Here is a 72,089-nt window from a genome sequence, read left to right on the forward strand (position 1 = left end):
CGTTTTGTTTGGCTTGATAAAAGACGCGCGCGGAGTCAGAGCCGCAGAGACTACAGGCGGGCGGGGGGGAAGGGAGGTGGGGTTTATAGTATAATTTGGCGTTTTAGATCGGGGTAAAATGAAGCTTTAGAGGGAAACTTCCTGTGTTTAAATGGCAACAATGAAACCCAGAGCTGCGATTGAGTAGAGAGGCTGCAATTCCCTCCTTGGAAGTGCTCAACTTTTTTTCTTTTTTTTTTTTTTACTTTACGGTCGCGTTTATGGCTCTCATAAGCCTTAATGTTTTCACTGCTGCCACGACACACACACACACACACACACACACACACACACACACACACACACACACACACACACACAGCAAAACTAATTACACGGGGCATAAAGCCTTAGCCGCTCCGCCCCCTGGTCTGATGGGCACAAAGGCCAGGCGACCCTCAGCACACTCTGGCAGGACGGAGCCCATTGTTGCGGACACCGGAGGCAGATGGTCGCTCGGGCCTTTTTTCCCCTCCACACGGCCACTTGTGTGAAGGAATGCTTGCGACACCCCGTGGTCGGCCAGCAGGGGGAGGGGTCGCCATCTGCTGGCCCAGGGGTCAGGGGTACAAAGAGGATGGCTTTTGAGACGTCGCTCGGGGGCGTGGGGGGTTTGGGGGGGGAGGCTGCGTTTCAATAAGTCATCGTGCACATGCTAAGGCCACACCCCCTCTGCACCATAGGGGCGAAGGAATTGGACAAAAAACACACATCTGTATGAGCAACAAGAGATTATTAAGGGTAAAGTCAGTTCAGTGGATCTAGTCTATTTAAAAGTGGGGCATCCATCCATTTGAATGACAGCTAAGAACAAGAACAAGGCACAAGAAATTCATTTTGGCTTTTTAATGTGAAAACATTTAACTGTCTCTGCATCCAGTCACCTTTTGCAAAAATAATAAAAACCTATGGAACAACTGTAATAATTAGCTCGTCTTTATACATTCAAATGTTCTCCTTAAGGCGTCTGACGGACACTCGGTAATTAAAGTAATTGCAGCCTTTTGTGGCCGACTACGTTTCTACACACAGAGATGGACGAAGACGACGAAGAGGAGGAGGAGGAGGAGGATCAAAAACGGGAGAAAGCGGCGTTTTTTTTGGTGCAACGAAGCCTTTTAACGCCGAGAGAAGCTCCACGAGTTACTTCACATGAATAAAGGATATGAAAGTGCAGCGCAGGAAGCAGCCGCTGTTAACCTGAAGGAGAGTCGAGAGTCGTTGCCGTATAGTTAAAAAGGGAAATAATGAGTCCGACTGGGAACTAAAAGACAGCAGCAGCATCACTGAAATGTCAATAATGATGATGCTCCTTTGTCAGAGAATGAGGCCCTTTTTCAGATAGATAGATAGATTGATGGATAGACAGGTAGATAGATAGATAGACAGACTGATAGATAACAGATGGATGATAGCTAGCTAGCTAGCTAGATGGATAGATAGATAGATAGAGAGACAGACAGATGGATGATAGATAGCTAGCTAGATAGATGGATAGCTAGATAGATAGATAGATAGACAGACGGATAGATGGATAGATAGATAGATAGACAGACGGATAGATAGAGAGACAGACAGATGGATGATAGATAGCTAGCTAGATAGATGGATAGCTAGATAGATAGATAGATAGACAGACGGATAGACGGATAGATAGATAGATAGACAGACGGATAGATAGAGAGACAGACAGATGGATGATAGCTAGCTAGCTAGCTAGCTAGATGGATAGACGGATAGATAGATAGATAGATAGAGAGAGAGAGACAGACAGATGGATAGCTAGCTAGCTGGATAGATAGATAGATAGATAGATAGATAGATAGATAGATAGATATACAGACAGATTCAGCAGCTTTCTTGATTGGCAGAGCTGCTGAGGCCCGGCTGGCTGTACGCCGCGCCGTTGCCGTTATTGGAGGAGAAGGACGAAGGCGATGAAGAAAGCTGCTCGTAGCTGGGCAGGCAGTCGTGACTGGGAACGGCGGAGCAGCTGCGTCCGGGTCGAGGCCTCAGCCTGCCGCTAACGCCGCCGCCGACTTCACCCTCGCCGGCGTCCCTGTGGTCCAGCAGTCGGGCGAGGGACTCAGCGATACGGTTCAGCGTCTGGTCCATGTGAGCGATCTAAGCGTCGAGTGGATGAGAGCGACACAGAGGCTGACAGGTGGAAACTTGGAATTATTTTTTTTAGTTTTTTTGTCTGTTTCTAATTTGGCGGTGAGTAGGATGCACTTATTCAAATGAAAATGAAGCAGGCCTAATTGAATTAGCCTGCGTGCGACGCAAAACTGATTGTATGACAAATGGCTTGCGCGGATGAATTGTGCGCCCCCTATAATAGTCCATCAAGCCTAATTGCGTTCCGAAATGAGCAATTTAGCCGCTAATTCGCTCTGTTAAACTGTTAGCGAGCAAAACTGAGAGCTGCGCTCGCAAACACGTTACACAAAGTGTGTCGAATCCCGGGAAAAACATGTGCTTCTTTGGTTGTTCCCATGCAGAAGGTCGAAGGAGCCCGATGTTTCGCCTTCTGTTCTTTTGACACCTTCAAAAACGAGAGAAAGACAAAATCCCGGGTCTTTCTTTTAAAGTTTTTTAAAAAAATAGTTGAGTTGTGCATTTGATTTAAGAGAGGTAAGAAAAAAAAAAAGAAAAATGCCGCAGAGCTGTGGCAGACAGCTGCTGCCGCTGCTGCGCTATCGGGGGAAAAAAAACAAAAAACAAAACAGATCGAGTAACGAGTGAAACTCTTGATGGAGGCCTTGCAACAGTCTCAAACCGGTTGCATAGTCAACGCTCCTCTACGGTGCGACGCGGAAAAAAAAAGTGAATTTAGAGTGAATTGAAGTCCAATGCGGCGACACAAATCCCCACCTTGTCCTCCACCCTGTTGAGTCTGGACCCGATGGAGTTGCTGCCTCTGTCTTTGGCTCGGTCTGCGGGGGGGGGGCGAGAAGGGGGTGAGGGTGATGGGGGGGGGGGGGGCACCGCAGCCGGGCAAACAATCAGAGCGGAGGATTAGGACCCGCTCCGTGCCTTCTGCACTATATTTCCAAGGAGCAGCGGAGTGATTAATTACCTGAGGCCGTCTGGAACAAAGTCATCTTCCCTAAAGACTGGTCCAGCCTGCAGGGACACAGTGTCGGCAAGTCAGAGGGAAAATGTACACGTGCGAGCCATTTCTCCCTCTCGCCTCCTCTCACTCTGTTTGAATTGTGCTTTTGAAGGAAAAAAACAAACAAACAAACTAACAAACAACAAAAAACAAAAAACAAACAAACTACGGCACTTCACTCGGCCGTGCCCGGTCATCTGATCCTCCTCCGTTGGCTGGTTTACCTTCGCTGCAGCTCCTTGATTCGCACCATGAGGCTGAGGTGACCCTGGGAGTATTGCTCGATCACGTCCCTGACGTCGTACGGCTTGCGAGCTTGCTGCGGCGGAGAGAAAACCCAGGTTGTTTTTTTTTATTTTTTTTTATTCAAGACTCCTGGCATTTTTTATCGATCCTTTTCACGCAGGAAAAACCAACAGACTCTCCGATCTGACTCATCCATCTTGAGAAACTGCGACCGCCAGCAGCTGCGTTTCCATTACCGCTAGAATTGCGCGAAATCAATGGAAAAACCTCTCAAATATCAGTCAAAGGTTTTGAAGCTCTCATGAGGAGGTTTTTCAGACGTATGGATATAGAGGTATATCGCAAAAGTGTCATGGAAACAATTTTTTTCCCATTTACGCGACGCCGGACGTCACTTACAGGCGTCATGTGACCAGTTCACTTCATTTGAAAATGGTGTGTTATGTTGATGGTGAGATGGAATGTTTTTTTATTTTATTTTTTTTTTTACAAATAATCAAAGCCAAAAATATAACAACCATTCTTGAGAGCAAACAAACATAAACAAACCAAAGCAACATAATTCTCATAACGAGATTTTACGAGAATTACACCTTATGCGCTTCACGCCATTCAATGGAAACACCTGCAAATTGTAATTGTACTTTGTCGAAATTTTACAAATATCGCTTTTATTTTGCGAAAAACTGTAATGGAAACGCAGCTAGCGTTTCCTTAAATTGTAAAAAAAAATTATATATTACTGATTCATTTATTCACGAAACCCATGCTTGGCCCCGCCTCTTTCTTCCTCCAAGGTCAGTGACTAGTCATGTTGTTCTCTGACGAGCTTTGAGATTTGAAAAGTTTGGATCAGAGCTTCTCAAGATGGATAACCGCTTTGTCGCTTTGTCATTTTAGATCTTTCAGAGAGCGACAGAGAGGTTCTGAGACACAGAACATGGTTTGCGTTGCCTTAATTCAGCATTCCCATCGTGACATTTCTTTCAAACAATCAACTTCTCTAAAGACCCCAGCGATCTGAACGGCGCTGAGGCTCCTTCTCTGCTATGCTGTGCTGCAGCTGTTAAGCGCTCAATTCTGCAGCTCATAGTGATTCTGCTGCTGCTGCTGCTGCAGCTGCTAACCAGCCGAACCTCATGCCAACTCCTGGATCCAAGCTGAAGACAGCAGCAGAATTTGGAGAATGAGCCTCCGCGTCAACCCGTTTTGCTATCGGCTAATACAAACGTGGGTAAAATCATTTAGGGACAGACTTAATGATGGTAATCAGAGTGAATAAATTGTCTTTTAGGTGTTGCCACCTTGCTTTTTCCACCGTGCATGAAATGAAGGCTTAAAGAAATCTGAATTGTAAAGTGTGGTGATTATTGTTTTTCAGCGTCTCGCCGCAGAGCTCGGTGTTCTCTCGTTGACTTGATTCCAGAGCTTTGCTGCAGCTGTGCACGCTGTGCGTATGAAATATCTTAAGCTGCAACACTGGAGAAATTGATGTGATTTAACAAAAAACAAACAAACAAACAAACAAAAAAAAAAACAGGGATGTGCTCACCTGAAAATTTCTCTTGGCTACGAAATAGCGCATCCTCTGGATCACCCGGATGGCTTTCCTGTGTGAATCTGTCAATCTGTGTGAAACAATTGCACATATTGTCAGTGCGTAGAAGGGTACAAATGGTCCTACAGCTGGACCATAAATACAGGAGGTTCTTCTATTTTTTTGTTTTTTTCAAAAAGAAAAATGCAGCTCAAGCAGAAAACTTGTGCATTTCGCCCATTTTCAGACCTTTATTTGTCAACCAGGTCTCCAGCGGAGCAGCCCGGCACGATTCATTTTCCCGGAGAAATCCATCGCTCTCCAGAAAAACAGCGCATTCGTCCAGCCTCTAAAAAACGCTGGGTCTTTGTTTCCTGCCCAGTGTGTTTAGTGTGGTTGGATCTTCCACATGTTTTGACAAAGGGATGAAGGATTTTGGTTGGGGTAGGAAAAAGGGGGGGGGGGCGGCACCATTGCCCTTTGTGACATCATCATGTAATTCAGGATTTTTTGGGTAAAAAGAACAGCAGGAGAACGCAGCAACGGTTGCACTCTTCTCATTTCTAAGCAGTTTATTGTTAGACAAGAAATATTGGTAGAAAACACTGAGGGCCAGTCAGTCCTATGTCAGTGCTGCAAATTCATTCGCAAAGCCATACGCACTCACCAGCCACCTTATTAGGCACACCTTGGTGTACCACCCTGACACGCAGTGTTTGAACATTGGAGGTGTGTTCCGGGGGTAGCCAGCGGTTGTTTGAAGCCTGCCCACTCTGACCTCTGACCCCTGCTATCAACAAAGCAATTTCCTCCACCTGCCCGCCGCTCACTGGATCCCCCCCCCATCCCCCCTCTATTTCGGGAACGTTCTGCGGAAACCCTGGAGACGGTGGTGACGTGGTGAGAATCCAAGGGACCAGCAGCAGACACAAACAGGACCAGCAGCCCGTCTGCCGCCAAATAACACTTCATGTCAACCTTGTTCAAAGGCCCTTAAATCCTATTTTCTTCCCCGTCATGATGCTGGCTTTGACCTTCAGCAAGTCGTTTTCACCTCCTCTACAGTTGGTGGCAAGCGACTTTGTTACGTGCGTCAACAAGCAACAAAAACTAGCTAAGAAAAGTGGCCAATGATTAAAACAACTTAAAGAAACACACACATGTACATACAGTATACATATATGTCCACACTGTGGGATTAAAACTGCCGTGAAATGCAAACCGCGATTAATCGCAGTTAACTATGAAGATTCTGCGATTAATCACAATTAAAAAAAATAATCGTTTGACAGCCCTACTATATATATACATATATACTGTATATAAATATGTATATATACCTATATAAATACCTATGCATAAAACTGGAGAGACTGTAAAAAGTTATTTTTCGTCGTCTTTAGAGCCAAACTATCAATTTAAGTTGAAATATTCAGTGCACGCTCTGATTGCAGTCTGCACTTGAAGCCTTCACTTCACTTTGACTGATAACGGTGAGCTACAGCGAGAAAAAAAACCCCAAAAAACAGGAGGACTTTGCATTTCTTTGTTCCTAAAAAACAAACAAAAAAATCACTAATAAAAAGCTCAAAAGGATTGGAAGCCCATTTAGCGCTGGGTATTATGTTTTGGGCATTATTGAGGCGCCATTAATCAGCAGGGTTCATTACCCTGGAAAAAGCAGAGAATTAGTCGGCAAGGGGTAGAGTGGCGAGCTCTTTGTCAAGTCCGGTTAGGTAAAAAGACGAGAGGAACAAGGTCGGCGTGCATCTCATTATGGAGCTTGACGGGGCGACGTAATGGACCGTGGCTGGCACAAAGCTTTCATAGCGGCTGGGAAAATTAGAGGCGTATCAATGCAATGTAAACGGCGGAGGCCGGCGGCTGCTGATGAAAACGCATTCTCGACAGTGACATAACCGACGACGAGGCACACTTTCTCTCCACGAGGCACCTCAATAAAGAAAGAAGCCCTTTCAAAAACGCAAGCCCCCCCCCACGACACACAGACACACACACAGACACAACTCCTTCACAGCCAGCTGACACGGTGCGGCTACGCACACATCACTGGAAGAACCAAATCAGAACCGTATCGATCTCCAATAAAGGAGGGATATTTGCCAAAATGGCCTGCGGTTCCATTGAGACCTTCATTCTCAAAGAGGTTTATTGGAGGCGAGGCCGCTGAGGGAAGTCGGCACAAAAGCAAAGCCGAGCCGAGCGACCGCTGGTCGGCTGGACTCGTGTGAAGATAAATTCTTATCAGATGATTAAAATGCGGGCGGGTCAGCGCTCTCATCTGTGAGTGGTGCTTGACATGAAAAGAGGCAGAAGAACCACAGAGTCGAGTTTGTTTTTTTTGATTGAACCGTGCAGCGAAGCGTATCAGACGTGAGACTACGGCAACACAACTGTCCTGGCACACAGACTCTGCGAAGAACATTTCTACACTCCGGCATTTTCGTGTTAAATTAGGAGTTTCGTTCGCGTGTCGCCGTCACGGCTGGTCTGACTCTTTCTTTTTGGACCCTGCAGTCTTTGGGATCAGCTCCCGGTGTGCTTCGCGACGCCGCACAAACAAACAAATTCTGCGAGAAGAGTGGGAAACAGAATAATAAAAAAGGAAAGGATTACAGAGAGAATGGCTGCACCCGACTCGTTCGGCTTCCCTTTGAAGTCAACACACGCTGAGCTATTAGGGCATCTTCGCACATGAGACAGTGTTGTACAAAATACCACTAATGAACTATGTTTATTTTATTTTAGAATATTGGATATTTGCCTCTGTTAACACAAATAGGCCGACATCCTGGTCCGAAGTTTATTAGTGATCAGAGCAAACGTCAAATTCTAGAGAAAGCTTCATTTTGCTGTTCTTAATTAGACGTGTTGCAGCCCCAGCGGCTGGTGACGCCAGCGTCCTCGGGCTCCTTTGATTTCAGTTCATTCTTCACACGGAATATTTGGAGACATCAGTTCGGGGTTGGCTCGCCGTCCAGCTGCTATGTGTGTTACCCAGCGATCAGCCAGCAATGCGGCACATTGGGAGCTGCTCCCGTTGATGACATGGGCTCCCTCTGCTACACAACCGGGCAACTCGTGTCTCTCCGGCCTCTTGTCCAATCAAAACGCCTGATTTAAAACCACTTGTTGCAAATTGTTTCGAAACGAACGTCGGGTGGTTTCGACGAAAACTCTCTTTTGAATAAGCGGAAAAAGCATGTTGTGCTGTGTCGACAGTAGCGGGAATGGAAGGTGGGGGGCAGGGGGTGGGAGTTCATCCTCAGCTGAGCTGCCTCCCCTCACCGAGCGCAAACAGTGTGAATTTTTTTAAAATTCAATCTGGTGTTCAGTTTGAGAAAAACAATCGCCAACCTCTGGCCAAAAAACAAACAAGAACACAGATGTGTTTGTGTGTGTGTATGTATATATATACATATATATATATATATATATATATACATATATATATATATATATATATATACATATATACACACACACACACAAATACATATACAAACACGCACATACACACACAAATATATGTATATATATATATATATATATACATATATATATATATATATATATGTATATATATATATGTACACACACACATTGGTGTATGAATGTGTGTGAAGGTGCTGGAAAAGCGCTATATAAATGCAGTCCATTTACTATATATATATATATACATATACATATATGTATATATACATATGTATAGTTGTCTGAACAGCCCTCCTGTTCAGACAACTCCCTCTACTTCTCCATGTGCCTCTACCCTCTACTTCTCGGAGCCCGCTTCCTTTCGGTGCCCTAGTTAACCGATGGTGTCGTTCACACCAGACTCGAAGAGGCGCGCACCTCCGAGGCCGGCTGGCGCCGTGCAGCGATCGTTTCGGCGTCTGGTCTATTTTGTGCGCGAGCCACGAGCTATCCGCGTCAATTTGGACAGGAAGTCACTCAAAGAAACACAGAGAATCTGGTTAATTTTCAAAATAAAAGGAATTTTCAAAACAAAATACCGCGATTGTCAAATGCGTTCATATTTTTGTACGTTATATTTGTCAGTATCTAGTTTCAAAGTGCGAGAGAGATGAAACAAACATACAAACACACACACACAAGCGATGAAGGGGCACACAGTGAAATGGACAATCTTGCACGCAAGTAAAAAGGAGTTGTTTCATTTGTAAACCTTAATGGCCAGGAGCATTGGCTTGGAGAGTATCTGGACAGTATGTCCAGTATGTAATCGTTTTGGAATCCAATGAATCGCGAGTTAACTCAGGACACGAATGAGATTAATCGCAATTAAAAATGGCACCTCGTAATGACTTGAATCTCGCAGGGGATTTGATGCTTCGTCTACGGAATCAGCGCACTCCGCTGACCGAGCAATCTCTCCGCCATCGAGGCCGTGGCGTGCCTCTCCCACTCGGCCTGGCTGCCTCACCGTTTAGACAAAATTCCCACCGGATCAAACACAACATTTGTTTCACTCGCTTGCGCACTTGCATTATGCGTCGCACTCACATCCTCGTATCAGTCTCCGGCTGAGGAGCTCGTGGCCTCGGGAGCCACGAGCAAGAACCTCCTTCATCTGGAATCGTTACGCGGTAAAACATGAGCGCTCGGGGAGGCATGGCACATTGTACAGGTTAATGACAGATTGGAAAGGATGAGCGGAAACGTTCACCGACATGCTCATTAATAAAAAAAAAAGAAAGAAAAAAAGAAAAGCACAGCAGAGATGCGTGCTCAGGCCTAAACTCACTGAGACACGGTGGAGGCAGGAGACAGGTTACTGTGCCGCTCCGGCTCCAGTTCCAGGTCGTCCGCAAAGCTGCTGTTTATCCGCTGGGCTCCGGGGGAGGGCACGTCCACCAGGGCGGCGACATTTCTTCTCACTGGGCCGAGACAAGCAGGATGAACTTTTGGCCATGACACACCTGACTGTGTGGGGCTGTATATCAAGTCAAACCGAGGACTGGCTGGAGGACTTGGATTGATGCTGGTTCTCCAGGAATGACCCATGACATAACGTCTGCAACAATCTAACGGACGTTGGATAAAGTTTGTTACCAAAAAATAAGTCGATGGAAACTACAACTAGGAAAACAAAGCTTTTGTCCCACAACATAATATTACAGCAACAGTTGGCAGATATTAGCTGTTAAATAACAATGGGAAATCTTTGTCTGCAGAGAACTTCTGTGAAAATACAGATAGTGGAGATATTCTCTGTGCTCTGTAAAGTTCCTTTGAAACGCCAAAGTAATGCATAAATCTACATCTGAAATTTGAAAAGTACCATAGGGACACCTTAAAACTGCTATTTTCATACTGCAATAATGCAGTCATTATGTAATAATACCTGACAGTAACCTGAGTCGTATCACATTGATTAATAGCGTGATTAACTAAATATTTCCCAGTAATTACCAGCAACTACTTCAATTCAATTCCTGGTTTTCCAAATTTAGGTGTGAAGTTTACACTGAATAAACATGAAGCAACAAATACCCTTAAAAATAATATAACTCATACTATGTCATGAATAATTAATAGTATGGCTTTGCATGACAAACAATAATCAATCTCAAACTTGTCATGTCAATGCTTCACACTGTTTTTGTCTCCGAGCACCTGAACCATGAGATCCGACTGTTTATTCCAAAAAATGTGAAAACAACAAAAACACACAGATACAAAAAAATAAGCCAAAAAGGGCACTACCTGGAGGCGGCGAAGTGAACTGAACTGAATTCAAAGACGTCCAGGACTGTTCGAGGTCTGAAAGACACATGAAGACAAACGCCAATGTCATCGGAGAAGCAGAAGAAGAAGAAAAGAAAAAGGATAGATAAATTAAAATACAGGGTTACAAACAGGGTCAAAGCAACTGCAGCCATGCACGTGAATGCAACACTGCACATGCCGTGCCGAAACCCCCCCCCAAAAAAAGGTAAGTGGAAAGGAAGACACAAACGGGATAGTGGAGATGGATGGCAAGAGGGCGTGTGGGCAGGAGGTGGACACTAACAGCAGCTCACCACATCCTCCTGCTGCGAGGGCACCGACTCCACCAAGAGTTTGTAAGAAGAGCAGAGACGGAGAAGGAGAAGGAGGAAAAACCATGTACAGAGTCGTTAGAGTGCAGAGAAGAAGAGAAAGATTTGAAAGATGTTCATCTGGGAGGCTACAAACAAACACAGACGCAACACTTGGACAAAAAGGGGCAGCAATCTAAAATATCAATACGGCTCTTTCATCATGACGCTTAGATGGATTTGGAGTTTTTCCAATAAACAGTCGCTTAAAGGTACAGTTTGTCTTCAGGGACATATTTTGCAAAGATTTTCATATTAATCTTATTTCTTATGTCATTTATCTAATTTTTCCAGCAGCCTACATCTCTAAGTTGAACCTTCAGTTCCATCGATTGTTCCAGCTGCTCCACCATGTGAGCTAAAACCACACAGAGCTGGAAATGTGGCAGAGGGCGACAACTACCTCTTCCAGGTTAGCGCCCACAGCCAAAGCCAAAAAACACATCGAAGGTCGAAAAAGGAGGAGGTGGCTGTAAACAGAGGGCTAAACAGGTCGTTTACCACTTATCTTGAGTTGCTGAGACAATTGGTTGACAATTAAAAAGGCTAGATGAAAAAAAAAAGGCTGAACATGATTATGTAATAAATGTAAACAAAATGTGTAAAAAAAGAGGGAGGGGGAAACTTCTATCAGTGCCGTCAGGCATCAGTGGAACAAATGACACCTGCTTTTATTCCTATTTATACGCCTGTTTTCATCGACATGCTGCTGCACGGCCCATTTGCTGAAGAAACTATTTACAGGCGGCAGCGCTAGCTAACGTTTTCTATAAGAAGGGGAGGTGCCGTCAGTCTGTCATCGGCGCGTTCACACACGCCAGATGGCAAATGTGGCAATTTAGCGGGATGATTCATGGCGGGATGCTGCACGCGCTGCATGTGCCGCTTGTGCAGACGGTGCAGAATCTGCAGAGGCCATTTCACTTCACACCGAAGACGCTCGTCTTCATGGAACATGAAGAAGCAGAGGCGCGCCTCAGTGCAATTCCTTACAAGTGGGCCAATTAAAATCAGCCGGGGAGGCGATGTGAAGCGAAGCTGTGTTTTTATTTCTTCATTCATTCTTTTTTTTGTGGGGACGGGTGGGTAGGGGGGCACGTTGGCTCACGTGCCGACAGTGACTGAGCAGTCAGACACAAAAGAGAGGCGACTACGTGGCTGAAGCGTGGAGGCCACTGATGGAGACTTTCATCTTTCTTGGGTAAATTAGTCCGGTTGCGGCAATCCAGACACCAGTGGGAGTGATAAAAACAATGACGCTTCCGTTCGCAATGTTTTTACACCCCCCCCCGGAAAAGATCAGACGAATGACTGTGAACAGCGAGGGAGCAAACGCACACAGCCAAAGAGAAAAGAAAGTGCGAAACAGACAAACAAAATTAAATTTCAAGATGGTGAACGTTGAACGAGCAACTGTTTGGTCGGAAACAACTCCGGCAAAAGTGCGTCTGTTGAGGATAACGGCTCGGTAATGTTTATCCCTCCGCCGCCAGCCGTTCGCTCTGTCTGCCGTTGATTACCGGAAGTCTTTTGAATGGACGAGGGCACGAAGAGTGACGCTTGACAGGCAGCGGGGGGGTGAAAAGGAGTGGGCCGGCGGCAAGAATAAAATGACATGATTGTGTGTCGGTGTTTGTTGAAGTGTCTGATGACTGATGTGGCTGAGCAGGATGTGTCCTGAGGGGAGCAACAGCTTCTGCAAATAAATAAATAAATGAATAGTTCACAACATCCTGATATTTGCCGAGAGGCACACTTGGAACTGTTTGACAATCATCAAATCCCTCCTAATTATTAGCGTCATTCTTATAATATTTATTTTATTCCTGTTGTTATTGTCGGATCGTAGTTGGCAAGCTTTTACTTGAAATCATGTTGAACGGCTGCCGCGTAAAGCCCGGAAGCCAGATCTGAAGCCCATCTGGATCCGAAGACCAGCCAATATGTCCTTTAAAGGAGAGGAGGCGGGATTCAGACGTGACATCACCTGGAAAGGAGCTGGCAGTCAGGACCTGGCAGTCAGCAGAGGAGGCTCGAGAAAATGTTGTGCAGAATTCAAGCAAAACTTTTTGTGCAGGGTTTTTGAAGCTCTGCCAGAGGTTCCTCTGGGAGGTTGGAGGGGGTAGTCAATAAATCAATAAAAAACAAATGATGAATCATAAACTGAGCAAATAACTTGTTTGCAGTTTGGCTTCACACATGGCTTGAAGACATGTCATCACTTGCTCCTCCCCGAGCGCACGCAGATAAACAACTCTTTGGTTGAAGTCTCTCACATTTCCCTCATGTTGTTCGTCCACGCAACATTTCTTCTTCTTCTTCTTCTTCTTCGTCTTCTTCTTCCGCAATACGCGGAGTCGGGTCGCAGGGGTCTCAGCAGAGATGTCCAGACTTCCCTGGCCGCAGTCACCTCCTCCAGCACATCCGGTTGGGCCCCAAGGCGTTCCCAGGTCCAGCTGAGAGACGTAGTCCCTCCAGCGTGTCCCGGGTCTTCCTCGGGGTCTCCTCCCGGTGGGACATGGCCAGAACACTGTTCTCTCCGGGGAGGCGTCCAGGAGGCATCCCAAACAGATGCCCGAGCCACCTCAGCTGGCCCCTCTCGATACGGAAGCAGCGGCTCTACTCCAAGCTCCTCCTGGGTGACCGAGCTCCTCACCATGTCCCTAAGGGAGCCCTAGCCTAGCCACAGTAACTCATTTCGGCCGCTTGTATCCACGATCTCGTTCATTTGGTCATTACCCAAAGCTCATGACCAGAGGTTAGGGTAGGAACGTAGATCAACCGGTGACATTACCATCTTCTGGTATCCCTAGTTAGCTCTGCCATCCCCTCTCATATAAGTTATTAATAATAATAATAATGATAATAATAATAATAATGATACATTATTTGTCACTTTACGGGGCAATTAAAATAATAAAAACAGTACGTACAAGGCTATCAGTAATTAAAATCCAGGGTACATAAAGAAATTACATGAAAACAAACAACAGTTCTTGTAGTATCGCCACCTGCGCTCCACACTCGGCGACACCCATTGTGTAAACTCATTATCGCCCCCTTACACATTGTTTCTCTCAGTTGTTTGCGAGCTCCTCTAATGCAATTCCCACTACCAGCTTTGTAGCCTCGTAGCTGCATGTATACACACACGCGCATCTATATACATACATATGTACGCACGCAAGCACACACTTCTGTTTACTTTCTTTGTGTACTTCATCAGGCTCGACTGCTTTGTTCGTTGACTGATTACTGGTCGTTGAACTCTGCCTTGAACCACACACGAGGAGAAATCCATCGATTGAGTACCCTTTTGTGATGGCGCGTTTGCACCACCCGGGGCGGCAACACGGACGTCTACACGCACCGGGGAATTCGCTCTTTGGAATCGCGCAATAACCATTTAGTCCATCTATATATTTTTTTTTCCAAAGTAGCCTGAACACGGATTAAAATACGTTGCTGGGGAGACGCGTCGGCCGTGGATGGATGCTGTATTTGATACGAGCTACTTTTCTATGACAGTCAAAGCTCTCCGTTATTGATCCAGCGCTTGCTGTTGTGATGTTGTGTGGGGTTTCGGCGCTGCTCTGTTTGGAATCTGTTTTTTTTCCCCCACCATCCTGCGGCTCCAGTCGCACGACTTCGAATCCTGTTTTTTTTTTCATTTCACTGTATGAACAGTCGACGCGGCGCTTGGAGCCAATGCAGCATCAATTATTCTTGTCATGCTGATGCAAGGAGGCATTGTTGTGTTACTGCACATACAAAGGCATCTTGGGAATTGATAGCGAGGAAAAGGCGCAAGCATATATGGGACTCCACGCTCCATTTACATGCATTTCTTTTTGTTCTATCGCTCATTAAAGAGAAGTGGAAGAAGTAAAGCCAGAGGATGGGAGGCGGCTGTGCGGCTACCTGTGCCGACGGTGCTGTAAACGTCTGAACTCAGCTCCCTCCCGCTGTCGAACACCGAGTCGTAGGCGATGCTGGGGATTGTGGGAGAAGTGGGACCGTTGTCCTTGTCGGTGCTCTTCAGCTTCCTCCGTATCTTGACCTGAGACAGACAAGCAAACTCATGTGGGCTTTCATGGATGTTTTTTCCGGGCTTTCATTTGACTTAGGAAGCCTGCAGGCTGAGTAAGTATTAGAAAAACAATAAAAACGAATTTCCAGATATTATTTATCCTTCCGTTTACAGCCCCCTGATGTAACTGACACTTTCTTGGACCTTCCACATGTTCGGAAGGACCCAAAAAACACCAGGCAGTGGGGATTAGGGGGTGTTAGTAGGGGTGGGTAAAAAAAAAAAAGATTCTTAGATTAATTGCGATTATGACATAGCCAATTAAGAATCGATTCACAAATAAAAAAAAAAATAGATTTTTTTTAATGAGGCCAGACCTCATGTGCGACTGCGCTGCAGCGTCGTACCAGACCGTTTAAGGTGATGCACACTAGACACACGAGCACGCAGATCCAAAACAACTCATGAGACGAGACACCGACACACACGGCGTTAACAACGACTGAAAACCGGTTCCTTCGGGATTTAAAGGCAAGCATGTGGCATCATTTTGGGTGGTACCAGGTTGAGGGGAAAAAAGAAACTCGACAAAAGTCGTACTGTGAGTAAGTTGTGTGACGCTACAAACAAATATTGTGGGAACACGGTGAACATGAGGCACCATATCGCCCGCTGGCACCCGGAGTTGGAGGAAAAGACAGAAAATCCTCCAGTTGCTCCAAACCAGACAAGCATCCCCAACACCAGAACAAAGCTGCCAATACAGTCGCAAAGGGCGAGGCCAATTACAAAATCTATTCGGACTTTGTCGTTCCGCGGTATGTTGCATGCATTGAGTCGCGATTCTCGATTAATCGCGATTAATTGCATCGTAGCCCTCTGAATCAGAATCGAATCGAATCGTCAGGTACCTAGCGCTTCCCACCGCTAGGTCTTAGTGAGGTGTGTGGGACATTTTTGACATCCCAAAGGACCTCTGTTGGGTAACAAAAAAAAGGTACTTTTCTCATTTCGGAGGAGCTCACCGACATTGCTGTTGGAAATAATTGGTGAAGGGAACTCTGCATAATATGAGACCTTTTAAAGCCAAGTTTTGCCAAACAGTCTCCCACTTTTGCGTTGCGTAAAGGCACAATGGGGACTCATTAATTATTTCAACGCGGCTTTACCCCCGTTGTTGTTGCGGGACATTCGGATAATATTCTACATATTTTGTTAGCTATTGCCACATTTCATTGAAATGTCTGGGCCTTTGCAACAACTTTAATGTCCTCGGGGAGAATTCTGTCACCCACAACAACATTACAAAATCGATGCACTTCAGCGTGGATGATGCCCAAGTAGCAGCAATATTATTAAATCAATATTATTCTTAAATCGCTGCTGGCTTACCTCACCTTAGTTGTCTTTGTTAGAAGCAACAATTTCTCTTTTTTCCCGGCCACGGATCCTGTTATTATGGTGATATGTTTTTCTAACTTGACTAAATTTGAATCTCATTGACCCGTTTGGCTTTTAATTGGACAAAATTGTCACAAAAAGTTTTGATGACATCTGATAATGCAATTAAGGTCCCCGTCTCTTGCCTACTTTGACTTTCATTTATTTTCCTTTTAGAATAACAAATTAAACATGCACGATGGGAAACCAAACGTAGCACAGCAACGCTTCGAAATGTGAGGGCTGAATCAATAAAATTGCCCCGATGAAAAGGTAGAAATTGCGGCATTGCAGCGCTGTTGCTTCATACTGCAGCCGTTTTTTACCTCTGCTCACATAATCAGCAGGAAACTGAACATAAAGAGAGTCTGGTGTGAAAGAAACTGATTACTGACCGATTTCTTGGGCTTGGGGGTGGACAGAGAGGAGGCGGGGATGTTGGATCTCTTTCTCAGAAACATCTTGAACGTGGCCGAGTCCAAGTTCTCCACTGCAAAACATCTCCACGATGTCTGGAGGGCCGTGAAAATGAACATATATTGGTCGGCCAGTGTGGTAACATGAAAGGATGGACTCAATAATCAGGACCGGGGCTGTCGGGAGAGTTTCCCTCCGGGCGTATTGTGGTCAAATGTAAAGTACCTGAATGAGACAGGCGGCAGCCGGGATCTGCCTATTGAAGTGTTTCTGTCTCTGCTTCTGCTGCACCTTCAGGGCGAAGCCTGAGCCCAAGATCCCCTGTGAACAACAGCACAGCTCACTCACTGCTCATTATAGCCTCGAAATGGGAGACGTGGGCGACGGCTTCATCCGCCGTCGCAGCGGCGAGCACAAAGTCTGCGATTATTTCATTCAGAGTCAATCAGTTTGTGCCCAATTGGATTATAGGAGTCTAATTTCTCAAGACCACGTGTGCAACAAAAAATACACACTTCCATCAACGCGTGAGTACGCGGAATACTCAACGTGCATTCACACGGGGAAATGCAGGGCACTTTGAAAACTGGGTTAAGGCCCGACTCGTGACCCAGCAAAAGTCACCGAACCAAAGTAGAAATTCAAAACTGAGATTCTAATGGAGGTGGACCACAAGCCTTGGCTGTAATGTAAGCCTGGCGAGGTGGTACGCCTTTAACGAGGATGGGGCAAGAAAAAGCTTCTGTGCAGCTTGTCAATCTTGCCAAAGAATTTAAGGCACAATATTATCTCGAACAACTCTTGGCCTTCATTTTTCATTCGCCAGCCATTCGGGTTCAGTTCAGTTTAAAAGCTCCACATCTCAAATTGTATTATTGTATTTTTCTGAACACGAGGTAAAATAAGGGCTAGAAATGCAAAAATATGTTAAAACAATAGAGATCCCTTGATCTCAATTGTACTTATGTATTGGGCATTGCTGCACTTTCTAAATCAGTTTTTTTTTTTTCATGCATAATAATGCTGAACAAATACAATGTTCTCAAAGAGTTGGAAGAGTTGTGCAACACCATTGTTGATGAAGTTCCCACAAAGCCTTTTAATATGCATTTTGAAGAAGGCTGCATAATGAAGAATGAAAACAAAGACTTTTGTCTTTCTATTAACTAATGGTAAAAAAAAGAAACAGGTTTGCAGGCGAAACTGTGACATCAGCAACATTCCTGTACGACACATTTAACATGTTTAAATCCACACGGTTCTCCTGAGCCGAGAGCCTCCACAGCCAGGAACGACGTCCTGCTTTCTTTTGCCCCCAAACTCACTGCAGGCAGAGCGAAGAAGGAGATGGCAAACACGGAGAAGCAGGATGCAATAGTCTTCCCGATCCACGTCTGCGGCACTTTGTCCCCGTATCCGATGGTGGTCACTGTCACCTTCGGAGAGAGGAGGCGGAAATGAATAGAGGAAACCCAATTTTGGAGCCATTTGAGACAAATGCCGACACCGAAGGGTCGACGACCTGACGTCTACGAGCTCTGAGAGGTTTGTAATGAATCAAATCTGAGTTTCTGCTGTGGCATTTGAAGCCACGGACCCCACCTTCATCTCTGCACCCGAGTGTGTAAAGGGGCAGCAAACCTGATAAAAAAAAGGCGTAGTAAATAGTGTAAGCAAACCTACCAGGGAAGCTTTTATGAGTCCGCCGTGTGCGTTTGGATGCGTGTGTGTGCGCGTGCATGTGTGTGTGTGTGTGTGTGTTTGTTATTTAATATCAGTCCCTGAAGTTTCCAGGAAGCAGAAGTGGGTGGTGACTTATTGTCTGAAAATAAAATTTCATCTTGCGTTTTTCCACAGTAGTGATTTTGCAGCCGGTATTAGCGGCCCACCGCTCGTGGCCCGAGGGGCTTCACAGCAACAACAGTGATGCGGATAAAACGGAGTCCATATCTGACCTCTGGCTCGCCAAACCCAGCTGAAAACAACTTGGCGTTCGAAGCACAAACAGTGAAAAAAAAAAAAAAAAAAATCTCAGATCTCAAAAGGCAAAAGATTCAAGATGACATCAAACTCGACTTTGAAATATTGCATGTCTGGGTTGCAATTGCAGCGAACGTTGGGACGGAAAAATGTTTTTTTGTTTTTTTAAACCTGCTTGAAACCTTTATTGGCATTATGATGATAAATATTAATCAGGAATTCAGAGTGTTTTCAAAAAGCCATCAAGATTATTACATAAGTAATTATTTATGAGCATTGACGCCGTTCTTGCCGCGAAGTCGAGCCATTTTGCAAATTGCGCTTGATTAAACACCGGAGCCTTAAGATATTTATAATGCTCACAAATGTCAGCTTTATTAACACACGCGCACGTGCACTTACCACTCCCCACCACAGGGCATCGGCGTAGTTCCCGAACTCAGCGGAGCCGCTGCTGTCGACGGCGTCCTTCTCTGCCAGGTAGACAAAGTACGAGGAGAAGATCAGGCTCAGGAAGCCAATGTACAAGGTGGTGATCAGCTCCTGGAAAGAAAAAGAAAACACACACGCACGCACACACACACACCCACCCACACACACACACACACACACACACACACACACAGGCCATTTCAGTGCCCTGGAGTCAAGTTTGCTTCTCTTAATGACATGACATATGGACGTGAATATTCATAGTAGAATGCTGAGAGGGAAGTGATTAAAAACAAATAATATGTATGAATATATATATATATGTACACACACACACACACACCTATATATGCTCATATAAAATGAATACATATTTATGTATATATATGTATACGTATACATATACATATATATACTGTATACATGTATATATACATATATATATATGTGTGTTTGTGTGTGCTTATATGTATATATGTATGTACACATATATATGTATATACACACACACACACACACACACACACACACACACACACACACACACACACACACACACACAAAGCTGTGCAATACTCCACAACCAACCTGCTGTGCTTCAGCAGTGAGGTGGAAACGATAACATGATATCAACACAATTACAGGAAGCTGTTTGCCACGACTGAACTTGAACCCAAACATACAACTCCTGAACCTCAGAGACACAAATTACTAAACAACAAATTACAAAGTGGAATCGCTTCTACAGGCGGGGGGGAAAAAAAAAACCCTGCCAAAAAAAAAAAAAAAATCAATGACAGGGAGGAAAACGGTGAAAAGTTCAGAACAAAAACATGTTTTTCCCAATTTGAGGGAGAAGTATCAGAATAACAACTCCAGACGATGACAAAAAGTACGAACGGATCAAGGAAAATACAAAACCTGTGTGCCGGAGAAACTTACAGCAAACAGCAGCAAGCCTTCCTGAGTCTCAGCATAAGATCAGAAACAGAAAGGGAGACAAAATTAGAAGTAGTCACGTGACCCACGTCTCTCCGTCTTATTACAGAATTCCCACACGTTCCCTTCTGCCGCGCTCCCTAATGATCTTCCCCTGCGGTACTCAGCCAACAGCGCACCTCTGACGGAGCTGGGGGCGCGCGATCGGAGCTCAGGCGACGTGACGGGAAAAGAAGGAAGGGGGTGACAGCGACAGGTCCGGGTCCGAGACGACGGGGGGGAAATTGAACCCTGTAACTACACGGCTGCATACTGATGAGGGGAGGGCGTGGCCATGGGAGCAGCGATGGGAACGAAAAAAGAATAAAGCGATTGCCTCACACTGCAGCAGACGAAAATCAAGCTCTTGAACACATCAACTTAGATTAAAGTCAAGCAACTTCGAACCGACTTTAAAGGCAGCGGCTGTATTGTAACGTCAGGGCTGGCGCCTCGGCAGAAACAGGGATCAGTTTGCAAGAGACAAACTTGAAGGTTGCACATTTCAATCATGCGACCTGACAGACTGTGAGAAATCTTCTGCAGCAGCAGCAGAAGCAGCAGCAGCAGAAACTCGACGATGCTCAGGTGAGACCTGATTTTAGAGGAACAAAATGCCAAAAAGCAGAGGTGAAAATTCTCATATTTCACCGTTTCAAGGCACTGTGGGATAAAATTACCAAAATTGTGGTAAATCCCTCTGACTCTCTCTCTGTCTCTCTCTGTCTCTCTCACACACACACCTCGACGCACATATGCAGACTGTGAAATAATACAACAAATCAGGAGGTTGATGTTCATTGATGTGGACACATGAGAAAAAAGAGGCCGACTACAATGGTTCAAACTAGCGCTAGTTCGCTCCCGTCTGCCATTTATCACACTGCTGCTTTTGGGAATAAAACGATAAAAAAAACAAGACAACATATAGGAGAATGACGACGATGTCATAGGAAAAAAAAAAGTCTAACTCTATGCACAGAAACAGCAAAGTGAGAATTTTTATGAAAACGTTCAACGTGGAGCGGCTTTTGCAAACACTCCAAAATGTGGATGAAAGGAAAAATGAAAATGGAAAAATAAATAAAACGCCTCACAAGTGGCGGATGAGGCCTTGATGTCTGCAGTTTTTGGGGGAAGCTGAGCTGCACTGACCTTCTCCACTATTCAAACATTTAATGGCTCTGCTTTATTCATTAGCTACGGCTGTTTCCCCGACAAAAACACCTTAATATTGCAGCCGGTAAGGAACCAATTAGAGCGGAGAGCGAGCCCGAGCCGGGATGGATCATAATCGCTAAACACGGCCACCTTGTTGATTCATTTGGAATGGCGGACAGCTTATCTCTCCCCGTGCACTGTTTAAAAGAACCACGGAGCTGAGTGAGGATCTGCCTGTGATTTGCCCGGGAGGCCTAATTGGGCCGGACTCTAATCCTGTTTGACTGTAATTGGACCGCGGCTTTGTGAAGGAGGCTCTTTGAGAGAACCTTCTTTTTGCACTTCACCTACCGCTTGGTTCAGTGTTCCGCCAGAGCGCCGGGGAGGCTCTCGCTGCACCAAATTGGACGGCGCCGCAGATGGGTGAAATTTTCATTGGCGCCTCGGCCCAAAACTGTCACTCGCAGACGGGAGCAGTGTCGGGGGGAGGGGGGGGCGGCGGCGGTTGTTCATGCCGTGCCTCCCTCCAAACAACACATCGCTCGCCTGATGCTAAACTAACACACGTGACACTTTGGGCCTGATTTATGAAAGGCTTGCACGTGCGGATGTGGATTTATTGAACGGAGAGGATGTAAATAGATCATTGAGCGGGCGCAGCGTGGTTAACCGGAGCGTGAACTGAGTGCAGTCACTGTTTTTTTTAGCACCTTTGAAAGGAAGGTATCAACTTCTGGCCGTGCATGGGACCATACATAGTGACGGGTTGCAGAGTAAATCTGAGTCAACATGCCCATGCACAAGCACGCACATAGACTACTGTTCAAAAGTTTGGATTGGTTGACTCATTTCTGCACTGAACTCCATTATAACCAGCTTCATGAAACAATCGACTGGAATGCACTATGAACATTAAAAGTGCATGAAAATCATAATGGGATGTCCTTGACAGCTGTTGTCTGGAATGTCTAATTGAATGTGATTTTAGAGAATGAATATCAAGTGTGCAATCACAGCCATCACTACAGAAACTGACTGCTTCAAAATTGCTACGATGAGAATTGTAAACATTTCTGAAAACAAAGCTTTGTATTATAATCGCACTTAGTTGTGTGTGCTAAACCATCAAAGAGTAAACAACGCATCACGGTTTATATTCTCGGCTTTTAATGTGTTCACACAGAATTTTGTACCCCTCAGAATTCTCGCAATCACTTTTATTTAGACGTTGGAATTGGTTTTCATTCAACGCTAAAATGTTCCCAGTTTCATTTCCCTAGAAAATGAAACTGTTATTTCATATTGACAATCTTTAGTTTCTTGTAATGTTGCTGGTTATGGCTTAAAGAAAAAATAATAATGCCCCAGAAAATTTGAAAATCACATCAGACCAATCGATCATGTTTTCAGCAAAAATTGGCACATTTTGATGCACTCAATACTTGGTTGGGCCTCTTTTTGCATGAATTACTGCATCAATGTGGACCAACAGAAGCTTTTCAGGGGGAAGTGCATTTTGCATTTCATTTGGAAATCAAAGCCCCGGAGTCTGGAGGAAGAGTGGAAGAGCACGGTATTATCCATGTTGCTTAATGTCCAGTGTGAGGTTTCCGCAGGCAGTGATGAGTCGGGGTGCCATGTCATCTGCTGGTGTCGGTCTACAGTGTTTTCTGAAGTCCACAGAATCTACTAGGATATTCTAGAGCACTTTATGCTTCCCTCTGCTGGCAAGCTGCTTGGCGATGCTGATTTTTACTTTCCAGCAGGACCTGTCACCTGTCCACACAGCCAAATATAAGAAAAGCTGCTTCAATGACCATGGTGTTGCTGCGCTTGATTGGCCAGCAAACTCCCCTGACCTGAACCCCATAGAAAAGCTATGGGCTGTTGTTAAGGAGAAGACGAGAGACACCAGACACAATAATGCAGATGACCTGAAGGCGGCTATCAAAGTAACCTGGCTTTCCGTGACACCTACGCAGTGCCACGGGCTCGTCGGCTCAATGCCGCGACACATTGATGCAGCAATTCATGCAAAAGGAGGCCCAAGCGAGTATTGAGCGCATAGAAACGAACAAACTTTTCAGAGGCCTGACATTCGTGCTGAAAACGTTGGCCTTTGGTGATATCCTAATTTTCTGAGGTAGTGAATTTTAAGTTTTTTCATTATCTGTAAGCCATAATATACAAGAAACAAAAGCTTTGCACCTTCTCAGTTCTCACCTGCAGCGACACTTCACAGTCCTGGCTACAGTTGTGCGGCTGCAAAATCACGTTTCCACTGCAAGGCGAGTCTTACGGTGCGCTTCAAGTAATTTCCCAATGTTTGCTACTTGCCTGGGCGTCGCACCGGCAGATAACACTGAAGCCCTTAATGGCCACTGTTTGGCCTCGGAGCGTTGACGAGCAATGAGCGAATCGCTCCTCGGAGCGGCGGCTTGCGATGCATTCAGGTATAACTTCCTGTTCTACCAGAGAATTAGCAGATTTAGTATGTTGTTGTTGCTGCCACCGCCGCCGCCGCTGTGACCTGGAAAGCATTCAAGAAAAAAGATTTCTACCTGGGAGCCAAACAACTGTGCAAATAGCGCTTTACAAGCCAAACACACCGGAACGCTTCTCAGTGTCGGTTGCGGCCCAAGTGAGCCCAACTTTAATATTGTACCTGTGAAAGACGAGGGGGGACATTTGCTTATAAGTATCTAATTTCTGTTCTTAACCGTGGCTGGAAAATCCTCACTCTGCGATAATCAAGGGTTTAGCACGTTAACGCCTGTCTGACTTTCGCTATGATTATTTTATAATGGTGCCGAGTAGTGCGGCATTACGAGGGACCCGTTTGATGTGTAACATCATATTTTAGAGAAAATGAGTAGAACATAAATGCAGCTAAGATGGAAAAATAAAAAGGGACACAAAAGTGCCAGCGAGAAAAGCTGGCCTCTGATTCCTCTGAGCTTCTGATGCCTTGAAAGCCCAAATGAGGGTGTAACCATCTTCTCCAATCACTCCGCGGCCACCGCAATTACCGTCGAGGACACGGTGCCGGCTCGCTCTTCCCGTGCAAGACAACGTGGAGCACTGTCTGGCCCAGAGCAGGCACTCACACCTGGTACCAGTCTGGACCGTGGATGCATTGTAAGAACTGGACACCGGACTGGTAATATAGATTTTCCCAGTGGCCATTCGAGGTATGCTCTCTGGACCCATTCATGCAGAAGTCAAAAACTTTTCCGGCCCATGCGCTGGGTGAGCAACTCCATTGAAATGAATGGGCCGCCATCGTGGATTCTGTGGGTCTGGTCTGGAACCCACAGTCCAGTTGGTCAGACTCCTGCTGGAGTTGCGATACTAGCAAATTCTAACAGAAACTGCAGAACAAACAATCAACGTTATGAAACTTTATGTACAAACCAATAAAGACTTTTGCACTTTTTGCTCAAAGAACTACTTTATTTCTTATTAAGCCGCTATTTTCTGGGAGCTTGTGCTCTCATCTGGATGTTGCAGCTCCCATTAACGTGGTTATTGCTGTTGTTGAAAAGTAATAAGCTCTAATTGCAATTCTGAAAACGAACTAGCACACATGCATCCCACGGAAGCGCACGCTCTCTGATTGGAACCGCCAACGCACGGACATCTGGTGCAAATTAGGCCTGGCGATGAGACGGTGACGTGTCCAAACGGCGGTCTGAGTACCTCAGTGTTGCCACAAATGCTTTCAAATTGAGAGCATGACCGTGCCAACACCTTCTCACACAATCCCAGCAATTATCCGTAAACTACCACACTTCACATCATTTACTTAACATCTCACGGCATGGTTATTGGAGAATCAGAATTAGGATCATTTATTTATTCATTTATTTTTTTCCTCCTTTTGATGGGGTTTGTTCTTGTGAACTGTTGTGATGTGTGTTAAATGGGACAGATTTGGGCTTTGTGCAGTTGTATTGTGTAATGGTAATAATGTGTTATGTGTAATATAGTGATAACAATGTTAAAGGGACTTGGTCCTCCAGCCGTTTTTCGGCAGTACGTGTTGTTGCCTGTTGCATGCTTGTTTTTTCATTTTTGCTAAGTTATGGTATCACATTATATGCAATTTTGCTATTTATTTTTCCACCTGCCAATGGCAGTGGAAATGGAAATAAGCCAGATGGCTACAACCTCTCTCATATTTACATGTAAAAATGACTTAATACGAGCCGTCCCATTAAAAAAAAAAAAAAAATCAATCAATTTAATGGTTTAGTTTGGAGGAACAAACAACCAAAAGAAAAAAAAAAAGGGGGGGGGGGGTGGAGGGCTGGGAGACGCATGAGATTTTTGCTGATATTTCCTGGGTTCTAAAGAGACTTGATCTTGTATATCAATCCCCTCAATCTGAAGGGAGCCTCTAATGCACTACTTAACGGTGAGTGATATCCTGTGGGTAGACTGTTTTCTTTGGCGACGGGCCCCAGTATCCCCCAGCGGAGACAACAGCCAGAGCCGGAGGCAACTGATGGCCAACAGCAGCGGAGAGCCACTCGGTCATTGGCCAAGGCCGATAGACGGAGGCCCAGCGGGCGGAGAGAGGATGAGCTGCATCCCTGACACACCAGTCAAGCTCATTAGTCTTTGTTTTTGCCAAGATATCCGAGAGGTTTTCTTGTCACCGCTGTAGGTAACCACTCTGATGTCCCAGGCCTCTCCAGCAGGAATTGCATTTCTTCTTTTTTTTCTCTTTTTAGTCAAATCTAAAAAGGTATTTGAAAAAGGAGGCACGATCGGTCGAGGCCAAAAAAAATCCCACGACACGCAGCGCGTCCACCACGCCAATAAAAATGATAATAATAATCAGGCGTTCCAAAGCCCTTGCAGGGGAAATGTGCTTTTAGATGGAAGAAAAAAAAGTGTACCTGCCGATGGATAAAGACAACCGAGCCCAGGAGACGCCAGGTCCCTCCCTGTCGGTCCACGTGGAGCATCCGCAGGATCTGCAGGAAGCGAATCCCCCTGGAAAAATAACAGGTGTTTAAACGCTTACACTGCACGTATAGCACACGCGCACAAACTGAGGCCAAGGGTACCTGGGAAACCAATACCAATTTGAACACCACGGGCATTAATCTCCTGCTAAAACCCCCCCTTTTTTTTGGCAAGGCTGTCGGCGACAATTTGGAGCCTGGCTCCAGGAGCAAAACCCCCGGGAGCATTCGTGAGGTCGGCCACCGATGTTGGACGAGACCTGGTTCAGGGTCAGGTTGCTCTGTAGGTTGTAAAATCTCAGCCCAGCCAAAGTGGGAGCTATCATTTCTGAAATGACCGGCTTGTTTGCTGCTGGCTGCTGCTGCAGAGGGCACCCCCAGTTTTTTTTTTTTGCAATCTATATTTCGTTCTTTTCTTGTGCACACTCACCTTACAGCGGAGGTGGCAAAGACCTGGCCTTTGGAGCCCACGGCCAGCACGACCACCGAGGCAACAACCACAATCAGATCTGCATTGATTGAAAGAGTAAAGACATTCCGATTAAATGATAGAGGACAGTTAAGGATGCAGATGTTCAGGATGGGGGAAATTAGAGTCTGGGGTTGGGGGGCGGGGTCAATCAAAGAACAGACTCCACAGTACAACAGTCGATATTTGTTACTGTCTGCAAGCTGAGGCGGCTTGATAGGATTAAAAAAGAAAGAAATAAAAGAAATAAAATAAAAATTGTTTCGTGCTGCATATTAAAAGAAGAAGAAGAAAAAAAAAAACGTAACCTCTAAGAAAATAAGAGGCTATGCTAAAAAAAGAATTGCAGTGCCAGTTCAATTTCATGCTGAATTTGTCTGAGACATTTTTCATTTATTAAAATCAAGCTCAGAATTTCATACATTGTTTAAATTGAGTATGTGGATTACGTACACACACACACACACACACACACACAAGTGAGTGTCTCTATCACATATGTGTATGTGTGTATGTGTGTGTGTGTGTGTGTTTGTGAAAGAGAAGAAGGGCTCGGTTCCAACCTATTATGGATATTGGCTTCCTGGCAAAGCGCAGTCGACCCCGGATGCCGACATATTTACTGCGGCAGCCCGCTGACCAGAGGCGGACAAAATATTCCATCCCAAAGAACACCACAAGGACGATCTCCTGCCAGAGGGACGCAGGGGGAAAGAAAACAGAAAAATGACCAAGACGGACAGGTGGTAAGGTAACACAAGATGCATGCGCCTTGGTGTGTGTGTGTGTGTGTGTGTGTGTATATATGTATATAAAAAAAGAACTCATGTTTCTGAAGGACATTTGGTGTAAAACTACCCGAACATCTGTTCTGACAAAGTGCACTCTAACAACCTGCCAAAACAATCTATTAAGGATTAATGGTTGCTTCTCAACAGATGCGCACTCTGTCGCTGTTCAGCCCGCTGCGCCCCTGAGCCGCTGAATAATTCCTGATTGAGGCTGCAGGTCCGATTCTATTGATGATGGCATTATTACCCTGTATTTTATCTACTTGCACTCTTTTCTCTCAATAAGAGAAGTAAACTTGTTTCAGCACTAAAGACAGAATAATGGCTGACACAGTACTTACAGGCAATCAATAGGACGCTTGATAGGGCAGCGTAGCAGAAGACATTTGAAACAGGAGAAAGTGTTGCCTTCAACAAAAATTTTTTTTTTTTTTTACAGTTTTATTATGACAAGTCCTCTATCTGCATTACTTGCTTCATTACGCACTCACAACTGCATCATGTGGGAGCTCCTCATCTTTGCTTTTTTTTTTTTTTTTTGCAGCGTGCTTCTGTAAAACATCCCATGTTAACCATCAAAGGCAGTCCTGCTCCGGCTTGCCTCATTTTCTTGCCAACGCCACTCAGCGGCTTGCACATTAACTGAGGCGGGTGGCTGGAACAAGCCAAAACAGCAGGCGTCCAGCGCTGAAACACGAGGCTGCTCCAATTAAAAAAGGTTTTATTCCAAATCCATGCTAGTTTTCCCCAGTGATCTACTGGGACCAACGGATTCGAAAAATCAATTAAGGCAGACAATTACACCAACATGTGGAAAATGAATGAACTGGTCTGAAGGCAATTACTTCCACGTGCCTCTTAATTATTGACACATTTAGAAATGAAACTCTTCTTAGAGGGAACCAGCAGCAGGTTTTTTTTTTATTGTTTTTTAATGGGGACCAGGATCATTTTGTTCTAAATGATGTGGGGATGGAGGTCCCTGGTTGCATGTGGGAAGCAGACCACTTTTCAGCTTGCGTTCACACAAGGCCCCCCCACCCTCATGGTAATTCTTCTGCATACAAAGTAGTACTTTTTGTACAACAGAAACATGATTTACTGGCTAATTTGGTCAATTTGTGTTCTTGGAAGCAAATACGAAAAATATGTATCTACTAATATATTCACGGAAGGTTTTCTTTTTATTATTCAAGGTTGAGAAACAAACAAACAGTTTAACCAAGCATGCTGCAAGGGGTGGAATTAAAAACGTTTTCCCTGGTTTAAAAAGAAGGTTTTGAAACGTCACCTCTCTGCTGCCTCCATCACCTTCAACTTTAACTTTAAGTCCTCGGCTAAAAATTGAGCTGGACGGTTAATTCTAAAAACCTCCAAAACAAACACACGGGGACAAAAATACAGAATTCAATCATGATAAGGTGAAAGTAGCCTTTTCCATTCACTCTACAAATTACTTTGGAAACCAAGACTGAGTCAACGACCTCTCCTTCTCGGTCAACATTCAAGCACTGACCTAAATGTCAAGGTCATCCAAATGATGAAAAGTTTGAACACAAAGCACCGCGAGGTCATCTTGCGGAAATGAGGGCAGATTGAGCTCAGCTCGAAAACTGAGCCGAGGTCTCAAAACAGAGAAACAAAGCCTGCCGCTGGAAGATCCAGTCGAGTTGTGGCTGCCGTCTGAGCAGCACTTTACACTTTCTCATAGTTCTTTATTGTCACACGCTTTACTTTGCTCTCTTTGGTGTGATTTCAAGTCTGAATTCTTACGGCTCCATCTTGACCAGCTCGCTATATGATCAAGGTGAGATATGACTGAGTACTGGCTAGTTGCAGTCATGCCAGAGCAATGAGTGGAAACTGCTGCTCAGCTGGGAAACACTGGAGTTGTCAGACTGGATGAAAAGAGCTCAGTTCTGAGCTCAATTTGTGCCAGGGAAGTGATGCCTGTGATTGTTACATCCATATTCTTCTTCTTAAATGATGTTTTTCTAAACGCGGGTTGCACCGCAAAGTTTCCAGCATGTTCTTTGGATGTGTTCAAGGGAATGACTTCCATCTAGATTTGAACGTGGGAAACATTCCATCCGGCCCGTCAGATTATCTGCCTTTTTCTTTGGCTTTGTGTTCCGCTCTGCTAAACTCAGAAGTATTTAGGCTCCCATCTTTATTCAGTTCGACTTGTATTGTCATGTGGTTTGGGGTATATTTCAGCTTTTCAGTTCAATAATAATGACTTTACAATCATAGTCACTCGCATTTGAGAGTCTCTCAAAGAACAAACCGAAAATAAAGGAACAGAAAAAGGACCTTGAACAAGGTGTCAACAGCAAACGATTTGGTTTTTATTTCGGAAATTCTTAACTTCTCCGTCTCATCTGAACACTTGAGCTCCTTTGATGTCCATGTTTTTTTTTAAGGCCAAACATCCTTCGCTCTCACTGCTTCCCCACATCCTCTAGGAAAGCGCGAGAAGCGACAATAAAAGCAGGGCAACTCATCGTGCCAGTGCCCTCACTCTGAGTCGCACTCGCCGGCGCCTCTTCGCAACATATTTCGATCCAATCCCCTCGCCGGTCTCCGTCCGACCCTTGAATTCACGCCTCCGCCTGACTTTCCTTTGCCCCGACACTCAGTCCCCTCCCTAATAAACACATTTTCACCAGCCACTTGAGTATCTCATTAAAATGGCAAGTCAAAGGTTTCCGTGTCTGCACACACATGAAACGCGCCGACGCGTTCCCACAGTTCACAGCCACTCTTTGGCTCCAAAACAATCGGACTCTTTCGAGGGTGAGAATCCTTCGGGGCAAAGCGCCAAGCGTTTGCCCAAACACACCACTACAAACACTGTCTGCCGGCGCTGCTTCTCTGAGCAGGAGAACAGACCGGTCCGCGTTAACCTTGAGCGTGCGGGAGAGAAGAGAAGCGGCGCAGTGAGGGATGCTCCTGTGATGGGCGGGAGGAGAGAGTGAGAGGCTGTCAGGGTCAGAGCAGATCTGAGGCGCTGCTGAGTACAAACCGCTCCCGTTGGGATGGAGGCGGGAAAGGACGAGAGTCCTGGGATTCTCTTTGGTTTAGCGGCACAACAATTTACAGATATTTTCCAAATTATTTATTGCCCGAGTAGAGGGGAATAAGAAGACCTACAATCTCTTACAGGGGACGGTTGAGGCTGGAACACATTATGATGATGCTGGGGTTTAATAAAATAGAATTTGCACATTCCTTGAATGGAGAGTGTGGGGACATGAAACGTTCTATTTTGAAAACGTTCGTTTTCAACTGGTCTTTATTTTCCATAGACTCCAAGGCCAATACGCTTCGATGTCTATGGACAAAGAGGCGGGGAAGTACAAGACATGTTGAAGTGGTTATAAAAATGAGGGGGACAGCAGCTGATCGGTGGCTCCTAGAAGCTGTAAACACTGCTAAACAGAGTGCTGCGGATGCTGCTGAAAGCAGCTGTTTACTGGGAACATTCTTAACATTAGAAGAACATATAAATGGCAGATAAACAGCTCGTCTCGAGGCGACGGCGGGGTTGCAACCTGGACGAGTCACAGGGCCACACGGAGAGACGAGCAGCCATCCTTACTCACACTCAATGTGACGCTCATGGCGGTGGACTGTGGGGAACACGCAGGCGACACACAGAAAGGCTCCCAAGGCCTGGGAATGGAACCTGCAACCATTTTGGCTGTGAGGCAACAGTGCTCCACTGTGTCACTGTGAAATTTAGCGATTAACGTAATACCTGTAATAATAATGGATTGGATTTGTAAAGCACTTTTCTCGGCACTCATTTAGACGCACACACATGTGGATCACATCTCTAGAAATATTATAAATGAATAAAAAATACAACAAAATGTTATTTAGGCTGTGTTCAAACTGCAGGCCAATCTGATTCTAATCAGATTCCTTCTCAAATCTGATTCTTATTTCCCCAAATACTGGCTCTTGCAGATGGATTAATGCAATAAATCCAAAGAAATACACCGGAGTTGTAACTCAGCTCTTTGCGCCAGCATAACTCTGACTACACCAGAGGACAGTTGGATTTTTGGAATTCTGATTCTCCGTCCAAGGTGAAGTCCCCGCACGCCGCACACTCCAGTCCTCCCTTCAGGAGAAGCCTCTGGTCCCTTTTTGTCCTTTCTTAAGGTTTTCTTTGCACGAGCTCGAGTGACTCACCCGTCGCCCAAAAACGGTTCCGGTGCTCAGCAGCGAGTGTCCCGGGGTTAAGTTTATCCCATTTACTATTGATTCTTCAGGAGGAAGGCCGGTCTTCCACCCGGGCCTGAAGTGTGTGCTGAGAGTGTCTGGAGAGAGTGAAGCCAATGCAGTGTCGCTAAATTGTTTTTTAGAGGCGCTGGATAGGTCAATCGCGGCATGAAATTGCTTTTGAGACGACGTGCAGTTTGTTTTTTTTTGCTGTCGGTTGTTTAACCGGCAACAATGACCTTGGTTATTGTTGCAGCACCTTGAAATGTTTACAATAAACATAGCTGTGATTTTAAAATATAGAACTATCAAATCTTTGTGTGGTAAAAAAAAAACCCAAAACCAAGCACCTTGTTTCATATGGTCGCTTTATTTATTCAAGCCATTTTTTGACTGTCAGCAGAAACAAACAAAACTTAGGGTTGTAAGGGCTTCAGTCTTTTTGAGGATCCGCGACCAATACAGCAGACGGAACAGAAGCGGTGAACAGATGGCGAAAGTCAAAGCAAAGATCAGATCATTAGACGGCTGAGAGGAGGAAAGGCTGCGCTCTGTGTAAGCGGTGTTAACAGCTTATTTTAGAAGACAAAAGGGTTCATTCGGAGTTTGGAGTTGTGGGGGGGGGGATTAAAAAAAAAACCTCAAATTATATTATCGCTTTCGAGCAAACACACGAAAGCTGGGAACAGAACAGACGCTCCCAGTGATTTTCTCAAATGCTCTTATCGCCCGATCAGAAATGTATTATTTTGTTATCGGGACACAACAAGATTTGCCGTCCCTGAGATTACCAGATAAGCGGGGCGTTATCGCAGGGAGAAAAAAAAATAACTAAATGTCATTTCCTCTCATGTTTAATGAGAGATCGGGATTACAATGTCAGAGCGCATTCATGATGTCTTGGCCGCTGGAGAGAAAACTTTGGGCTGAAAAATGTTCCTATTAATAACCAACACCTCCAATCGCCGCGTTCTGGCGACATCTTTGACTCAGTTTAGGCAACTATGAGTTTAATAAAACAAATGTTAAGTAAACTTCTATTAAAGGGCACCTATGATGCTTTTCCACTTTTCTGAGCTTTAAAAACTGTTACAATGTTGAACCCTATCGTCAAACGATCTCGATATCGTCAAATAATGCCGTTGGACGTGAGCCCTGCAAATTGTTGTGCATGGTTCTAAACGCTCTGTTCACGGAGATTTTTTCAACACTAGGCACGGAATTACATAATTGTGTGCCGGATCTCCTTTCATGGCCAAGCTCCGGCACCCTCTCGGACCGGTTCCGCCCTCCCCCGCTCTGCCCCGGAAGTGATTCCGCAATGCGCTGCTCCAAGAAAATGTTTTTTTTCGGTGTCAGGGAAATTAAAAAATATAAAATAAAAAATACAGAGCGACTACCGAAGCACCAAGGACCACAACCGTCGGAGTGGAACGAACAGATCAAATGTTGGAGGTTTGTTCAGCCTAATGCGGATGCGATGGAACACCGGTCTGCAGCCAGACCCCTCTCGTCTGGTCGGCAACGGGAGTGAGACGGGCTCGACTCGGCCCCCTGGTGGACGACGAGAGAATAGTCAGCCACGGCAATATTTGAAAACATGTATGAGGACTGTGAGTGTATTGTGACCTCAAGCAACATTAGTTTTAAGACTACTTGCAACGTACAACCACTGAATCGTGTTAATGAACTGTTAGCCACCGCCGCTAACTCCGTGCTCTGCTTGTTATGTGTGTTGTGTTCGCTGGCAGCGAAACTGAAGAGGCAGCAAGTTTCACTCCTTATAGCGATGTTCACGCTGCCAGCATGGTAACATGGGTTGTATAGAGCTCTTCCTGCTTTGTGCTTGGTGTGGACGTAAGTTGTGCAGATATTCTTGTCTAATAATAAACGACTCTATGACTGAAGTGATCGTTTCAGCGTACATATTTTCTCTGCTCAGACAGTGTTTTGATACAAGTCAACAGTATGAAACCAAATCATTCTAAGCCCTATTAAAATGTCTCGCAAAAATACAAAACAAAAACATGGTCAGTACACAAAGTAAGATATATTTCCGGGGACACGGAAGACACAAAAAACGTCCAGGGACCTTCGGTCCGCCTTGCGACCGTAACTCAGCCCTCGCTGGGTCCGTACGAAGCTGGATTAGCCGGTAAACAGCTGCTAAAGAGTGAAGCCTTCACGACGGTAAGTGTTTAAATTGTGCCTGTTTAGTAAAGTTTGCCGTTTACTCTTCACTCCCGCACCGGCAAACTGAGGAAGTGAGGCTCAGCAGCGACGAAGAGTGTGACCCCGGGCGGGGGCGTGTACCGGCAAGGCTGGGGGTGGAGTGAAGTGAAACAGAGCTTTTTCGCAGGACGCAGTAAATACGAGGGAACGAGCCGCGAGATACACAAATCTAAAAAGCTTTCAGCGCGGAAAATTGTGCGTTGCTGCTCTGGAGGGGCCAGGTATCAAATACAAAAGCCCAAAAATTATCATAATAGGTCCCCTTTAAGCAAGCGCCAACAATCAGAGCTGAGTTTGTTCTTTCCTACTGGAATCACAACCCAATCATACGCCGTCACTTTTTTGTGCGATGACTCAACATTATGGAAACATTTTTTTTTCCGAGTTCACATAAGCGATGCTCTTAATCACCAGAGTTCACTGACCATCTTCAATATTCCTGATGACAGATCCAAGCGGCTGCTGGATGTTAGGACAGAACCCGCGGTGATCGATCGGCCTGCAGCTGTGTGCTAATGCTGTGTCCACTGAGACCCGCACACTCGTCAGTGTTTTCCTCGTATGCCACTTCATGTGTTTACTTTGGACACACAGAGACACAAAAATACAGTCGTGGATGTTTGGGCCACCAGTAAAATGTTTCCACTGTTGACCTGCAAACCCATTGAACTTTAGCACTGCTGGGCTCCTCCATTGGACTCCAGTGCATTTCGCCGAAGGGACTCTGAGAAACTTCTGTACAAGTTATGTTTATGTGTATATGTTTATGAGAAAGTGTCATGACTTGTCCGGCTATCTTACATTTCCTGTAACAGCAATGATGATCTTTGGCAAGAGGATTTTTTTTATCGTGTCATGACCAAATCTGTGTGAAGTGAGATCAAATGATTTCCTACAGGCAAATTGAATTTTTTGTTTGCATTTTTGTATTGGGGGGGAGTACACTAAGTTCACCGGGTAAAAGGAGGCAGGAGCTAATTCTGTTACAGTGAGTCGTACATGTCCTTTGTGCCAAATGTTGCTGCTGGCAACAGAGAATTGTTGACTACACTTTAGCCTGATGACATAAGGTACAGTTATAAAGCAATTTTTTAAAGTAAGCTTAGCTCATTAGCTCACTAATTGACCAGTGAGCTGATCAGCTGGGTGACATTTTATGATCTCTGCGAGTCAAACATTAAATCGTCACCTCGTCACCTCGTCGCCATTACGACTAATTCCTAAACAACAGCCGTACTGGTGCCGCTTCAACCTTCGCCTGAAGAGGGCAGCAGAATTGCCCATTACATTTGGCAGGCAATGGATTTTTGTTTTGAAATGAGAAATCCAAAATCAGGACAACAAGCAGTTTCTCCATAACAATTCAGAAACCAGGAACTGAAAAACAAGTAATGCCCCTGTGTTGGCTACTTCTAATTACTTTTTTTTATTTACTATTTTAAAATCAGGTCCATTACTTTTGCCATATTTCAAATATCTCATTTCACAACTTGTAGTACTTGTATTTTTTTTAATTAATTAATTAATTTTTTTTACAGTTTAGCATTTTATTAAGAACCGCATTGTACAACATTCCCAGATTTCACGCGGTTAGTGAACGCTGATGCATCACCCAGAAGGTTGAACACTCACCACCCAGAAGAGTGTCGTGTGAGCGAGCGCCTGGTACTCGTCGATGGTGGAGAGGACGCTGAGGATGAGACACGCCAGAACAATGAGGAACCTGGACAAGGACAAAAGAAGACCAAACATCAGTTCCTGCTGCCAAAACCTCAGATTTCCCTAAAATCAAAGGATCCCTGAACCTGCTTGGAAGCCACTTAATCCAAATCTCTTCAATGACAGTCCTTCACATCACACCCAGGCCCACATCTCAGACTTGACTTTACCACCAGAACTTTATTTTTTTTTTGAGGAGGGAAATAGTCTCCAGAAAGCACGACATTAATATTTCCAGCGTGTCTCACTAAGTTCAACACCCAAGGACAAACTGGCAAATTATTATCTTTTTGATGCATCTGTGCGAATGCGCGATCAACTCAAACAAAGTGATCACGAACGCGTGCGCGCAGTCATCAATGAGGTCAAACTCGCACCTTAATATTCTCCTTGATCCCCCTTCAAGGTGAGGCGTGTTTGAAATGCAGTAACAACGAGACTCCTGTGTCTTAGTTGTGAGAGTCGAGGCTTAGTTGTGTTGTTGTAAACCTCCCTGGAAGCCTCTTGTCCACTGGCCTTGGTTTTGTTACGCCGTACGTTGTAAAAATAAAATTAAAACGATAAAATTCTGCACAGCAAAAGCATTTAGTTTTTCTCTCGCACAAGGTGGAGGAAAAGTTACTTGTATTAACAGCAAGTGCTCCATATTGCAACCTGCAGCTTTTTCTTATAGCTTTTCATAAAAGCATAAAAGAAAATGTGCTTTTGACAGCTGTGCACGCTTCATTTAAGACTTGTACTACTGCTATCAAAGCAGAACCAAGGCATGTTTTTTTTTTTATCATGTTTAAATTAATTTAGTCCAAGAAATCTTTAAAAAAAACAAAAAACAACTGAATAATGTGGGTTTTAATTTCTCTCCTTTCATAAGTTTGGCATTGCACACAAGGACGAACACATTAGCTTTTCATTTGTGTTGGCAAGGACACAGCTTCCTAATGGGAATAACATCTTAGGCCTGTCAGAGTTCTTTATTTAATCAGCTGACGTCTGAAATTTGCATGATCGGATTGATTAAACATAATTTAGAGGCTGCAGAGTTTATATAAATCTTCTTCAAGTTGATGATGTAAATACCATCACTTTTCCTCTTGTACACGTACTGATCTATCTGGATAAGTACGTAAATAAACGTCTGTTTGCATCGGTCTGACCTCACAGTTTATGGAAATACAATACAAACAGGTGTTGCAAATAGGTGCCCAGTTGTTGCTGGATCCGCCATTTGAGAACAGTTTGTTCAAGCCACCCTCGAAACACGTGGGAGGTCAAAGAGAGCATCGGCTTCAGTCGGAGGTCCTAAACACAGGGCTAAACTTGACATTTTCGGAATATCTAGTTTTGTTTATTGAAAGTTAACTATGCAATGCTCCACCACGCGAAGACGCCGACTATATATGCACACGAGGTAAATGGGGAACAGGTGGTAACAATCAGCGCGACGAAGGCTAATCAAACCAGGTGGGGGCACACTAGGGAAGTCAATCAAAATAAAACGGGAAGTCACGAGACAACATAACCGAATCGACGACAGAGTTCAAAGGGCAAAACCACTGGTCAGCAAGGGAACAATTCAGAAAAACAAACACATGAGACTTTGCTTTCGATAAACAGCTTTCAATAAATTCACACGGTGGTGGAGATAAAAATAAATAAATTAATATAGGAGACGGGCCTGAAGTGCGGAGACACACTGAGCAATACGCCCACATCGTCAGCTGTGAGAGCAACAAGTGGGCAGACACCCGCTGTGGAACTGACACATATCGACAGCGCGGCAGCCGAGTCGGAAGTACTCGGCTGGGCTGCGCTTTGAACTTTTACTTTTCACCTGCTGCTGGTGCTGCAGCCCTATACGAACACACTGGATGGAAACTATCTGCAGAGGCAGTTCTAGTTTCCACTCAGTGTTTGTGCCACGGAGGCGCTTATCGCTGCTCGGCGTTGGCCTGCGCTGACTGAAGACAGGCCAGGAATCCAAATAAACGCCCCTTTCCAGCTAGCGCACGAGCACGCACACGCACTCACACACCGGGGCTTATCATGCCGGCTGCCACACGTCAAGTTGAGGAGGCCACGCTGCGAAAATGACACTGCAGGTTGGTTGGTGTACGTCTACTCCCCAGACAGACTGACATCCCAAGGGCGCCACCTGGTTAAACAGGGGCTAATCAGACGAGTGCGCTCAAGTTTAAAAGCAGTTTTTTTTTAAACTTGTCTTCAAATGCGGTGAAAAGAATAGTGAAACGATGAAAAAAAGAAAAGAAAAAAAAAATCGAACTTTACGAGCCAAAGACTTTGGCGTACGCTCATGGTGGTGAGGTCTCAGGTCTGAGCGCCCGAGTGAGTTCAAAGCCGAATCGCCCGCTCAGTATGCTGAGCGTTCACTCCCGCTTCACTCTTAATCCATCTGAGACTATCTGACCGGTGGGGCCTCCCCCTCCGCTAACCGCGCCATCATATTTCACTTCCTCCGCCTCCTGCCAGCCCGCCGCCACCGCAAAAACAAAGCAGCGCGCTGGCCGGGGCTACACGGCTGCGCCGCAACTCAGAAAACCAAAGCTCAAAGCGTCGATGCCATTCATTATTGATGGACAGATGCACAGGGTGCAGCGTGTTGCGCGGTGAATGCAGAGCACGGAACACAGGAGCGGAGCGGAGTTATCAGCGGGGCCGTTAGCGCCGTTACCGTCAAGTGTCTGGTGTCAGACGAGAAGCGGGAAACTTTTTGATGTTTGCCTCGAGGCCCTTAACAGTGATTTAAGATGAAAAGCGCTTTAATTAGGAGTAATGTAAGTAAATATAACGAGAACGGAGAGTGAAACGCAGTTCAACAGCAGAATTTCTAAAGATTTCAGGTCGGAAATCTCGCTCATCCATCTTGCTAACGTCTGACAAGAAAGTGTTCGTCAATTAGTCTTGACTTCCACGAACTTTATATGGATTGATCAAATTTGTGGCACAAACAGAAGGCAAAAGTTCTTGCCACTAAAAACCACAGAAGAATAAAAAACAATCAGGGATCCAAATGTCAAGACAAGACAGCGCCACAGATTAGCGTGGATGTGGCAGAAGCGGTCATTTTATGGCATTTGCAACGAGAGGAACAGCAGCAGTACGGAAGGTTTTTCTTCCTAGGGATGTTTTCACTTTATTCTAGACTAGTTTCAGCAAGAGTGTAGTTAAACAAGGCAGTGTGCGGCAGCTGGCTGTAGGCTAACGTCACACAAAATGGGAAGCTTCGCGTTGCCAGCTAAAAGCAGCTGAACTAGCGGCAAAAACATTTGAGAGGAATGTGCTCAGGTAATCTTCCAAGTTTTTCCTTTGGGCTTCCAAAACACCTTCCATGAGCCCGTCTCAAAATGCACTCAGAGGATTTAGGAAACCTTGCATACAAACAAATTACAAACTCATACAGTAGTTGAAAAAGTGCACTGCTGTGAAAGTCTAAGTCTAAGTCAAAAGTCTCTTGTGTGTTATGACATTCATTCGAACCGCCCTCTCCCATATCTCGGTCTGTAGTTTGGCCAGTATGGGGTAAACAACTCAGGAACGTGAGGTTGCCATCAGTGAGCGACCTTGTCTGAGTGCCCCATTAACAGTCTGAGCTCATGTGTGTTTTGTTGAGAGTTAAAGATTAAAAAAACAAACAAAAAAAAACAAACAAATACACACCACTGAGGAGAAAAACCTTACTTGGATTACATTTATTTAATTATCTAATAAGTTCAATATCTCTTTCACTCGGAGACAAACCAAAAAGAAAATGTCAAAATAAAAGCACACAAACGCAACAGTGCTTGAAAGAGATTGCAGTTGGACTATTAAACATTTTTCATATTCGGTTTTCTCTCGGCAGGCTCATCAGTAACCACAACCTGTGTTGGAGCCCCGCTGTGCCGAGCTAAAACACTCAGTTTAATGCTGGAAGTTGACACGCTACGGGGGGAGACACCCAACAGGAGCGGAGAGCCACTTGATTTACTTTACAAGCGAGCTTGTCTTTCTTTCCTTTCTGCCATGGAAAGACCGCCATGTCCGTGTAGCTGACAGACCTGCGTGTGTGTGCGTGCGCGCAAACACTCACAAGGGCAATTCTGATAAGTCCTTGGGTGCCTCTGACGTTGGGAGTTCTGGGTCAGCGATAAGGCCGAGCTTTTCTCCCACCAGAACATGTGCAAACACAAAGTAGCGGGCTTGGTGTAAATACCTAACATGATATGGCCTCATCAAAGAGTTTTCCACAAATTATTTTTTTTCTTCCTGTCCCAAAGAGATTAAACTGAACTAACCACTTATTATTCCAGTCAGAACGCACATTCTTTCTCTTTTTTTCAACGTGAGCTTTCATTTTAGCCACAAACACCCACAAACAGCTGACATCCGACCCTTTAAGTACTGAAATTTGTCCGGCAGCAGGCTAATGTGACCTTTCTCTGCTTCGCTTGACTCAGTAAAAGCCAAAAATGTAGAAATACCAGCTTTGGTGTCCACACGAGTCACAGCAAGCAAAGATCCGCCGTACCTGATAGGGACAGACTGCAAAGTCAAGCACACACTCATTTTCACAGCAGTTTGAGCAGCAGCCACATGAAAAAAATCACAAAAAAAAATCTTTTGAAAAACAAAAATACATATTTATGTTTGTCTTGTGTTTATTAATGATTTATTTCGTCGTGGGACACGGTTGTTAAGTTCAGTGATTTCTGAAAATGGTCCTTTCTTGTTTAATATCTGTACATGTAATGTCTGTAGCTGGGTTTCCATTACAGTTTTTCGCAAAATAAAAGCGATATTTACAAAATTACAACAAAGTACAATTGCAATGTGTAAGTGCTTCCATTGAATGGTGTGAAGCACAAAATCGGTAATTCTCGAGAAAAAAAAAACTTGTCCCGCGAGACCACACTTTGAGGAGGATGGAGGTACAAAACATTTTGCGATAAATCTGCACGTCGGTGCTGTACGTCACGTCCGCTGGCGTGTAAATGCGAAGAAAGTGTTTCCATGACACTTTTGCGATTATACCTCTATATCGACACGTCGTGAAAATCCACCTCGTGAGAGCATGAAAACCTTTTAGCGATATTTGAGAGGTTTACGAAGTTTGGTTGTTTCCATTACCAGTTTATTGTTGCGATATTTAGGTTTCGCGCAATTCTAGGGGCCATGGAAACGCAGCGAGTGTCTCCATCCTGTCGGTGACTCGTCAAAAATGAGAAAAAGTCCTTCCTTGCCTCTCCGACTTGCTCCGCTTTTCAAACGGTGTGCGGCAAGACACAATTCACGCAATCCGCCCTTTGTGATGTCACAAAGGGCACCGATAACTTTCCTCGGGTCAGCGACGACTCCTCCCCTTTCAAACATGTCGAAGGTCCAACAAGGCTTCAGTTTTAGCGGGAGGCTGGAAACAAAGGGCCAATCTTGTTGTTTTGTATTATATTGTTGCTATTTTCTTTAATATGGGACCTTTAAAGCTCCTCTGTTTGAGCTGCTGTATTTGCTCACACGTCCCCCCCGTGAGTCACAGAGACTCTAACCTGCTCCGACAGGCTGTGTTCCCCTCTTTGTCCCGTCCCCCCCCTCACCCCCCCCACCCACCCAGACGCTGCTGGGTCACAGGGTGGCAGCGCCAGACGGGGCTGCTCTTCTAACGGCACACACACACACACAGTGCCATGTTTAGCTACCTGCTATCAGTGCCAGCAAGTGGGCGCGGGCCGCACACACGGCGGCATAAAGGATCGTGTCCCGCATTCCTAAACCTCAGCCTTTAGAGCCAGACTGTCGTTTGCCGGGATGTGGATTACAGGTTAAAAGACTGTAAAAGGAAAAAAAAAAAAAAAAAATCTCTATCCCTTTGGTCTTCTGTCAACATTTCATTTGTCAAAAAAGTGGAAGGAAGCAGAGGGGGGGAAAAAACCCTACCTGACAAAACTGTCACATTAGCTTTGGCTGCTGAGCCGTGACATCTCGGTGATATTAAAGCCTTGGCAGATAAAAATCCACCCTGCATGCACTGGATTTTGTTCTGCCGTTCTCTTTATTACTGGCTGTAATAGCCCTATCCATATTTTATTATTATTTATTTATTTCACAGTCACCCACATCCCTGCTGCACTGCCGGGAAGGGAGAGTTCTAAATCGTCCTCCCTTCCACAGTCTGGATGACTTGGTTCCACAGTTTGTTTGTTTTGTTTTTGTTTTTTTTGTTTAGCAGTTTTACTGTTGTGGAATGTTTAATATTCAACGCTGATGACGAAAAATAGCCCCCCTCCCTCCCCACACATGAATTATGTGCATGATATTGGTTTAGTGGCCCTGCAAGGACATATTTTGTCTGGGATTCTCCCGCTCGTTATGATTTACATGGTGTGTTTTAGTTTGAGCGCTGCGGCTGAACTTAAATGCCATTTAAAGTGTCCTAGAGGGGCCTCCAGAACGACATGAGGGGCAGAACCAAAATGCACAGGATTAATGCGCCGTAATGGTGTGTGTGTGTGTGTGTGTGTGTGTGTGTGTGTTTTGGAGGGGGGGGGGGGGAGGTCAACTTCCACTTGCAATTAACTCCCTTAATTAGGATTGTCGACTTGCAATTAGACACTCGTCTAAAGAAGGAGGCGTGTGTGTGTGTGTGTGTGTGTGTGTGTGTGTGTGTGGGAGGTGATAATGAAAACAATGTATATAGAATGAACGAGGAGTGAGCACTCACACTGTGAAGTGATAGGCGAAGCACTTCCAGCCAGAAGGCCTTTCCAGAAAATTATACACGCGCCCTTGGACGTAGGCGCGGGTGAGGAGCGGACGCGCGCCCGTGCTGTACACGGACATCCGCACCGACATGCGCGGGTGGGTGAGGCACGGGTTGAGGAACACCGTGGGCACCTCCGCGCGCGGGTCGGCCTCCTCGGGCATCTCCGCCGAGGCGGGAAACGGCCGGCGGCCGCACGCGGGCGTCTCCTCGGCGGGCGCGCCGAACTCGCGCTCCGACAGCTCCAGGTCCGGCGGTCTTTGCCCGCGTGCCACGCCGCAGGAGCCCAACGTGTGGTGCGCGTGACCGTGGCCTGAGTCGGACATCCTCGCGCCCGTCCCGCCGCCTCTCCAGCGACCCCTCGTCTTCTTCCTTCCTTCCTTCCTTCCTTCCTTCCTGGTCTTGCTCGGTTAACTTTCCCAGAGGTTTTATCCGGTCACTGGCTCGAGCCGGGACAAATGTTCGCCCATGCGCGTCCACCTTCTGTCCCGCCACCGAAGCTCGCGGGACGGAATATATTAGTTATGAATGCTCCAGATCACCGACGGTGTTTCTCTGGCCCCAGAAACCCCCTCCCCCGCCCCTCCTCTCGCTGTTTGACTCTCTCGGTGTCAGGCAGCCCTGACTGGCTCCCCGCCGCCTCTCTATCGGACTTCTTATCAGACAGGCGGGGAGAGAAGTGCTGCGGGGCGGGCGCCAGGCCGTGCGCTGCGCGGACGCTCAATCAGCAGCTGTTGAGGCACGACGTTGGGTTTTTTGTACTTCAGCAGTCTAGAACAAATGAACTTTATACTTGTTTCCTCGTCCGTGACTGAGTGCCGCTGACCTACTCTCTAATGATTATGCGTTGCAAAAAATAATAGTAGGAAAAAGGCAACGACACAGACACGAATGCAAATGGAAACATCCGGCCAAGATGAAACAAGCGTTTGCGATGAAACTGCTGTTGTTCTTGTTGTGCAGACAGTAGGTGTGGGGTGATTTAAATCATGTTGTACCCAACTTTCTTTTTTTTTTTTTTTTTTTCTCGTCCATGACTCAGGCAAGAAGTGTTGTGTTTAATGCCAAGAGGGTTTTTTTTTTGTGCTGGAAGGAAACTGTGATGACAAGTGTGCTTTGTGTCTTTTGTGCACCACACAAATATCGCTTGATTGGCTGAATTTGCATATGCTAAAGTTGGGCTGCCATTGTTCGACTTGACTGTGTGACTCACGGCAAGGTATTTGGTGGAAAGTTGTTTTATTTTATTTATTTATTTATTCCCCCACTCCCCACTAGCCTACGTGGGTGGACATATACCAAACTGTTGGACCAGATGGTGTGAATATTTATTTATTTCATTTCATATCATCCATCACACACAAGATTTTCATCTTTGTTATTTGTCTGATTTCTTCCTTGCGCATCTAGTAGTAGAGTGACAACACTACATCAAACTGGAGGCTTCACGCTAATAAGTTCCTTGTTATCTCAATTAGCATGTACAATAGAGAACAAGTTAATCATCCAACAACTGAACTATTAATGGGGAAACACGATCAATGCCCTGAGCGCCCCCTCTTACACAATGTGCTCATCTCCTGCAGGTTCCTGCAGTGTCATGATGTCATCAGCTCCATGGGGCCAGCGAGAGCTTGAAGAGCAGCAGGCACCAGCAAATGAATATTAGATCAACCGATAGATACATAGCAGCCCTGTCGCAACTGTCACCTGAAGGTTAACAACACAACATCGAAGACAAAACTTTAATAAGTTGACCACTACCTCAATTACCAATTGTGACACGGTAAGAACGGGATTGTTGTTAAGAGTCCTCTCTTTTGTTAAAGAACCTAAAGTTCAAGACACATTTAACTGTTGAGGTGAGTTGGATGCGTCAGTATTTCAAAGTCTATAAACCCTCACCTGTGGCAGTGCATTGTGTTGGTATAGTATGAATACTATATGTCAGTTGTTGTAGCCAATTGTCCTCAAGTCGGTATTAATGTTAATATTTTTCCTCTGGGACACAAATAATCTTGATACATAGAAGTCTGGACAATAAACTGGGTTGCACAGTGTCTATTTTCTGTTTTTCTGTGACTATTAACAATTTCATTAATGTGCAAAACAGGTGAATAGTAGAAGATAGTGCACTCAGTGTAGCTCAATAGTCACTCCGATTTCTTTTCAAAACCAGATAAAACACACAGCCCTTAATTCACTTCTTGCTTCGCTCCTCTTTCTTTCTAAAGCTTTCTAAAGGTTGTCCTCCCAACAGGCACTGCAGATGCATTTATGGTTCTTTCTTTTTTCTCATAGAAGCCTTTGAAATTGAAGGTACTGAATGTGCGTGCACTTTTTGCCACACATAGAGGCTGCACATAATACGTCTGAGAGCTTTTCGTCCAGGCTTTGAGAGCTTGCGAGCTGAAGAAAAACCAAGATATTTTCAGAAATATCTGTTGAGCGACTAGTGGTTTATCTAAGTTTTTAGAATGAAGTTGTCAGCCTTGCTGCTGAGCATAAACCAAGAAAGCACCCCGGTCTCTTGTGGCTTTGGCAAACAAGGTCATTCCATAGAACTCATTTCGCAGTGACCTCAGCTCAGTGAGTCTAATGAAGTGTGTGTGTGTGTGTGTGTGTGTGTGTGTAGGTCAGAGTGGGAGACTTCAGTTGGATTTTAATAGGAGTGGAGTGGTGTGCATGTGATGACAGGATCTGTTGCCAGGTAGATATTAATCTCTTAGTGCCTCTTGCTGCCGGATGCCACCCACTCCATTCTGGCTTTTTTATTAATGCAGTTATGTGGAAGGTCAAACCAGACTCCTGCTGTGCTGAGGAGATATAAGATTGTATTTCTGCGGTCAAGGTCACATGTTTATGGATGAGTTTGTTCAGTCGTTTATCAGTCAACTCGAACAAGATTGACTGATGTTCGGTTTCGTCACAAGTGAAATGAATGCTAATTGTTTTCAAAATATTGATTCGATAGAACGCGGGATATGAGTTAAGTGTCTCGAGACAGAGCAAATGTTGTAGACACCCTTTGTTTTCTATGCAATTATGCGAGAATTGAGCTCTAGTGTCATTAGATCATCATTAAGACTAACACTAAACACAGAGAAAAAACTTACAATGAAACTAAGTTAATTTGAGGAAGTTAAACCCACAAGCCAAGTATTCAGAAAAAATGAAAAACATTACATTTAAAAGGTTTTTGTTGCACTGACACCTTGCAGTGTAAACCGTCACAAACTGCTGAGAGATAGATAGATGGATAGATGGATAGATGGATAGATAGATAGATGGATAGATGATAGATAGATAGATAGATGGATAGATGGATAGATGGAGTAGATCTAAAGCTACAATAAACAAATGTCAATGTCATGAAGGGTTAGTTTGCTAGCTAGCCAATGCTAATATGAACTAGCACTCTTATGGCCATTACTGTGCCTTTGGAGGTCACCCTTTACTTCATATTTTTCATCCGTTTTGACTTGTTTCCAGTTAGCGAGTCTCTGCACCAGGAATTTGACACCAGAGGGCCACAAAGCTGTCAGCGGTCATTCACTGTGATGAGCTTGCAGTCTCTCCACAAAGGGCACAGGATTTTCCAACACCTGTTAATAGTAGTCCGTTTGAGAGTATTGAGAGGTTATTGCAAAAAAAACAGTGCTGACTTTGCAGAGCCTGTGTCATTTAGCGTCTGTAGTGGAAGAAAGGCAACAAAACGCTTACCGTATTTTATGAAGGCTGTAAAGTAAAAAGGGAAATAGACAGCAGAGAGGAGAGAGAAACTATGAGAAGATGTACTGATAGTCTTATGAGAAATTATAAGTTGAATAGAGGCATAGTTCCCCAGACGTTAAGCCTCTTTGCCCTAAATGCTTTGAACTCAGCTGCGGAAGGTTAAAGCCTTTCTGCCGGCCGCCCAGCGCACAGCCTTTTGAGACGAGCTCTGTCTTCAGACATTAGTCACGAGATCTCAGGCTGCATTGTGCTCCATATTTATGAGAAATATATCATACAGCCACGAGACGGGACGTGTCCCTCGCCGCTCCTATAAATGAAATTATCAGTGGCAGAGTCTTGTTATGTAACACAACAAGGTTGATCAAGCCGCGCCGTGCGTTGTGTCGAGATTTCTCCCACAGGCTAATTGACGATATGAAACACATGCACTTTGGGACACACAAACGTTCAGTGACGCATAAAGACGGCTGCGTCTGCACACCAGGAGTGACAAACGCACATATTTTTTTACCCTCAGCAGGCAGAGACTGCTCTGTTCTCTGGTTCAACCAACCGAGTGACAAAGTACAACAACAACAACAACCCTCAGTGTGTGTTGCCCACCGCACTGGAGGTTCAGCCTCTAAAAGCAGAGGTTAGGGTTAGAATGGTGATTGGTGCAGGCGATGGAGAGAATCCCGCAAGTACCACCCCTTTCTCCTCGAGGGAGGCTGACTGGTTGCAACGTTCATCGCTGCGACCTGCAAGACTCAGCATCACACATGCCGCGGTAACCGCTGCAGCCCGACAAACCCCACCAGGTTGGTCGTAGGTTGTGTGGCAGTGGGCGAGGGAGGGGCCTCGCTGATATAACTGGAGCCATTGTGGAAAAACTTAACTTGCACCTTCTACCTTACGGATGATGAACTGATGATCCGGTCCACCGTCGCTTGACACTGGGATGATGTGACAAACGTTGTCGAAGGCCTTGGTATTGATTTGCAGACGCTGGCCCGGAGTAAAGCTGTAGAGCCCTCTTTGTTGTGTTGTGTTCATTACCGACTCGTTCAGGTCAACCTTGGGTTTATGATGCTTTGGCAGATAAAAGGAGGACAAGGAAGGAACATAGAAGGTGTCACGTCAAGGCTCGTTCCATAAGCCTGAGAGAAAAACAGCCATCACATCGCCCGGAAATAAAATTGCACCTTGTGAAAATGTCTCTCATGATTGTGGATGTGACATCAGTTATTACCAACGGCTTGATCACTGCCGATCGTTCAAAGAAGTGACCCGACCAGCTTCAATCAAACACAGCAACCTTGGCTCGCCTCGACTTAACGTCAACTCCAGGCGGTAAACGCGGAGGCCGACGGAGTCGATGTGAGACTCACAAGATTCACTTTTCAAAGGAGTGTTGTTTCTCTCCATCAAACAAGGGTTGTTTGTGTCATCGCTCTATTATTAATGCTGCACATTACTGACACTTTCCCCCCCCCTCCCCTCCCCCTTTTTCATGAAAACACTTTGTGCTTTGTGTGAATTCAAAAACTCGGCACTGGCAAACACAGCGAGGCTGGGCATGAGTCACGTAAACACAGCTTTACGTAACCTCTCTAATGCAAACATGATTGCACAAACTAGCACACTGGCGCTAGCTCCTGGTCTACGGCTTCAGACAGAGCGGACCCCGACGCCTCTCTAATCCTGCGGAAACCACGGCGCTCGTCCCCGATGTGTGTGGATTTACTGAGGTAAGGCTGCGAGGCGGCGTGCGAGCAGGTGCGCCGCCTGTGCAGGAATACCGAGGACCACGTGCCGAGTGTGAGCGGTGGGCAGGTGGCCAACAACAGCGGCTGAAAAAAGGGAAAACAAAGATTTTTACGACTGGAGATGGTTTTCTGTTTTTATTGCCCTGTAAATGACTCATGTTTTGCAAACCATTTAAAGGAACCAATAATTTCTCAGAAAACAAGATAAAACATAGGTTGAGATTTAAGCTTTGGGGTGGACCAAGGCCAAAATAGCAAACCAAAATTGTCCTGACTGAGAGGCAACAAAGCTAAACCAACCAAACTAAAGCTAAACTCACCTCCCTATTTCACCAAAACAGGAGAAAACTACGTATCAGAAATGGCAGTCCACCCTTACTGCTCAGAGTCAAAAACCGAAGATGCATGGATGTGTAAGAGGAGGATGAGGAGTGGCTGCTGCCACCACAATTCTGCCATCTTGGCTCCTTTAGTCTCAGGTGGTGTCCTGGCTGCAGCCAATCACGGACCAGGAAATGGAACTTTCCACCAATCACGGTGTGTAGCAACGGCACACTTTGTTCTGCATATGAGATTGGCAGAATACAGAACAGAAAAAAACACAGGGCACACACACGTAGCAGACAAGCTGAAAACAAAACTGGCTGCATTCATAACAACTGGTCCAAGATCGATAGCGGTAAAAATCCTTTATTTTAGGGGTCTTGTAAACAGAGAAATGAATATGCTTTCTGGAGATCTATTGAATTTTTAGAATTAGCAAGTGTGCAAAGTTGCTTCGCTAGAGTCTGGGATGAAACATCAAGAGCAGAAGAAGTCTTCCGGTTGAGAGGCAAAACACCTTCAAGATCACAAGAACAAGTCCGGTTGCCTCAACTTAACCTTTCTACATTAAGATGACTTGCACGACTGAAAACCTTCACAGACAACAAAACCAGCCAATGCAATGACACACATTTTTCTGCAAGGTGTCTCCGCATTTCCCGCTAATGCAAATTCAAAAAGGCGCCTGCTGCCTGTTTAGCCAAAGGCCAGAATTAGATAGAATTGTTAAAGTTTTTTTCTCCCTCACTTCTGAAACAGGGTGTCACCCTGCCTTCGCCCTAAGACAGTTGGGAAAGGCTCCAGACCCCCGTGACCCTGAGCTCGGGTGTAAGCGGGTATAGAAAATGAATGAATGACTTCTGAAACATCAGAATATTTTCTGTATATAGCAGGAACATCAAATGCTGAGGTGTCCGTATCGATACGTTCTGTTCTCAAGTGACGGCGTGGGGAAATAACGCTTCATTCTTTTAAATTCACCTGTGAAGAAGAGGAGACGTGGAGTCGATTGAATGTGCAGCCATGTGTGAAGCGGCGGGCAGAGGACTCTGCCTTCCATGTACCTGACTGACTGAGCTGGAACATTCAAAGGGGATTATTTTGACATTCCCGTCCTTGAAATCAAACCTGAATAACCTGTATCTGTACTCCAGCTGCGGTCTTAGAGGTGGTAAACCAATAGTCCACACTGACGTGTTGTCTCCTCTATTTAGCATGTCGTGTCTCAGAAAGCAGATTACTACATTTTTTTCCCCCGTGGCCTTACAAAAATGCACAAAGGAGATCACGGATCTCGTGCGCGCGGCAGACAGATGGGCTTTGAACTTCAAGATACCAGGAGACACCAGGCCGCTACTAGAGTTTAAAGCAAGAATAATCAATCTCCTCATTTGCGTTTACTCAGCTGCATCATTCCTACTATTTCATTATTGTGTAGCTAACACTGCGTATAGCTAACCACGAACAGTAGCCAACACAAAGAGGAAATTTTTCCCGATTCTTTATGTCCATTTCACAAAGAGCCAGGACACAGTGTGGGGAAAGCAGGTAAAAACATTTGGAGGGTGATTGGATAAACTACCGATCCATCGCATACAATCAAAGCCTTTACTGCGGTGTATTAGCTGAGTGCTGCCATAAGCTCGGTGCTATTCGACTCAGTCTTTGTTTGAATTCTTGTAACGCCAGTCAAAAAAAAAACCCAAACAAACCAGAAATGAAACAATGGTGAAAAGCATCCACAGCTGTTCTTCAATGTTCTTCTTTTGTCATGGGAGAATGGCAAATAGTTCTCCCTAAAACTGGTGCCACTTCATCATCAACGCTATTGTCTTGGGCACTTCAAGGTGCACTCCGAGCTTCCTGCGGGTATTCAGAACAGCTTGGAGAAGTTTCTCCTTCTTCTGTTTATCCACTGCAGAAAAAGCTTCTTTGTCATGGAACAGAAAGAAAATCAAGAGCGATTGAAAATGCTACGTGTTGTACCAAGTAACCTACCCAGCAAGGTTACCTACAAACATTTCCATAAGCTGCCCGCTGAATTGCGCTGGCGGCAAAGTTGACATCAGTTTATTATTTAACAGTGCAACGAGTCCCACCTCCCCTTGAACGCTTTGGAGACCCTGAGCAATGTCTATTGATTTCAGTAAAGAGCCGACATCCTGTCTGACAACAGCCTCGAGAGGCCAAGGCCTGCAGCGCTGTCACTGGGTGTCTAAGTGCTGTTCCACGTCGAGGACGGGGCCAAATGTACTCACCTCATTTAAGGAGGAGAGGGGAGAGGCTTCCTAAAGACTGTCCGTAATCATCTACTAAATATGTGCCGCAGTGCTTTCTTGCCGGGAGTCTATTAACCTTTGACACTGTTTGTGTGGCTGGGGGTGCGAGAGGAGCACAGAGGAACACTTGTCGGGGGCACTGCGATAACGAACAAAGAAAACACTTATGGGCGCGACCAAAACAGAAGAGCTTCTATTGGAACCACACTCATCCACTTTATGACCTCGGCTGCCTTCAGTGCATCTGTTTCCGAAGTAAAGGACAATCAAACTTTGATCCAAGTAGTTTGTGTACGTGTTTTTTTTTCTTCTTTTCTTTGTGACCCACAACGTGCAGACCACATATCAACACCAGGTCAGTTTGGGGTTCTTCTTTTTTCATTTTTTTTTTCAAGAAGTGGAGTTGAGAGATTCATTCATCCTTTTCATTCATTTTCCATACCCGCTTAGTCCCGATCTCAGGGTCACGGGGGTCTGCTGCAAACAACCAGCGAACAACAACCGAATCTTGATCTGACTTGCCGTTCTAGTCAGTTTCATAACATGTCAAACGTTCGTTGTTGATATATTTGCCTTCCCGTGACCATCTAAAAGCGCGTTGGCTTGTGTTCAGAACTTCAGACTAGTGGGCAATTTTATAACACCGTCATAATGTATATTAGTAATTATTTATTATTTTATACCTGTGTGCCGCTATTTTATTTTATTTTATTTATTTTTTATTATTTTATTTATCTGTGTGCTGCTATTTCTTTTAATCTGTGTGCTTAAATTTCTTCTTTTCCATTGTACTACTGCTGCTGGAAATGTTAATTTCCCTGAGGGAGTCATCCCAAAGGGATCAATGAAGTCTATATCTATCTATCTATCTATCTATCTATCTAATACGGTAATAAACACATCAATGCTAATGTGTAAATGGATAGACGCAAGAAAAATACACGCAGTTCCGACGATGAAAAGATTTGTTGATTGAGATGATGACGATGATGGCGATGATGTAGGCCGTCACGTGCGAGCGGTCCCTTATAATCTCACAGAGGGAGCCAATTGGGTCGAGAGCGCCTCTTCTGCCATCAGCGATCGACTCGACTGTGAACCTGCGGCACCCTCCAGCAATGACGAGAACACACAGCGGAAAAGCGCCACAGCCGCTTTCTTGCCGCGCTATATTTAACTCTCCCTGTGCGCTCGGAGGTAGGTTTTAATGCGATGATGCAAAACGCACACAGCGGGAACGTATGATAAGACGACACGGACGGGGGAATGTATGGCAACCGAAGAGGCAGCTGCGCGCCTCTTTGGTTGTTAACTTGAACGAGAGCCTTGTACAATCCGACCACTTGGCAACGCCTGTCATCTAACATGATATATATGTAGATTGTGTTTATCTGGGCAACATCCCATCGGAACACCCCTGCGGCGTGGGATCGTTTTAGAACAGCATCCCCAGATGGAAGGTTGATTAAACTCGATGGCCTGAGCTCGGAAGGTGATTGGCTAGCCAGTCAATACATTTTCCACGTTCCACACGTCTGGACCGCAAGCTAGAAAACTTTTTTTTCAGCTAAAGTTCCCAATTCGCCTCACATGTATGTTTTTTGGACTGTGGGAGGAAGCCGCAGTACCCGAAGAGACTCCACGCAGACAAATATTACAATCAAAAATTACATTTCGGGAATGCAGTGAAGCCTTTGGTGCTACATTTATGTGGTTTTTTTGGGGGGAATTTTGATACAACAAATAAATAAATGAATCAATTGTAAAAAAAATACCATCTGGAAAAAACTGCCCCTATCGCAGCATGCATGCTCATCTCTTTGAGCAAACCTCCAGCCAAAACTCCAATGCAGCTTCTTCTTTCTTGAATCAGAAGAGGTGTTTGGACAAGCTGTTTGGACATCATGCAAGCAGGACCAATCAGATCAGACGCTTAGCTAATTGCACAGCATTAGCTAAGCGTCTTTGTTTTGTGGCTAGCTGCTATGCAGCAATGTGTTTAACGGAACGCTTATGAAAAACAGAGGCCTTCAGAGTTGTTTTTTTCTGTTCTTTCAATGTGAAAATGCCATTTAATTCTAATAAAACCTGCAGTGTCAACAGCATCTCTTTACCAGCAGCTATTGTTTACAACTTGGCAGCTTTTAGAAGTTGCTTCCTGGTTTCGTCACAACACAACCTCCTGTACATCCTGCCCCTTGGAAAGCCGGCTAGTCGTGGAATCACGACCGATTAGAAACGCAGTCTGTTGGATGCTGGCAAGATGGACGAGCTGAGAGACAAAAGCCGAGCAACTCTGCTGCCACGCAAGGTTACAATGATTCACGACCAATTATAAACCACTCTTGATGACTTGAGCGGTGCGCAGTGGATCACGGGAGCAATAGCAGCTCTACGAGCCGCAACGGACGAAAGTCTGGAGGCGATCGGTCAAATATACAAATCACATCTGAGCCTAACAAGTAGATGCTTTCCAGTAATATCACCAGTGTCACGTTTCGTCCATAGCGGGGAGCAGTCAAGATGAATCCAATCACGGTGACATGGGAACATTATTCCGTGCCTTTAAAAGAGGCGGCTAATGCCATTACTGTCAGCTCCTCAGGATGACAGAATGACCTTTTGTCTGTAATAGACTGTGCGTGAGCTGGCTGAGCCTTCAGCAGGAGCGAGGACGCCGTCAGCGCCAGGAAGAGGCTTGACATCTGCAAGCAGCACCGCACAACACTGAAATAACAAAAAGGGAACTTTCCAACAGTTGGACGACTCAATGCAGTCGTTAGAAACAAGATAATTAATATGCAGCGAAGTGGCCATTGTCAGACAACACAGTGAATCACTGTGGCAGACTAAACGTTCGCACTTCAAACGTTCCTCTCGGTGTTGACAGCTCTCTCATCTTTGCGCACATAACTGCAATTACGTCCCATAATAAGGCTATGATGCTGCTCTGAGCTGCAGTAGTCAGCAATGTGACCGCTGGGACTCGGCGTTGAAGCGGAGTGGAGGACTTAGTGAAAGCTAATGAACGGCGCCGCTAACACTTGGCGCGGTGGTTTTGTCGGGGGCAATGTAACGTTTGTCACTGTCTCAGTCACGGCATTCCAATCAACTTTTTTCGTGTCTTGCCCATTGCTGTGGGGTCGCAATCCTCTCTCTAGCGGATCATCTCCGGATGACAATGCATTGCATTCCCCACCTAAGTGTCGTCATCGGGGCCGGAGCACGTGAGCCAAGTTAACGGCTAATATCTTGTGTGCCAGATGTGGAAGGTGCAAGATGAGCTACGGTGAAAAAACATCTTGGCTTAACTCACACTTCCTGGGACTGTGGTGTTTGCAGTGAGGCTAACAAGGCTTCCTGGCAAAGGCTTTGGGCCTCTGCCATGTGCAAACGCAGCCTGCGAGCTCTGCCCTCTCAGACACCCCTGACTTCAGCTTTGTCTTGTCTCACTGACTTCACACACTGGGGTTCTTACTGGATTGGGCTTGGGGGGCAAATGGGAGAGCCAGACGAAAAAAAAAAAAAACATGTAATGTATTATGAATAAAATACTGAATTCTGGCTGCAAGGAGAAACTGCACTTAGAGGAGCAGGATGCATAATTTAGTTTATTAGCCGTCAGGAAAAAATAATAATTTTGACTTCTAGAAATGCAAGTGACGTTAAAGTGCCCCCCCCGCCCCCGTGTGCCTGAGTTGGTGCATGATCACGTTAATGCTCGTGAATCTCCTCCTGTCATCAGATAACAAGCAGCGGCAAGAGTAAATCGATGCTAAAGATAGCATAGCTTTCTAAAATGGCGGCCGGAACTCTAAAATTACCGACCTGCGAAACCGCAGCCATGTGGTGTGAAAGGGCACATTTAAAGTCTTTTGTAGTACTCTAGCCACACTTCAGACTATATTTAGTCCAGTTCTGAGTCCAATGTGTTGTTGTTTTTGTCCTCATGTTTGTAGCACGATTTTATCAATACAACAACAGAAAGAACAATATTGCGTCCTATATATCACCCATACTGCCTATCAAGCCGCCCATGTCCTTTTTATAAAAAAAACCCCAAAATAAGACATCGAGGAAAGTTGATTGAAGCAGTATTTGGCCATGTAAGAATCCGTGAAATTTCACGTCTGAGGAATTGTTTTGAAAGGCAGGAGTGCGATCTCACACTGTGGATGAACCATATGTGTGTGTGTGTGTGTGTGTGTGTGTGTGTGTGTGTGTGTGTGTGTGTGTGTGCATGTCTGTTTTATATATCTTATACTTAAGGCAAAAAAAAACTAAAATTGGAAAAGATTTGATCATTGGCTCGTTGTATGGCGTAGCCATAGAGGCTCTGACGGGACGTGAAATTAGAGGAAAAATATCCCCAAAAACATTGCGATTTAATTGAAAGGCCCAGGTCAGTTTGGCAGCAGATCATCGAGCAGGCAGGCGATGTGGGCAGTAATGACCGAGGCAACATTAGACGATCGGGGAACGTGACCCAGACCAGAGGCAAAAGCAGCAAATGCAGCGAGGAGAAGAAATCCTAATGCAGTCGGGTCTTTTGATTAGCGCTAAAGCGAAACCAAAAGAAGCTCAAAGGCGGTGAAGAGCGGCGAACTCAAAGGCTTTCTCTCACGGACGGATGAACGCTCGCAGGTTCCGCCGCTGCATTTGTTCCCTCTGCGCGTTAACGTGATTAGATGTGGTACTCCGACGCCCATGATCTGAACTCGTAGCACCACCACCGCCACCGCCACCTTTTTAACCGCACAGTGTGTAATTTACCAAGTAGAGAGCTGTTATTGGCTAATCAGTGGAGAGTTTTCAATAAAGCTGCGTAATAAAAGGAGAAGAGATAATGAGGGGACGGGGATTAGCTGCGATTAGAGGAGAGGAGAACAGGTAGCGCGCTGAGGGGCGGCGGGAAGAGGGCAGGAGTGGAAATGAAAATGCAGAGACAATCGCTGGAGGAATGGCCAACCAAAAACAAAAACAAATGCAAAACAAACTGGACTGAAGTGGCTTTGCTGTATTTTTTTTTTCGGCCGGGCCCTTCAAGTCCAGACTGCACAACTAATTGGATCAAGAGTGTAAGTGGATCACTGGCTTTCAAATCGTTGATAATCCAAGGTGCAGCTCCAAAAGATTCTCAAATACTCTGAAAATCCAGAGATTTATAGCCTGAATCTTCAGCGCCTTCACATCGACAGGAAGCCCGGCCCGCTCAAAAGACGGCATCCCCTTTTTTTTTAATGCTGCTGTTCGCCAAGCACATGAGTATTTACTCCCCTCAAGGTCATGGAGACCACGGGGCGTCACCGAGGGCCACGGCAGCGTTTGGGTGTTGAAGTGCTGAGTTGCAGTCAACTGTTTGACCTCGAAACGTCTTCAAGCGAACACAAAGGAAAAGGGAGAAAGAAGAAAATCAAAGGACAAACGTCTCAAGACAACAACAAAGACGGGCGTTCAAAACTTTTCTTCAGTTTTCTTCCCTCTGCATCGATTTCAGCTCCTCTTTGACATTTTGGGATGATTTGCTGGTATTTCTCAAGTCCAGGGGTTGAAAACCAAAGCAAAACACTGCTGGCGCGGAAACACTGTAGTCTAGCGGTCTTGACCTCGACGTGCATTGTGGGAGATGTAGTTCACTGTCAATGCATCTTTAAAGAAGCTCAGATAACCGCATGCTTTTATTCTCGCGCAGGCTGTTTAAAGTGACATGGATCTTAAACAAGGGACTCACAAATACCCGACATTTCAACCTTCAGAGCGGCCATCTATCTTATTTACGGATGATCGTGGTTAAAAAATAAATAAATAAATATATATCCTTTGTTTAGCAACACCGCAACAATGTCACAGGCTCCTGTCCTTACCAACCACGGCCCTGCATGTCTCAATTTAAAAAGGTCAACACCATCTCCAGCGTTGTGACCATAAAAGAACGCGGGAATGGAAAACAAGAAAAGAAAAGAAAAATTGATTACATGTGGCTGTGGCAGTAACGTGGCTTTTGGTATGTGGTAATAAAATGGAGGCAGCTTAGATCAGGAATCGATGAATGTGAAAGTGCGGATGGCGACGGCAGCCATTCTTTTATCGAGCTGGCCTCTCTGTAGCGCTGATGTAACGCTTCACAAAGAGCCTGGTGGCAAAGTTTGTTTCTCCCCCTTTGCTAAAGCTAATATGCTTTTTACCCTAAAACACTACATCCGGTAGATTACGCATAGTTTACTGTTCTGTGAGTTTCACTCATGACTCCAATCCACATTATTACAGCGCTTTAAGTGATGGATGAGACTGTTGTGGATAATATGGACCAGTATCCATTCTCATTTTTCAGCATTGCCCCACTTCCCTGCAAAAGCGGGAACATTTAGTTTAACAAGCAAATGCCAATTATGTAAATTAACTCTGAAAGAAGAGGAACTTTGTTTTTCTACCATGTTTGTCCTTTGCTACGAGACGCTTGTGTTCGCACTGGTGACCTTTCCGCTCTTTTCCAACGCTCTCTTCATTTACAACACTCCGGCAACAAATTGCACTCTGAACGAAGCTTTGATACACGGGATTGTGGCCGCGACTTCAAATGTTTCCCCGAGCGGTTGCCGAGTGCAACTCTCATAGCGGCATAGCGGTAAAAATCCATATGTGAAAAAGGCAGACACGTAGCGCTAGTAGCCCGGAGGGATGGGCGGCGGGGGGTATGTAGCCATGGGCGGAGCTTCGCCAAGAGTAAATTGGCAACACATGTGTTCGGCCAAGAGCTGGATTATTAAGCAGGTGCACCTGCGGAGGCGCCGCGGGAGGCTCATCATTCATGCCGCATTCCCAAACTGAAACGTTTGCACTTTTATTTTTTCCCTTCCCCCGCTTGCGGGTGTTTTAAAGATGACCCCGGGATCTTCTGAAGCGAGCGCCAGCCAGACCGGCGTAGCGCGCTCCTTCATTTTCAGCCGTCTGTCCCACTCAGACGCTTCGGGTGGCTGGTGTTGCATTTAACCACTGATCCTATCCTGCAATCTTCCTGCTGATTGTGTCGTTCTTACGGCCACTTATTTTCACCCAGCTTCTCCTTTTCACATTATCTGCCTTCAGTGTCCTGCTCCCCGTTCACAAATACTCCCTGTTTCTCCTCTTCATCTCCTGCCTGGTTCAATGACTTCCTTTCTGTCGACTTAGGTGATCCTGTTTTGTTCATGTGTAACGACAAACAAATAAATAAATAAAATCTGGCGGGTTGTAAAGATGAAATGTGCCCCGAGTGGATTTTTAAGTAGCTGGAGGTGACTGGAGCAGCTTGAGGTGCATTAAAACAAAAAAAAAAGAATAAATAAAAAGCCAGACAGATGAAAAAGGATGTTGTTTGGCATGTTTAATGAATGCTGGGAAGCCCAGCGTTTCTTCATGTGTGTTCTTCAATAGTCTTGTTCTGTAACTTATTTGAACTGTGCATATAATGCACTTTGGGTAAATGCAGCAAGGAATTCAGCCGAAGCCGCTACCCATTCTAAGTGTGCGTGTGCGGCGGGGTGGGGGATCGGGAGTCATTTGGGAATCTGAAAACAAACAAACAAACAAACAAAGCAAGAGCATCTGGGAAATTGGGCTTTCTGTGCCTTATATGAAAATGCAAGCGGAATAATTTGCACGTGTGAAATGTGCTGCTGCTGCTGTCTTCCTATTTTTAAAGATTCACCCTCTCAGGTCTCATCCAGACAAAAATGTAGCAAAGCTGAAAATGTCGACCGTGAGGGGATGGATTTTAACTGGTGTGATCCAGTCAGGACTGGTTCCCCCCCCAAAAAAGAACAAAACAAACAAACAAGCACACACACAGAGTCTCACAGTACGTTATGCAATTGCGCAACTGTGCAGATGGATATGATGTGAAGTGTAGAATCACCTGGCGATCAAGTCTGAGGAACATCTGCATGACACAATGATTTGCTCTCTTGAATTAATAATCTGCAGATAATAAATATTCCAGTATGTGGTGGAGTGACAGAGGAGTGATCTCACCTTCAAATTAATTCTGCGTGCATCAACTGGTTGATCCCGTTCCGGATGAGAAATCTCATTTTATATTTGGCACGGTATGTGTGATGCCAAGTATTAATGGAGCCCGAATCGCTGAAACCCGTGCTGGTATTTTTCACCTTTAAATGTAACAGTTTCACGAGAAAGAGAACAAACGTGTTGGTAAAAACTCAAGTTTTATTCTTGTCATTAACCCCCCTTCAAAGCTAAAAGCAGTTGAACGTGCCTCCCTCTGAATACTGCCCCTATCTGTCGAGTCAAGTGACTGCAGGACATAAGAGAGCCAAATATACTGGGACGAATCCATTCATAAGTATCTGGTTCTATTTGTCCGACACTGATATTTACCTTGAGATGGGGATTGGCCTTCTATACAAATAGATTTTGTTTCATACTTTGACAGTTTAAATGGAGATTAAGTGTAAAGTGTCAGAAAAAAAAACAAAACCCTTTGTGTCTTGTATTTAAGAACAATCACAACCTCTGTGTTCAAAATATTGAAAGGAAATTTAAACATTTTTGTAAAGGATTTTGAATATGGACTCAACACATTTCCATGGCCCATAATTAAAATAATGACCGAACTACAAGATGTTTTGGGATATTTTAAGACATTTTAAACGAAAATAAAATAAAATTCAATTCAATTCAAATTCAATTTTAACTGAATCACTTTGAGAGTATATGGCAGAGAAAAGCAAAAACCAAAAAAAAAGAACCAACCTCCCCCTAAAACAACCAAAATGCCCAATGGGGTGAAGGTGAAAACGTTTGCTAAAGAGGCTGGATGAATTATTCAGTCATGCACAAGTTCCTCCGTGACATTTTCCCGGCTCCATAAAGTCGCACTGTATGTAGCATGTGACGATAAATAATTCAGCAAATACTCAGTCAGTGCTTTGCGCCGCTCCTACAGCTGGGAGGCTTTTTGCTCTGCCCTGCAAAGCACCTTCCCAACTTCTGGCCGTCGGTTAAAAATGTCATTGTATATCCACATATAATGAAGAGTCACAAGTTAGCATTTGCAAGACGGCACTGCGTGGGATCTGCTCTGAAGTCGCCTGTCAGTCTGTCTTCACGGTGTTTTGCTGGGAAGCGTCCGGCCTCAGAGTGGAAAAGGTCAGTCAGCGGGAATTAAAACTTGTCCTCGTTCTTTACATCAGCAAAAGCCGATAATGCTAACTTCCCCCGATGGCGCTAAAGGTCCCGTATTATGTAATGTTTGCTTTGATGGTATTTAACCAACCACATCTTTGTTCACACGCACGGCGATGGAATTCAACCACTTTGTGATGTCACACCGTGCACGCCAAAAAGTTAGTGGCGACAGTTTTTTGTTCCCTCCGAGACTCGTGGAACATTTGGCAAAGTATCAGTTTGGGCGGGAAGTAAAAAAAAACAAAACAAAGAGAAGAAAAGAGCATTTTTGCAGGAGGCTGTAAACAAAAGGTTCAACATCCTTTTAAGTATAAGAGTGGTTGGATAATTGCAGGCTGCACCACTGGAGCCTGGGATGAAAAGAAAAACTAATAATGTTTATGAAACTGCATGCTATTAAAGTGACGCAGCACAAAGACTTTAATTCAGTTGTAACGTGCTACTCATTCGATATTAGAGTCACGTTTCCTCTCCGTTGTTGGGCAAGCTGTGAGGAGGGAATGTTGAGGGGAAAGCAAGTGTTTGTTTGAACGGCCTGTCACAAAAAGAAATGCCTGTCTGAATAAATTAAGGCAATCGCTTCTCATTACTTAAATACTTAATGTGTTTAAAAACAGAGAGGACAGGCCGAGGCGTCATTGGTAAAGCGGAATTAGCTGTGTTGCCTGTCTGAATTAATCTTCATCCGCACCGTGAGGTTTTACTAGTTTGTATTTATTTCATTTATCATATGTGTATGTCTGTGTTGGTGTCTGTGCGTATACATATAAATAATGTGTAGGAAAGCTACTGTGAAGAGATTGTACGTAGAGACAGATGCACGGTTGGTTTGATTTAAAGTCATCCTTAATTGTTTGTATTCCTGTGCTTTGAAATGACTGAATAAATCCAATCCAATCCAATCCAGACTCATTAAGGGTGCATCATCTTTCTCTTTTAGGCCCATTCTTTTTGTTCCTCCTCCTATTAGTTTTCACCATCGCAGAGACAAACAAGATCACGCTATTTTTCAGCTGCAACCTTGGAATTCACATCACCAATCACCTGCAGTATGTTGTTGCTCTTCACGGTGGTCGTCCTCGTCTTCCTTCTCCGCTTCACTCGTGGATGCTCAGTTTGCAGTGCTTTGAAAATTAAGTGGCCGTTCTGTCATTTAAAAGCTTCGGAAGACAGTAAGAGCGATGTCGGCTTATTGTGCTTGCCCTCCTTCGTTGAATAGAGCAGGACTGATCTGTCACCGCTACTCCAGAACCGGTCCAGCGACATTCACACGTCCTCTTCCTTATGTGTTGCAGACATTCCGTGCTCTGGCACAAATCGTGGTTATGTAGACCTTGCAGAGTCCTGACTTCCTCTGCCAGGGTTTTTGTAAAGCGTGGTCATGTTGTGAACGAGGTCTCAGTGCTGTACCATTTATAGCTCTGGGCTTTAGGCTCGATGTAAAAATGTGGAGTTAGCTTTCAGCTCTTTGGGATGTTTTTCCAGACACGCGGAGCGTGAAAAGTGACCGCTGCCTCACCAGCACTAGTTTTGACTCTGGGGACAAGGAGGCAGACTTGTCCCAGAGGACCTGAATGCTCTCAATGCCTGGTAGTAAAGTGGCTGGATGTATCTGGGACCGAAACCATTTACCGCCTTACAAAGCTGGAGCAGCGTTTTAAAGTCACGCATTTGACGCATCCAAGCCGGCGTAGAGATCGGTGAAATGGAGTGTGACCAGCCTCCATCCTGGGGGACGTTGACCACCGGCAGTGACGGAAGAAAGCCAGGGGACGTCAGCGAATCGAAACGGGGGCTGTGTGAAGTAAAGACAAAGGGAAGACCGCGCAGTCCAGTTGGCTCCAGGACAGAGCGTGAATGTCCGGAATCATTAAAAAAAAAAAAGAAATTTGAATCAGCAGAGTCGGAAGGTCTGCGTTGTTCTCCGCTGCTTTTGCTGCAGCTGCACGTGAGCCTCACTGACACAGTAACAACGTCTTGGAGGAGTTAAGACGTGACAGCGAAGGGAACTGCCAACCGGCGCAGTCGGGAGCCGGGGCGACGTGAGTGCCGACCAGCAGGGGGCCCGGGGGAGGAGACCCGTTGGTGATTTGGCTCGTACGGAACAACCGAGAAAAACCTCTCTCAGCACATCAACAAAGCATCATACACCCTCAACATTCAAGGACCTAACCTACTGCACTTTAATATATCTCTTCAATGTGATCCTAAATGTGACTAAACCTTCCATAGCAGTTAGGGTTAGAGTTAGCAGACCAGCATTTAGCTACGGCCATGCGTTCAGCACAGTGATAATTATGATGGCAAAAAAATAGAGACTCTGTAACAGCCTTTTATGGCCTCTATTTCTGCTTCTCACTGTTTAATATCGATATTTGTATTTATGAAATGTTGAAATAAAAATGCAACACTCTGATATCCACAGTAGCTGTTTTGTACCTTCTGCTATTTGCCACTGTTGGGTCTCTGTGTTGAGCCTCACGGTAATGATGTCAAGTCTCTTCCCAGTCCACGGCAATGTTTCCCGGGTCTCGGGTCGCTGATGGAACTCCCCTTTTTCCTCGCGTCAAGGTAAAAGCCGACACGACTTCTTGCTCACATGTAGGCTTAGCAGGCGTACACGTGAGGGAGAGAGGGAGAAGTTCGACTGGAACGCGCTTGCTGAGGACACGATGAGAATATGAGAATCTAATGTTGCGAAAGGCATTTTTTTTTCTTCAAGCCACAACATTATTTCAACAAAAACACCATGTTTTGTTGGTGTCGCACCACCACATAACGCAGTTGTGTTATGTTGGGGGCACCGCAGCAGGTAATTGCAGCATTGCACAGATATTTGGCATTTCCAACCAAAGCTAATTTGCCGCCCCAGACTCTTGTAAGTAACTCCAGTAATTTTGGAAATTCATAAAATAAAAGTTCTTTAATGGACTCCTCTTTACTGGTCCTTGAATTACGGCCACATGCTAAAATATCAGTGACTGGTTTTTAGCAACTCTTAGCTGCTTTTCACATTTGGGAGTATCAGATCGGAGAAGGGTTTTAAAAATGTCAAAATTTGGGAAAGGAAAAATGCTCCAACTACCGTTTGGCAGATTTCCAGACCAGGAAATGTGACACTGAGCTAACATTAGCTAACATTAGACTTGACATTAGCCAAATCAAGCAAAACAAAAGTCAGATGTGTCATGTCGGGGCACAATCTTAAAAAAAAAAAAAAAACGCCTCTGAGTAACTGTAACTGTGACCACCAAAAGATCCTATGTGAAATTTTCCGTGCTAAGAACCTGGTCCAACTGTTCTCATTGCCAGTTTTCAGAAACCCACGAATAGCGTCTACATCTACACAACGTCGGCCAATCACTTTCACACACGGGAGCCGAGCAGTGACATGAACAAACTGTGTACAGTATGCAAATCTTTGACGCCTCATCTGATTGGCCGATGCGTCTCGTGTGTCGCAGGACAAAGGCGCCATCTCTGGCCGTCAGCCGGGACGGGAAGACACACATGCAGTTGGCCCGCGGAGAGACGTGCCGGTGCAGTATGATTACTTGCGGGAACGCAGGGACCGCCGCCATTGGTTAACCATCCCTGACCCCCCTCCTAGCCGCCCCCGCCACGATGATTGCTTGCGTGAACGAATGAATAAGACAAGCGTCGGAAAAGTGCTCTTAGAAGTCCCAGCCGATTCAGATTGCAGCACATGAAACTCTACTTCATCGACTCTATATATTTTATAAATTCATGCCTACGACTTAGCCTGATGCTCCCCCCCCCCCCACCCCCCACCCCCCTACCAGCAGCCCGCAGTGGGATTGCAGGGTCTTGGCATCAAGTTCAGTCGGTTGTTTGGCACTTCTGACGAAAACGTGCGCGATGCCTCCTAATCTTCCTGCGCTAACGCTGGCAGGTATTTGCTCGTGACGCTACGCTTGTGACCCATATAAGCGCCACCACCAGATCTCGGCGCGTTGCCGCACGTCCCACTGCGTCGAACGTCTCCTCGTCCTGCAACGGGACTTTTTCCCTCCTGCGCTCTCACCGGAGGGAAGCGTATTCTAACGCAAAGCAATGCATTTACTTGACAGCTTGTTTTTTTCACCGTTGCTCATATCGTAATTACATCTGCGCAGCCTCCCTCCCCACCACCACCTCTTCTCCCCCCTTGTTCCTGCTTGGCTCAGCTGCTCTCTTTGTCAACCCGCAGCTTGCTTATTTCCATGATGGTCATCTGCTGCTTATCAACAAGGCAGAAACATTTCATTTGAAGGGGAAGCGGGAGTGGGGGGGGGGGGGGGCGGCGTTGGTGCTGGAATTGCTGCGAACGCAACGTGCTTAGGGGAGTCATTATCTGGTGCAGAGCTGCAGTGTTTTTTAAGTCCTGCAGCTGCCGGGTATCAGGTGGATGTTGGGCCTTTAGATGTATCCATCTCTCTCTTTATGCGGTGGTGTATTCCCAGCCGTGGTGCTCGCCGGCTCGTTTATGTTGCTCACTTCCGCGCGTTTGCCGAGCTCACTGCTCACTGCTCTAGAGAAAGTATTTGTTTGTCGGCCGCAGTTTGATCGTTCTTTTTTTCGGTGCGTTCAGGACCGTCTCACTTTGAGCTCAGAGGAGTGGAATTGGTTCAGGGTCAGTTTGTGTATTTTTCCCATTCTGTGTTAAAGCAGGTAAAGAAACCCGTGCTCTCCAGGTGTAACGCCACAGCTTCAGTAACGTTCAACGCAGACGGACGTGTTTTCCAAAAATATTACGTTTTTACCGTAGGGTTTTTACTTATTTGAACATTCAACGGCACGGTTGGATGGCGAACCAATGGCTCGCTTGATGCTATAAAAACATCACTTCTAGGGTTGGCCAGCAGTAGGTAACGGCGTTGACGCGACCAGGAAATACGCTGAAGGCTAGACCGTCCCATGTGGTTACCGGGGAGGCGGGTTTGGGTTTGTCCTCCGAAGGACCCGCTTTCCGACAGAGGACGCAACCTTGGAAGGATGCAGACTCTGAATTGAGACGCAGCCTTAGCCTGGATGTCACTCAGGAACACCTTCAAAGGTACAAAAGATTTTGCAGGGCAGTTCTTTTCCGGTTCGTAGAACATTGTTCAATTTTAAAGGTGCACAAAATATACATGCGAGAGCGCTGCAGTGGATGTTCAGTGCCGATAAAGATAAAAGTTTATAATGAAGGACGCGTGTTGAGCTGCTCAGAGGAGTTAGTTAGGCGGGAAATCAGCGAGAAACCAGTCAATGTAAAAACAAAACAGACAAAAAAAATAAACAAAAAAAACCTTTGCAGACTCAAGACTCTGAGTGAGTCAGTGTGAAGAGACAGAGATGCTCTATGGCTTTAGATCATTTATAATCACATAAAAAAAAAAGAACTTCTGCAGCCTGCCGTCATCAAAAACTCTTTCCATTTAGTCAGCGAGGTTGCGTCGCCACGCAACCACTCGACGGCTCTTTGAAAGACGAGGACGACATTCTGAAGCACGGCGCAGAGAGAGGGGAACTGCTTGTTTTGGCTGCGCTGAGTGTTTGGCTGCGAGCCGCGCTCTGTTACATTGGCCAGCGGCCATGGCGGTAAACGTAAAGCAGCGGCTCGCCGCTCACCCCCGCCGTCTGAGTCAGAGAGGTTTCTGCGAACCCAATCACCAGTTCGTCACTCCGGTAATTGCAGCAATCAGTAGCGACTTCGCCACGGGACGTAAACACATTGCGTCCTGGGACTTTGGCGAAGTCCATTTTTGTTAACAGTTCTATTTCATCAAGTCGGCTGAAACAGGTAATAAATGGAAGTAGGATTCATTTTGAGACAATGCACGTCCCGCATGAGTCGCTTAAAAAGAAGTTGTCTGACTGCTGATTCATGAGTCCTCTTTTTTTTTTTTTTAGTGGGTGGAGCTTGTTTGGATATCCACAGACACAGGGTGACTGACGCAGGGACTCAAATGACGCAAAATACTGATAGTGTTTGGACATTAGAAGATTCCAATCACTTGTGTATTTTCTAGCCCAGATGTTATGCCCAGACATAATAGGAACAAACTCTTGCATTATTTCGGCAGTGAGTCCACATTTTCATCAGACCAGAGTCCCTCCTGAGATCCTCTGCAGGGCCGTCGCATCCACACTTGCCATACTTATTCCCAAAGAATCCTCGAGTGTCTGACAAACGCCTTACAGCCTCAGCAAATTTCCAAAAGGCTCGCGCAGAGCCTTTATTTAGAAGACACTTTTCAAACTGCTCGTGCTGGGGTTGATGATTCACATCTCGGCAGCCAATACCATAAAAGGAGTTTGATTACTGCTATCGACGGAGCGATTACTCGCGCTAATACGCGCAAGTCTCCGGCCTCGGCTGTGAGTCCCGCCGCAAACTCCTCGCAGGGACGGAACCCGTGCGTCGGTTTCAGGTTGCCTCGGAATGAGACGTGAGGATGAGGCAGCGCGGCGGATGAGACCGGTGACAGGGACAAGGCTGCGCTAAGCAAAGATATTCAGCGCGGCCAGCCTGACTGCCAGTCGCAAGGCATAATGTGGCTTGAAATACAGCGCAGCCTGCTTTATTTGCAGGAGGTTGAGCACAGACTGCCAAGTCTCCCCCGTATTTTTTCGCCCGAACAGCATGAAACTACAATTCCTGCAGTACTGTGGAGGCTTCCAGAGTGCAGAGCAGGAGTCTCATGGCCAGACTGTAAATTACAGTTCAATTATAGCCGGGAGGAGGACGGGACCGGGAGCAGACATTTGATTTAGAATAGTGCTTTTTTTTTTCCTCCAAAAAGGAAGGTCTGTTGAGGCCAAACGGCTGCTAGTGATTTTTTTTTCCCCTTTTTAGTTTCTTAAAAAAAATCAGGAAATGTAAGATTTGATGGAAAGATGGAAAGTTTCGCAAATCCATTGGGTTCCATGTCCATTTGAAGGAAAGCCTATTTTGGAAAGGGTTGGGGCTTCTGTGAACGAATTCACAAGAGATTTGGCAAATTCCTCAATTGTGGCTAATCAGATTCCGTCAGATTCCGTGGAACTGGTTGGAAACAGCAAAACTCTTTCCATTGGTGCAAAAGGCAAAGAAAGAATGAGCTGCACGTCGCGTTTGCGTCAGGGGCAGAGGAAAGTCTACTTCGCTGAGGAAATGATGCTTCTGGTGGTCGCTTCCTGTTTCGCTCCAAAACTAAACCCAGGCCACAGCTTCAGCCTCTTCAGGGGTGATCAGGGAATGTCCTGCGTGTGGTTGATTCTGACAGTGGTTTCATACAGATAAATTAACCTTCCAGCAAGCTGACTGACTGATAAAACAAAAAGCACTACGTCACTTTCCGTAACTGTAAAGAGATTCTGTAACTGGCTAGCCGCTGCCCCAGCAGAAGTATGCTAGCTGGTGGTGAGAGACATGAGTGAAACTGGCACAGCGCCAGTGCAATATTTTTGCACTGAGAGCATTGCGGACACTTCGGCCCTTTCCCTGCTTCAAAAAGGCGGCAGCTGTCTCAGGAGCATTCATTGCTCATTCATTGATGCGATCTTGAGTTTAGTGCGATCGACAGATCGCATTAAACTTAACAAGTGAGCTAGCGAGTGCGAGATTTGTATCCCTTTCTGACGCTCCAGCTAACAAATTCAAACTAAGCTCGGAACACAAATCCTGCCCAAAGGTTTGCCAGTAATTAAAAAAAAAAAAAAAAAAAATGCATGACACAGTTGCTGTGATGGCTGTCGGATTAATTTAACCGATGTTGCGATCCTCTCCTGCCGGGTGTCGCGTGAAGAACACGAAGATGAAGCGCCGTGTAAAATGTAAATTCATCAATCTACACCATCATGTCTTCCCTCGCCGGCCGTCCCCTGTGTGTATATGCAAGTCATCTGCATATCGTGCAGTGGAGTGTAACATGGTGCAGTGCAGCTCAGCTCCCCGCTGACAGATTACCATCTTACATTACCGCCGAAAGAGCAACGCTCAGATTTCAAGTCGATGTCACGCTGGAGGGCTACCACAGTGGCTGTTCAGCATTTTTTATTTTTTTTTATCCTTGCCATTTCCTCCTGCTTTCATCTCAGCTGGAAGAAAAAGAAATTGAATATAAAAAAAAAAGAGGTCCAAATTCATCCGTGGCGGTTTTCTCTCCTCGACGTAGGGTGACCAGATCCCAACTTACCAGATGTTGGGCAGGGAGTGGGACAAAGTGGGACAAAGTGGGACAAAGTGGGACACCTCAGTGACGTTACCAATGCATCGATAGTAATCTGAAAGAAATAACATTTCTATTCCACCCCACATAGAATGAGTTCACCACGTGTTTGACTCAAAGGACTATGATAATAACTAATAGAACTATGCAAATAAAAACGTAACAACAGAAATGCATTTGAAATATCTGTATTTTACTGGACAATACAGCTTCTTGGCAGGAACGAGGCTTTGATTTCATTGTGATGACAAAAAATGACAACTTAAGAAGGAGCTCTCAAGAATGTCTACAGTTTTCACAGCATTGTGGCCAACTTGGCCAAGACAACTATGTACAGTAACAAACAGTCATGTCTTGAGGCACAGCTTAGTCAATATCAAGCAGCAAGTGCATTATAATCAATGCATTATTATATAATTTATCTAATAATATAACTGATGATAGCTTACTACCACACTCTTCTAACCTGTACGACTGGAAGTGTGATACTGTGTTGATAAGCACTGGCTATTTCAGCAGCTGTTACCTTATCTGCTTTAGAATCTTGCTTTGGTTTTAGTAGGAAGGCGTCCATAGAACGTGAAGCCTCCTTTTAAGCAGCACGCTTTTTTGTCAGTCTCGCATTGTCTGTGTGGCTTCACGTCATATTCACCTCGGTGTGCAACGGAGAAACGGCTCTGACAAACAGTGGCTTACTGATTCGCTTTGCACTGACTTCACCCACAGGTAAATAGTTTCCCAGTCCTTCTTGTAACTGCCTCTCCTTTTCGTTGCCGTGGTCGCACTTTCCTCCCTTGCATCACCCTCCATGTTTCATTCGTTCAAAGTCAGCGTCGCTAAAGCCAGGCTGTATGCAGCTGTTTTGGTTTTGGTGCGCGTTCGCTCCTGCACCGCCACTTCCCGCTCCTGACCGGTGTGAGCTCGGCTGGTGATTGGATCCTCACCACACGCACACAAGCAAGCACACACACGTACCATGGGCTGACACATACACACACGCACGGCTACGCCCGCCCCCCTGCCTCTGTCTGCCAGCCTCCCTCTCTGCTCCTCTCTTGCGGTCTTCACACTCACACACAAAAATACATATGCGCAATTCAAAACTTCCGCATGTCGATCAGAATGCGGGACGTCGTCTCAATTTGTGGTGACGCTTGAAAAGTCTTTGAAATGCGTGACAGCCCCGCACAGATCGGGACATCAGGTCACCCTACCTCGACGCCACGGGCTAACAAAGCGCAAGCTTCCGGGGTAAGAAACACCCAGCGGTGGCTTTTGTTAAAGAGGTCACGGCTACGCTAAACCTTAACGGCGTCATCACTTGTAGCACGCCGAGGGGTGTGCAGCCAGTGAGTGCCCTCGCGTGCTCGGCGTGAGGGTCAGTGTTCAGAGGAGGTGTTTCCACCGAGAGCAGCTGTGAGGGTGTAATACTAACGAGCCAGGGAGGTTCGGTGCGAGCGTCGGAAGCTTCACGCCGCCTTGTTCTGGCTGCACAAATTGTGGAACGTCAAACAGCTCAATTGATGTTCAAAGCTCTAAAAAAAAAATAAATAAATAAATCTATTACCGATAAATATACAGAAATTATTCAGTATTCAGAAGAGGGGAGTTATAATTTAAGGGGACAAATTCACTTCATGAATTATTAAAACAAAAAACAAAAACAAAAACGAGCCAGGAAAAGTTTTGGTGTTTCCGATGGAACACAATGGAATAGGTTCACCTTGGAGAGAAGTCACCTCCAAGCATTCTTTCTTTCTTTCTCTCTTTCTTTCTTTCCTTCTTTCTTTCTTATGAGTGCGCATACTGTGTGAATTATACATACACCTAAATTATACAAAGTAAGAAACAATCATTTATCTATAAGTATCAGGCACTAGTGTCAGGACAGGTTTAGCGTAGGAAGCTTGATATGGTCGTTCATTATTCAAGGAGAAGGGGTGGGAGTTTATAAGTTGCATTTCTTCTTTTTGAATATATATTTCTAGGTCTTGCATTCAATTTTTGTATTGTTTTTTGATAGATGATTTTGTCTTTCCTATTCAGAACAAACACTTCAACCCATCTCAATCAATCAATCAATCAATCAATTATTTTCTGCCCAAAAAAACAACAACAAAAACCACTCCCATGTCGTCCAGTTAAATCAACATTCTGCCCTATTTGTTGCTTTTTTGCCTTTTTTACATCACAGTTCAGTGACACACTCAACAATGGAAGGAGGACGACACATTGATGACCTCTGGCTGGGTCATACGACACTTTGGGATCTTTGGCGGAACATTTGACCAAGTAGAGAGGTGATCACAACCCGATCGTTAAGTTTCGACCTGCATTTCCTATGACGCTCGGCCAGGACGTGGCGCGGCGACGGCCGAGCCCTGGAGGGGTTTTCATTTTCAGGTGCCATTTTAATATTTTCCTCCCCGAGCCGAGAGCCAAGACGTCTGTTGCCACGCGACTGTGCACAGCTGCTCCGGACAGCTGCAGGATGTTTCCTCCGTGACCGTTGGAATTCCTAGGATAAACCCGGCGCCAGTAATTGAGGACCCCTTGGACCCGACCTGCTTATTTTATTTTATTATTTTGCAGTACACACACACACACACACACACACACACACACACACACACACACACACACATATATATATATACATATATATATATATATATATATATACATATATATATATATACATACACATATGTATATATATATATATATATATATATATATATATATATATATATATGTATATGTATATGTACACACACACACACACACACATACATATATATGTATGTGTGTGTGTGTCTGTATATATATGTACACACACACATGTATATACGTACATATACATATATATACATACATATATATATATATACACACACATACATATATATGTATATATATGTGTGTGTGTGTATATATATGTATGTATACATATATGTATATATATATACATATATATATATATATATAATTTATACATATAATTTGTATTTATTTATTTTTTCAAGCCACATAACTTGCAGACAGTGGAACCCCGCCAGCCACATGTACATACATACATATACATATATATATATATATATATATACATTCATATATATATATATATATGTATATGTATATGTATACATATGTAATTTACACATATCATTTGTATTTATTTATTTTTTCAAGCCACATAACTTGCAGACAGTGGAACCCCGCCAGTATTGTGATGCCGGAACCCGCAGCCAAACTTATTTGGGGACTTTTTTTTCTTTTTTTTTTTGCCTTCCTTCCCGCCTCTTCTCGCTTGAAATGTCTGGCCGTCATCTGATGTTTTGTCACCAAGGGGCCATTTTCTTTTTCTTTTTTTTCTTTCCCAAACAGCTGCCCGCTGACAGTGTGTCTCCGCTCTTCGTCCCTCCCTGTGCGAAAACAAACAAACAAACAAACAAACAAACAAATAAATAAATAAACATCTCGGCACAAGACAAATTGCCAACAGGCTGCGAGCGCAGCGATGGAAACCACCGAGCGTCGAACGCAACGGCAAAGTGACGACAGAGTCACAGTCGCTCAGCACTCGGATGGATGAGTTGCTGTTTTTTTTTTTTTTTGTGTTGTTGCTGTTATTGCAATCGGAGACACAAATGCTGCTTGCCGTCTGCGGTGAGGTTGAAAGATGCTCAATGAGGAGACCTTGATGTTTGTTTGTGCGTTGGATGTGTCCCCTATGGATTTGTTGAGCGCAGCTGAGGTTTTTGTTGCTCTGGATAATTGGACACTTTGTCCTTAGAGGTGAACTCGGTGCACATGTGGAGCCCTCCCTCCCGCCCCTCTTCTCCCTCCTTCGGTGCTCCTTCGGGTGGTGACAGCCTCACGTCGCAGGACACCCGGCGGTGGAGCGAACAAACGAACAAACAAACAAACGAAAGAAAAAATAATTGTGGCGGCGCT

General features: G+C 45.2%; 1 protein-coding gene across 2 annotated transcripts; it reads right to left on the reverse strand.

Moving 5' to 3' along the window:
• Positions 1-874: 874 nt before the first annotated feature.
• On the reverse strand, positions 875-43,221 carry kcnq1.1 (potassium voltage-gated channel, KQT-like subfamily, member 1.1). Of its 2 annotated transcripts, XM_076018150.1 has the most exons (18): positions 42,624-43,221; positions 35,825-35,915; positions 27,503-27,629; positions 26,901-26,979; positions 26,402-26,498; positions 19,329-19,469; positions 18,272-18,382; positions 17,172-17,267; positions 16,925-17,041; positions 14,981-15,119; positions 11,003-11,029; positions 10,686-10,742; positions 9,724-9,856; positions 4,953-5,028; positions 3,379-3,473; positions 3,119-3,165; positions 2,914-2,975; positions 875-2,163 (listed from the first exon to the last, which is right to left on the reverse strand). In XM_076018150.1, exons 1-18 carry the CDS (start codon positions 42,986-42,988, stop codon positions 1,888-1,890), a joined length of 2,136 nt encoding a protein of 711 aa, XP_075874265.1. In that variant the 5' UTR covers positions 42,989-43,221; the 3' UTR covers positions 875-1,887. The 2 variants fall into 2 exon arrangements, with proteins under 2 accessions (XP_075874265.1, XP_075874275.1); XM_076018160.1 differs by lacking the exon at positions 11,003-11,029 and having other exon boundaries at positions 42,624-43,220.
• Positions 43,222-72,089: the final 28,868 nt, after the last annotated feature.

Source organism: Nelusetta ayraudi, unplaced genomic scaffold (genome assembly GCF_046127955.1).
Source record: "Nelusetta ayraudi isolate G7.1 ecotype Tasmania unplaced genomic scaffold, CSIRO-AGI_Nayr_v1 ptg000002l, whole genome shotgun sequence".
Classification (NCBI taxonomy): Eukaryota; Metazoa; Chordata; class Actinopteri; order Tetraodontiformes; family Monacanthidae; genus Nelusetta; species Nelusetta ayraudi.

Coding starts and splice junctions, on each gene's coding strand:
- kcnq1.1 (XM_076018150.1), bottom strand. CDS start 42,988: ATGTCCGACTCAGGCCACGGTCACGCGCACCACACGTTGGGCTCCTGC. Junction 26,499..26,900: donor TTTGCCACCTCCGCTGTAAG/GTGAGTGTGCAC, acceptor TTATTTTTCCAG/GGGGATTCGCTTCCTGCAGA. Junction 10,743..11,002: donor CCTCGCAGCAGGAGGATGTG/GTGAGCTGCTGT, acceptor TGTGTCTTTCAG/ACCTCGAACAGTCCTGGACG.